Source organism: Semicossyphus pulcher, unplaced genomic scaffold (assembly GCF_022749685.1).
Source record: "Semicossyphus pulcher isolate SPU_LCO1_2020_fin unplaced genomic scaffold, fSemPul1.0.p SCAF_5, whole genome shotgun sequence".
NCBI classification, from domain to species: domain Eukaryota; kingdom Metazoa; phylum Chordata; class Actinopteri; order Labriformes; family Labridae; genus Semicossyphus; species Semicossyphus pulcher.
In genome coordinates this window covers 3,798,216-3,870,304 of record NW_027211726.1, presented here as the reverse complement: position 1 = coordinate 3,870,304, position 72,089 = coordinate 3,798,216, and the positions used below count along the sequence as shown (strand labels likewise).

The 72,089-nt window shown below is 40.1% G+C and overlaps 3 protein-coding genes across 3 annotated transcripts; 1 reads left to right on the top strand and 2 right to left on the bottom strand.

Moving 5' to 3' along the window:
* Positions 1-11,493: 11,493 nt before the first annotated feature.
* On the bottom strand, positions 11,494-25,384 carry LOC138608644 (myelin-associated glycoprotein). The gene is made up of 12 exons (XM_069681210.1): positions 25,359-25,384; positions 24,561-24,651; positions 24,167-24,375; positions 21,063-21,216; positions 20,405-20,562; positions 19,957-20,113; positions 17,526-17,662; positions 17,276-17,417; positions 15,933-16,032; positions 15,668-15,686; positions 13,416-13,493; positions 11,494-12,787 (listed from the first exon to the last, which is right to left on the bottom strand). The coding sequence occupies exons 2-12, from the start codon at positions 24,607-24,609 to the stop codon at positions 12,683-12,685; spliced, it is 1,308 nt and encodes a 435-aa protein (XP_069537311.1). The 5' UTR covers positions 24,610-24,651; positions 25,359-25,384; the 3' UTR covers positions 11,494-12,682.
* Positions 25,385-30,296: 4,912 nt separating this feature from the next.
* Positions 30,297-39,314, top strand: LOC138609275 (formyl peptide receptor 2-like). The gene is made up of 3 exons (XM_069681910.1): positions 30,297-30,383; positions 36,185-36,362; positions 37,930-39,314. Exons 2-3 carry the CDS (start codon positions 36,192-36,194, stop codon positions 38,812-38,814), a joined length of 1,056 nt encoding a protein of 351 aa, XP_069538011.1. The 5' UTR covers positions 30,297-30,383; positions 36,185-36,191; the 3' UTR covers positions 38,815-39,314.
* Positions 39,315-51,129: 11,815 nt separating this feature from the next.
* LOC138608643 (chitin synthase chs-2-like) lies at positions 51,130-64,307 on the bottom strand. The gene is made up of 22 exons (XM_069681209.1): positions 64,282-64,307; positions 63,296-63,431; positions 62,829-63,017; positions 61,743-62,619; positions 61,368-61,551; positions 60,056-60,151; positions 59,771-59,932; positions 59,512-59,686; positions 59,130-59,231; positions 58,879-59,020; positions 58,402-58,602; positions 58,106-58,221; positions 57,189-57,357; positions 55,875-56,054; positions 55,522-55,800; positions 54,968-55,148; positions 53,676-53,710; positions 53,519-53,583; positions 52,718-52,828; positions 52,402-52,616; positions 52,217-52,295; positions 51,130-51,237 (listed from the first exon to the last, which is right to left on the bottom strand). The coding sequence occupies exons 1-22, from the start codon at positions 64,305-64,307 to the stop codon at positions 51,130-51,132; spliced, it is 3,828 nt and encodes a 1,275-aa protein (XP_069537310.1).
* Between the last annotated feature and the right edge of the window lie 7,782 nt (positions 64,308-72,089).

Below are 72,089 nucleotides of genomic sequence, written 5' to 3'. Positions count from 1 at the left end.
ACTTTCATCAGGAGACAGAGAAGACATGTTGATGTCGGCTGCTGGGAATGTTTTTCTTTGTGGCAATTTTGTCGCATTTTGGCTGTGTGCCATTGCTATGTGTTTAAATAGTAAGCTTGTATGCTATAATGATATCGTGTAATATTTTGGTTTTAGTATAATATGTTTTCCTCGCTGACGGTTTGCCTTCATCTGAGCGTCGAGTGTGTTTCTTTCTCTTTGGATTTTCTCTTATTTTTGAAGTTGTATCTGTAGTCATCCATCTTTTCTTTGTCTGTTGAGCCATTGTGTTACCTCATCCGGCGATAGATAGTGACTTAAAAGACATTTATTGAAAGGAAAATTACTTTAAGATGCTGATGAAGGTCTGTGTAGCGAAATGTTCTTAGTAAAATGTTTTGCAAAAGCAGAAGAGAGAAAAAGTTTCCCTTTTTGATGAGTCATGTTTCTAACCACGTACAAAATTCACTCCACTTTTACCTCTAACTTTGTCTCCACCACCACCAAAGTATCGGGTTCTTTAGCAGCTTAGTTCTCCACTGTGTTCGTGAGCTAGTTGCTAACTGTGTCTGTCTGCCGCAGGGTTTTGTTTTAGATTGTAATGATGCGAATGAAGAAGATGCTGCATTCTGTAAAACCAGTACAGAGGGCTAAATGACGCTAAAAGCTAGGGCTAATACTGTCATCATTCACATTACATGGTCTTTTGATCCATGAAGGAAACACTTTGATAAGAGCAGCTTTAGTCGTTTTCTTAACTTGAAACACGTCAGTAGGTGTGTCTTTGTTCTATTTTTGAGAGTTATATTTTTAAGCTCTCACGGTTTATAATAAAAATATCCCTGCCTCGCCTTGCATTCAATGAATGGGCCTCCAAGCTTAACAAACACTTGGAGAAGCATCTCTTTGTCTCTTTAAATCAACCTGCGGCAGAATAATTCCCCATAATCCTCTGTGGTTTGTTTAGTCTTGTTCTCTAAAGCTTTCTTAGTCAATGCTGATCTTTATTCAAGCAAAGTGCGCTCCTATCAAGATTAATTCACGTCTGTAAATCTATCCACGGCTTTATGCAACTTCAGAAATCCCAACAAAGAAGTGAAGTGTCCTTTATTGTGAGGTCAGAGAGGAGGAATGAGAGGTATGCGGTGGGTTTTTTCCCCTGCGGCCGGCTCCGGGCCTCCTGTTGGAAAAGGAGCGAGGAGCCGTCTGACTCAGATTAATCTCTGTGTGGTGACATCATCAGCAGACGCCGCAGGCTGCGCTCTTCACAGGGAAAACATCCACTTTATTATGAGCGACTGACACACTAAACACTTTTACTATCGTTCACACAGTCACAGCAGGAACTACTTTATGGGTTTTATAAGGTCAGAGGTCACTGTGAGGGGAAACCCAGTCCTCTGTTGTACCTGAGATGATGTTTCAGGTGCAAAAAGGAAAAGTCAAACATTTTTAAAAAGATTGACTTCAAATGTACTTTTTATGTTAAAAACTATGACTGTCATAATTCAGGGGCTGCATCCTTTGAAGGACGAAAGACGTCACGTATCTTAACCTTTTATTTTAAAGACAATTTGTAGTCTCAAGGCCCCTTTTTAACTTTTGTATCGAACAAGTTGAAACCAAAAAAGTTTACATTTAGAGTGTGTTCATCGGCCGCATGAGAGTCCGCCATCTCCTTTGAATTGGCGCGCCGCTGTGACGCACCATTTACACAGGAATCAACAAGAACGACAGTCCTTGTATTGTTTTAAAGCAGTTGTGAATATGATGTTTTTTTAATATCTATAAAGAGAAAGTTTATGATATATAATATATATATAATTTAAGCGTTAGAAAGGCGTACAGGTGGATCTGTATTTGAAGAAAATCAGCAGAGCACTGTAGTTAATAAGAGCGGTTAATAATTAGCGGAAATGCGGCTACTCTGCTAATTGGAGCTGAGATTTTAATAACGTTTACGGCCTTCATGGATGTCGACCTTTCAACGCTCTAACCTGCCCGCTGTGAGGCTTCGAATGCTCCTGACACGTTGCAGAGGAAGCTTATAAAGACGTTTTGATAAGGGAGAGATAAGGGGAAATAAACCTGAGCTCAAGCAGAGATATCTGCTGTCCGCGGGCAGGTTGTGAAACTCTGCCGGGTTGGCGTGCTTTCCAGCTTCTACAGCTTTGAGCGGCTTCTGCATCGAGTCCTTTGAGCTGCCGCTGCCTTTCAGATTTGGAAATTGCTTCACAATAAAGTCTTCTGTTTGTTTTACCAGTTGAGGCTTTTAATGTGAAGGAGCAGCTGTAGATAATGTTAAATTAAAGCTCTTACTTTAACAGAGAGCAAACAGGAAGCAGTAAGTTAGACTTAAAAACATACAGAAAGCTTGAATCCCTCTTGAGTGCACACATATTTTAATGCAGGGTAACAAAGGGAACCTGCTGAATGGTTTTAAATTACCATAACTTGTTTGCTCTTGTTTATCACGCTGCAGCTGCAACACATCCCAGAATTAGCTTGACAAGGAAACGAGAAACAGCTGGGAAATCATCTCTCATTCAAAGGGATTTTCTGTGCACAACTCAATCCTCCTGAACAGAGAAAAACACAATATTGCATCATATACATCTCAGTCGGTTTTTAGCTGGAAGTCTGACAGCTTTCAAACAGCAGAGTTACCATGAATTCAGATAAGCTCATCTGGAAGGGAGGCAGTCACTACTCATGAAAACATGCCAATTTACCGCTTTAAACACAAGCAACAAATCTGGAAAACTATTGGAAAAGTACAGAGAAAGACATCAGCAGAAAGCCTCTGTCATGCTATAAAAACATCCCCCAGCGGTGCGGAGTACAGTCATGTCTTTGGCAGAGCAAACAGCTGTGACAGCATAACAGCTCACAGCAGAATTGCCTAAGAAGCAGAGTGAATTAGTCGTCTCTGATGTGTTTAGCAGGTCATTTCGTCAGCACGAAACATCAACACACGCATGCAGCCGCTCACATACTCACACACTTCCACTGTTTCCGTTCTACTTCGTGTCAGACAGACGCTGGAGTTTACGGTTTTCTCTCTGACACAGCAAACGTCTCATTTCCTCAGACGGACAGTTTTTATTTTACTCATGGGAACTTCTGATGAACTTTTGAACAAATGTGACATTCTGGCAGGAAGTGACCCGCTCATGCCCTATCGGCTTCCTCCAACAGTTACCCAGGAAACGTAACTGTCAAGGAACTGGCAAACCACAAGTGAACGTTTGAGTTTCAAACGTATTTTAGGATCATTTTGGTGACGAAACACAGTTTAAATGTTTAAAAGAGGCCACGTGCAGACATTTTATCTCTAAGGTTTGATTTTCTTTTCATACGTCTGATACTGGTTGGAAAAATACCTCTTAAAACTTTGAAATAAATGTGTCATTTTAAGACAGATGAGATAAACTTAAAGCTGCACTTATCATATTTATGTATCACCAATGGATCAAATGATGAGCTTAACAGAAAACATGTTGCTCAAAGACAAACCAACAGCAAATGAACACCCAACTTTGCAGTCACCCTCAACTCTTCCAATCTTTTTAGTGTCTTTTAGCTGGTTTTGGTTTTACGGCTTGCAACCGATATTTCGGTTAACTCTCAAGAGTTATTTCTTCAAACAAAGCTCTAAAAACCAAGTGAATGCTACCAACCCAGCACGGAACAGCTAAGGGAAAAAGTTGGCAACTAGCCGGTGAGCATTTGGCAGCTAAACAAGCAGATATTTCTCACGGGAGACAGTGGAGACCAAAAACAGAGCTAAAAGGAGAAACAGAAACACAACTCCAAATCAATGCCAATGTTGCTCTGCCAATATTGTTTGCTTAAAACATTTTATCAGGAGCTAATACATATGTCAGGTTTGAAATTGCAGCTTCCAAGAGAACATCATTGTTTCCTTTAAAAAACTAACTTGATAAGAATGCATTTCAACACTTTATATTGGATGATTGGGGTCATATTGTGGCATGTTGGCTTCTAAGTACAGTAATTATAAATAATTTGGTGAGGTCTTAAAAACACCACCATCACATAAAATATGTATACTGTATGTCTGCAGGCTCTGTCACAAAAACTGTGGATGTTGATGTGTTGTTTAAAAGGTTAAGATCCACCTTTGTGTGTGTTTCAGCCATTTTTCCCGACTATACTATCGCAACAACAGCAACTTCCCATGGAAATTTCCAGAGACAAGGAGGAAGTAACGGAAATCCACTTGACGATGTAATAAAAGCTCAACATTCTGTTAGGCAAACCTAAACAATACACCCAATAAAATTATTAAAAACATTCATAAAACATATTTAAAACATGTCAATACAACTTAAAGAACATGGAGGACCTGCTAGCGTAAATGCTAACACATCGCCTTCAAAATAAAAGTCTTCTTTATATGATAATTCCATAAAAAAACATTTCCAAATGCATCCCTGTTGATAATTTGTTCCCAGCATAACATCACTCTACCACTGATGCAACCTCTGTTTAATCACACATAGTTGTGAAAGTCAGGTCATTAAACTGTTGCGTGCAGTTTCCTCATCTATCACCAGTCTTGACACAGACAGTGTAAGAAGCATTGGTGGAGATACATCTTAATAATGGTGGTCTATAGAGTGGTTGTTGCAGTACCACTGTTGGCCACTGGGTTAGACCTCCATCAGCAGTGACTCTGTCTTTTGATACGTCCATTATCCGTCTGCATACAGTGAGCGTGCAAATTATATTACAGTAAGCTCCCTGATGAGGCACGATGATGACATCACCGTCTGCCTGATGACTCATGTGTTGTATCCCTCAGACTAACACACACACACACACACACACACACACACAGTCAGTTTTGTTTGTTTAGTTAGTAATTAGTTAGTAATGGACTAGTTGTAAGAGAGTTATGCAATTACACGCATTCACCCTGCAGGAAATACACAGTACATGCTACCAGCTTCACGCCCATTCATTCATGTGTTTACATACAAAACCATGTATTACTGGTGCTTAAAGGAACAAGGAAGTTGGTCCCTGGCACCAACCAATCACATGGAACACATTTTAAAGGGTCTGATTGGTTGAAGTAAAACTTAAGGCTGTCAAGTCAAGAGACGAACAATTAAAGCAAGAATTCATGTGCCAAAAACTGCAGTTCCTCAGGTGGCCACTTGAGGCTGGCTCCAAAAGTGAGTCAGTCCCCATAGAGCCCCATGTTAAAATGACTTTACAGCAGAAATACACACGTTTACAGCCTGGTACATTAAACATGTATGGTCTCTATAGCTCTTTTATCTCTTCATTACAACTGTACAGAGTTGAATTTTAAAATAACTCACCATTTTAAATTACATTAAGGCTCAAGTTCTGCATAACCAGGTGCGTGGCTGCTTTGAAAGACAGGTGGGTGCGGCTAGCTTACTGTTAGACATCAACTCAGCTAATTCAGTCACTTAACTTAGAGATTTTCTAATGCAAATATCGGACAAATAATCTGTCTTTCCGTGCGGTTTATTGAACTAACCGACCAACCAGGAAGTGCTAGCACTTAATAGCCTTAGTTAACTCGTTCAGTATTTCTTGTAAACAGAACTATTTGCAGAGGAGTCAGGAGAGTTGTCGGCGGGCTGTAGTCTTTGAAAGACAATCAAAAGTATTTTAAATAACCTGGTTCGCTTTCTTTACCTGTCGCTCTCGTGCCGAAGATTTGGTTGAGCCAGCAACGAGTCCACTGCGCCCACAAGCTCTCTTTGCTTCTTTAGTCTAATAAACAAACATCCCTGTTCAGCTAACACCACAAGCAGAATCTCACTCTGTGGTAACACGATGGTTACCTATCTATTTAGCCAGTTAATGAGTAAGCAACATGCATAGACTCCAGCACTGCCCTCTTGTCCAAATATGGTCACTTCTGGCTGCAGAAAACAAACATGGAGGCGGCCACAATGCCAAACTTGTAGCTTTAAAACAGCAGTCAAACTAATGGGTGATGTCACCACAGTTTCATCCACTTCTAGTTATTGATTCTGACAGAAATACTGTGTGGTGTGTACTCTACATGCACGTCATTATTATAACTCATTGTGCGAGAGCTGAATAAATACTGTATACATCTGTAAGTGCTCAAGCAAAGATGATGAAAGAACAACAAGTTGGACACAATTATAGTGCTGACTAGTGCTCAGGGAAACCCCTAACACACACACACAAAACCAGCCAATCACAGCCCACCATGACACCAAACAGCGCGTTGTTTCTGAAATTCAAATGAAACTAAATCACACTGAAAACTTTAGACAGCAGCGAACATTGTTTCACCTACACAAGTTATACATTTACTTCCTCATTCATTCATTCATTGTCTCACTCTCAGTCACTCCGGCTAGAAAGTAAAAGTAAAGACCACGTGCTGTAAGAGCCCCCCCTTCTCCACACACACACACACACACACACACACACACACACACACTCCTCTCACCCTCTAATAAAAGTAGCATAATCACACTTACTCTTCATCTTTGTTGCTCTCTGCTGCAGTCACCTCAGTCTGAGTCCAGTGTGTGTGTGTACTGTATTTGTGTTTGTGTGTGTGTGGGCAAAATGTAAAAGTTCCCTTTTATAGCTTAGAGTATGACACATCACCTGAGTCATCAGCCATCATCGCCATTCAAGCATCGACGCCCACGCTGGACAGACAGCCCCCCCCAACCTCTAACCCCTCCTCATGTAAAAAAGCTGAAAGTTTCTTTGTTTTTTTTTAGGTGATTTTTGAATGAAATCATAAATGAGATAGAAGAATCAGAAAACACAAAATTGAGCAATATCTCCTCTCCTTCCGCCTCCCCTCCCTTTTTGGCCTCATTTCATCACCTCACTGTCTTCTATTGTTTCACCAAATCAGGTTTAGTTTCATCTTTTTTCTTTATAATAATAAAACCTCTTGTTTCCCATTTTTTCACTCAGAAAATTTCCTTCTTTGATTCTCAAGAAATGTAAGGAACAGATTTAATTTCAATGTTTTATTTAACACTTTGTGGCCAAAATAACACATTGCTTGGTTGTATTCCCTCACTGTCAGACAGGAGACACTTCTGTTGTTGACCAGAAGTGATACTGCAAACATTTCGGGGATATTTTTCTGCTAATTTGGACAATAATAAAGCAGTCGATTAATAATTAAAGCAGTAAACAAAGAGCCTCTTCCTGCTGCCACAGTGAGGAGAAACTCTCTCAGCCACAGTGAATCTGCACTTGACCTCCCAGCTGCTCCACCAGCTACACGCCTGTGGTCATACTGGGCAGCTCGCAGTGTGGCCTCCTGCCAAAGTAATAAAACCAATGTGGGTAAACAGAAACTCAACAAGGAGGAAATTCGGGGGTTAAATAACATGTAAGTCACTTCCCTTTTGGCCACTTTCGCTGTGTGTGTTTGTGCTGGAATTTCTAGAGTTTGAAAGAGCTGTGATTTTGATAGTTTAATAATTTCATGCTTGCACAGTGTCCCGGCCAAAGAGAGAAAAAAGGAAATGACATCAACAGATCGTAGTCTTGTTTTATAGAAATTGAGGTTCTGCTTGTGAAATTCTGCAGAGCTGAGAATTTTGACACGTCAAAGGTGTTTTTGTGTGATGCATCTTCAGGGTCACGTCAGTTCACCTCAGTGAAAGTAGCACTCTGTAGCACTCTGAGGGAGACTTCCTGTGTTAGTTCAATTAAGGACGCAGCCAGATTTAAGCTGCTTTAAATTATATTTTCTACACCAACAATGCATCCTGACTATTTGAAATAGAAATTGGAGTCACTTGTAGTGATGAGCACACAGTGAATTATCACCTGCATCTGCAGCTTTAGGGAGCATTTAAAGCATAGCAGAATTAAAGGTGACATTTTATTGAAAGAGCTCCAACTAAACCGTCAAACGAGTAAAAAGAAAAACGTATTAAAAACAACGCGTCTCCATCTGCTCTCATTGTACAAAACTGAACTCAAAATACCCCTGTGTCGGGCGCTGACGTCTTGCGCTGGTGAGGTCGTTTGGAGTGTAGTAAAGAGAGCAGTAAAGATCGGAGGAGGCGCTGTAGCCACCATAACACGCGTTTAAATTAAGATCCCGCATGTCGCCATATTTAACAGCAGAACGCGGTTATGTAAAGTTCAACGACTGTAGTGTTAGTGTTAGTTACGTCTCCTCTCGCCGTTCCTCCTCTACTCTGCTACTCGGGAACAGAACGCTGCAGGAGCCCCATTTGTCAACAGAGCTGTCAATCATGAGGCCACACCCCCTTTTTGTAGCATCAAATAACTAAAAGTAAACTCAGAAAAATGAACACTTGGACGTAAATCAGCATGATATTGATTAGAGATGATTTATAGAGATAAAGATGATGTCATGTCGTCCATTTTTTTATACAGTCTACGCTCCCAATCTTCCAATTATAGCAACTTGGTCAGTGGCCTTATTCTTCAAACTATGGCGATCTCGACACCCGCCCAGCATACGGTGGTCAAGTTGGGAAGAATAATTATGCAGCATGCTGTTAGACTTTGCAGTGGTAGTTCTCTTGACTAATTTGATCAAAATAAAGTTTACCGACAAAAAAATGTAAACTTTTGAAAACAAAAAACCCCAACAAACTAGTGATTGATGTTTAAAAACAGCCACAGTTTGGTTTCGTTTAGGAACCAGAAAAAAATCATGCTTTTTGTTGAGATACATTCGATCGTACAGATGTTAGCTATGCTATTTATATACATTTCAAAACTTAGATGTGTTACAGAACTAACGCACTATATTTGATGTAACTAACATTAGATTGTTCTGTAGCGCACATACGTTACGTAACTTAAAAGAGCTACTACTACTTGATAAAGATGCTAACATTGACCGCAGGTTTACTCGGGAAGCGAAACGGGATCTCCTGAATGAAGTCCTTTACTTGTTTGACACATCTTCACACTCGACCACCACCCAAAACTTTTAAAATCTTTATTCTACAACTCGTGACTTCTTCACCACATCATCATGAGCTAATGATGTATGATGCTAACAGCGTACCTACAGCTTCATGTTTTGAAGCATTGGGTCAATTGACTGTCTGAAAGAAGTGGACGTGGCCTCTTGGTTTCACAATTGAAGCCATGGTGAAATGCCTTAAACCTCGCCAGCAGGGGGCGACTCCACTAGTTGCAAATGAAGTCTTATTGCATAGAAGTCTATGAGAAAATGAGCCGACTTCTCTTCTGATTTATTACCTCAGTAAACATTTTCAAACGAGTTAAAGGTCCCAATCTGTAGTTTCAAGTCTTCTTCATCACAGCATGGTGTTCACTTTGTAAATTATGCTCCCGTTTGGAGTCAAACAGACGATGAAGCAGGGGCTAGCTGTGATTGACAAGAGAAAGTTAACATCCTGGTCCAAATTTGGCCACTTCTGGTCCCAAAAAAACAAGATCAGCCAAAATGCCAAACTCAAGGCTTCCAAAGAGGGTTCACAGACTAATGGGCATCGTCACAGCTGCTACATCTGGTTGGTTGGGCCACTGACCAGGCTGCTGTATCTGATGAGTTAGAAGGGACATTTTGCAGGCGGCACTACTTTTCCACTATCACTTCTGTGAAAGTAATTTGTTTTATTGCATGAGTGGAAATTTTAGGAGTCAGATCAGAGAATGAGCAGGTTCAATAAGTCACTTCTTACTCACTCTGGATGGGAACGTCAGCAACAAAAGCGTAATTTCGAATTTATTGGAGCATCATTATGTTACTCACTGTATTAAACGTTGGTTTGGCTCGTGTCAAAGCTGCACCGTCAGTGAGTTAAAACTGCATCTGAGGAATGACGCAGCAGTTTGCAGAGCTTCCAAGAAGCTGCTAGTTTCCTGCTTTCTTATGAAATGTAACCTGATAGTTCCACCCACCTGGATACTAAAGAGTTGATACTTTCATCTCCAAATGCCCAGCCCCCCTTTTTTTCAAACGTATACGTCCCTGTCATCAGAGCGGCTTTCGTTTTTCTTTGGCATCAAGCGGCTGAACTTTGAGCCAGTGAAAGTGATGCATGGAAACAGAGGGAGGCACGTCATAACGGTCGCAGCTCTGACTCGTTCAACATCCTTTTGTCATCAAACATCCCCATATGGGGTAATGCAGCGGCTGTGTTTGTTAAGAGGGGCTGAGCAGGGGGGGGCTTGTCCTCAATAGTGGTTTTCACAGGCGCACAAATCATTTCCCCAACCGCCCACGCTCCGGATATCTCTTACTTCTGATCTTTTTTCTTCCTCACTCTTTTTTCTGACCTCTGTTGAATGGAGGAATGTGAGGAATGCAGCAGTGAATGGGCGAGCGGGGGAGGAAGCATGCAAATGCCTGACGAACGCAGGTTTCTTGTAGCTCAGAAAGTTGGAAAAAAATTAGCTAAAGGTGTTTATACAGACATTTATTACCGTCAACATCAGAGCTTGATCGGAAAAAAGGAACCGAGCAGAAATGATGCAAGCCAGCACCTGCTCTAAAGCTTCCAGCCAAGGCATGAAAAGACACGTTTTGGCATTTTGCCCCTGGACGCTCTGACACAGATTGACTATTTTTAGGGATCAAACACTTTGCAGCACGGTTTAGGACACAGGAACTAAAAAGCTGCCAATTTAAACCATCGCATTAGGCAGGAATTTAGCGTGACAGCCACACAACAGCCACATCTCCCCATAGACGCTAACTGAAGCGTGAAATCAAAGCCGTGATTGAAGCAACCGGCGTGTCGATGCTTCCAGTGAGATTCTTGAGGAAGTGGGAGTTCAGTCTGAGACCCCGACATGCCGCTGATCTCATTCTGGGTTCTGTTCCCGGGGGTTTATATCATCATATTTGGACAGTTATGTTATGCAGCTGTTAGTTTTTCCAGCGCAGACAGAAGTATGTTATGTTTCCACGCCTGTCTGTTCGCTTGAAAAGTTACAGATTTGGCTCGTCTGTCGTCTCTTTTCTCTGATGCTGAAATGTTTCTTAGAGTCTCCGACACACATCTGGTGAAGGATGTAAAAGAAAACAGTCCAAAAGATGTTGTCCTAGATGCTGGGAGCAACATGCAGCAGGCGATGGATGTAAGCACATTGGTGTTATGCAAAAGTTTGTACAGAAATCCTTGTAAGCAGTCTGACTGAAGTCCTGCATGAAAGCTCTAGAAAGATCAATGTGTCTGCTGTGTTAGCTTTGGTCCCTGCCAGAGCTTCATTTACACGTAGAGAACTTTATTATAAATCCATTCAGTTTGTATGGACTATATATTATAGTATTATTATAGTGAGCAATAACTTACAGTGAGCAGGTCAATGAACCGCTGACTGGATGATGCAGGATTTAGACTCCCTCTCGTCTCACCCTGTCGGGGTTTATTTCCACTATAACGAAGTACATTATTCTTTTATAACACAACTTCTAATTAAAAAAAGAAATTTGGCACAAAATATTGTTTTGGAAATTATTTTATTGACTTAAAAATGACATTACCCCCCCAAAAAAACAGAGGTTTTCTATTCACAAATAACAGACTGTAGAAAGCTGTAATCGACCAATCAGAATCGAGTATTCGACAAAGCCGTGTAATACTGATAAAAAACAGAGTATGGACTCAGCACAAGAGGCTGTGTTTCTAACTTTCCACCAACCACAGGTTTGTTACTGATGTTTGCGTCAGCGCTGATCTGAAAGTAATCGTACAGTGAGATCGTCATCCCGCCGTCTCTCATCAATTGTTTTATAATGCAGCAGCAGCAGCAGCTCAAACAAAGAGTAGAACAGTGAATGTAAATACTAACGTGTTGATTCTCCTTTGCACATATGGATAGCACTGAATGTGCACATGCAGTGCGAATTGAGCATCCCATGGCTATTGACTTTCATACTGTTCAGTTTTTACACATTTCATTTGGCGTCTTGTCACAGAAATCAACAGGAAGTGATGTCGGAAGACAAACAGCTTGCTCAGCTAAGCGATGGCTTTATTGGAGCGTTTGTCCCAGTCGCTCACAGTGGATGTGTGATATGTTAATCTCCACGAAGTCCACGGTCGGCTCCGGTTGTAACTCTTGATTTTCCTGGCTGACGGTCGCTTTCCTTTTCAGACTGTTTGCTTCATCTGAGCGTCGAGTTTGTTTCTTCTTCTTTGGATTTTCACTTCTTGTTGAAGTTCTATCTGTAGTCATCCATCTTTTCTTTGTTTGTTCAGCCATAGTAGATTACTGTTTACTCGCAACACTTGCAGAGAGCGGAAAAGCAGTCGCATGAAAACGCGTCACTAACTGGGCGCCGCTTAAGTTGCACAAGACACCCAGTCTGTAATACTGCAAATGCAAAGGCTTTCATCAGTGGGCCATAGGCTCAATCACCATTGTGTTACCTCATTCTGTGATAGATAGAGACTTAACAGACATTTATTTAAACATCTTCAAGATAATATCTTTAAATTCCTGCATATTTGTACAATTACAGAAAAAGCAGAAAATCCTGGAGGGACTGATTTGCCTGATGTGACATTCACAGCTGTGTTGGTGTCGTCATCACAATAAAAACAAAAGAACAACACAGAGCTTAGACGGAGAATATTTAAAGGGACAAAGCCAGATATAAAATCTTGTTATATTTAGCTTCAAAGCTCCTGTAAAAAAAAGTTTAATCCAGTCCTTTAGATCCATTTTGGCGGCCGTTGATTTTGGAAATCCTTAATTCCTCCAAGTTCTCATAGTTGTCATTATCAGGGGAGGGCTTCGTTTTCATCTGTCGAGGATTGGTAAGAAGGAAACAGGCACAGGAACACACGGATCAATATATATAGAACGAGACGTGTAATTAAAGATCCAGTACAAGCAAAAATCATCTCTCGCCTTCTGTCCTTTCCTACAGCTTTGTTCTTTAATTACCCATATACATTCTTAAAAGAAAATCCGATATAATAAAAAGTAACGAAGAGTTAAATGAATTGATTGATAGACGACAAAGGTGACATCAGGAGCCTCTGACAGAGAAAACCAAAGACTTGTGTCACAGCTTCAGCCGATTCCTCGTCTCACATTTTCCTTTCATTGTTTTCTAGAAATGTTTGACCTGACACAAACGTTCCCCCACCTGTCCTGCAGTAACCTCTGTGTCCCTGCATCCATCCCCATCACATGACCTCTCTTTTATAATAATACTTTGGCAGGTTGTTCGAACAAGCTCAAACATGTTCCAGCATGTCTGAACACGACTGTAACTGATTAAAATCTGCTACATCACCACTGTCTCCCTGAGTCCTTTCAGTATTGATCTATACTCTTCAAACTTACCGCATAATATCCACAAGAGTGTCGTTTGTCTCGTTTAAAACTTGTAGGCATGTAAACATACACAGAGAGTGTGCAGATACCTGGATTTGGTCATAGTCAGCGGTGATACTGCCGGTCCTCAGGTTAGTGTACGTGTTTTCCTCTTTCAGCTCAATCTGCTGAAAGTTTGAAAAAATAAATGATGAATTCAGAGCTGAATACACACGACAATCCTCCACCTTTATGAAGTTTAATGCAAAACCAAACTGAATGACATCAACAGCTCAGATACAATCAAAGTTATACTTAGTACCTAAACATAACTTAAAGAAAGGTGAAGAAAAGTGGATTAAACCAACTATAACCAAACAGCACTCGATGTTTATGTTGATAATTTAGCAACAAACTGCAAATATCAAAAACAAAACCACTCATAATTCAGATTCTGACTTGAGTTTTGGATGATTTTGGCCTTGTGCTTTTATACAGCTGTTGCAGCCCTTGCTGCGGCTATGGCTGTTGTTTTCACTTAAACTTGTCCATCTCCAGTCCATAAAAATGAAAAACTCTGGAGCAAAGATTACATGTCAGTAAAATTGTGTGAAAACTACACAAATGTAACAAAGCAATCTTAAAAGAGCAGTTCGCCCCTGGTAAAAGCCGCTGTCAGTCAAAGCTGGTGTTCTCTGTAATCAATAGAAGCAATTATATTTGAAATTGGCGCCATAGCTGTGGAGGAAGTTGAACAAGCAGCTCGTGGTTTCGCCCATTCTACATTCCTACAACACCCAGCATGCATTGCGCCCCTCCCTCTGAAAGGAACGGCCCAGCGAGAGATGCTGGAGTCAAATATCGTTTCTCTGCAGGCGATGGCTCAGAGCGGGACAGAATCTGAAATACGACGAGAACATACCGGTGGATCGTCTAAAAAATCTTCAGGTCTGCAGTCGACATTTCAAACCTGACGATGTTAACAAGACATGACATCGGAAGCGGGCGTCCTAGATTGAGGAAGTGTAGTTTAGTGAGCTCCCTGGTTTTCTAGAGCCCATTGGAGAAGCGGATAGCATCCTCTGAAGACACAGAGCCTTTCCTACCACAATGACATTAGCTCCCCGTCATAGCATGATAGGACTGTGTTAAAAATCGGTTAAAAGAAAGAGTTCAATTGAGACAGAAATGAAACGAGAGTCAACATCGGAGCGGCATTTCTGAGGTGGAGAGAGCAACGGGACCTGAAAGGACGATGCTGAGTTAGACAGTTCTGCTCGACAGGTAATTACCCCAGCTTCTTTTCTGCTGTATTTGTTTCACATTGCTAAGATGTCTGCGGTTACTGTGGCTTTGTGTTACATTGGTGTTGCAGTCGGGCTAATGTTAGCTTGTTCTCAATGTGGCTGCTGCTCAGCGTCGTTTCATGGTGGGGTGGCTGAAAATATCTTTATCAAATGCCCAGGCAGTGTGTGACCGTTCAGACTCCTGATAGTTGTGTGTGCCTGTGCTCTCAGGGCTAAATGTTCTCATCAGTGTGTTGCTTAGTTGGCTCTGTGTTTTTCCACAGTCTTTGTTAGCAAACTAAGTGCTGCTGGTTTTGCCAAATAGAATTAGCTGTAGATTACCGTTCACAGCAAAAACACTGACTTCTGCTGATTTGTTGTGTATCTGCTTCGATAGTGTTGGTGCCATAATACAATGGCTGCGGTTGTTATTTCACGTTTTTACCGGTGTGTCTGCCATATTGATATATATCAACCTGGCTTCTTCAGTTGCCGTGGTTACTAGCCTGCCCGCGCATGACAGCCTCCGCTGCACGGGACCTGGAGGTTGTGATCTTTCAAATTTTGCTGCTCTCTTGTCCGCTCTCTTCTCCATCTTACCTACTGCAGCTTTAAAGGTTGAATTTTTGTTCTTTAATAGAAAATGTAAATTTTGAATGTTGACACAAATATATTCAAACACTTCCTGCAGGTAATCATTGGTTATTAAGAGAACGGTTTATGTCACTTATCCTGCACAGAGCTCATGCAGTGTTTCTCCGTTTGACTTTGTAATCTTTATTTTGAATATGAGTTCAATAGTCTTATTTTGTGAATGTTGCAGCATGGAGAGACTCGCTCTTTCAAGTGAGTAATGACGTCTTAGATGTTTCCTGATTACTCATCACAGCTTCTTGCTTCAGTCAAACAGGGAGGACGAGGATGTCGGCGAGACGAGACTGTGACTAGACCGTGATTGGCCGCGGACGTCAAAACTTCTTATCAGATCTACTGTATTAGTGCATTTTTTTACAGTGTGGACTGTCTGTCTGACTGCCCGTCAGTTTCTGAGCTGGAGGTGAAACATGTCTTCTTACCTTTAGCCGCCTGGAGAGACTGGAAGGAGAGGGAAAACAAACAGAGAAGGAATGTAAGACTTTAAGTTAACCTTTAAACTACTGGAACTCTATAACTACTCAAATGACTGTGGCAGGCATTCATTCATAGATTATTCGCAAAATTTCAATAATTAATATATATGTTTTATATAAATATATAAAACATGTTACAATACGAAAGCTAGATTCTGAAAGCCTGAAAAATTAGAGGACAAAGTTAAAAGTGTCATGATTCCATTCTTACCTTTGATACTTGCACACACCCACAGCAACAATCATGATGAAGAGGACCAGCACCACTCCACTTGTTATGTAGGGAACAACAACAGCAGAATCACTGCTGCCTGAAAACGGGGAATAACGAGACAGTGAATCAAAAAGTTTTATCAGCAGAAAAAGTGACAGATCGTGTTTTTTCCAGCTTGTGATGTCAGATATCTTCAATCGATATCTTTAGCAATCCAGTCCATCTTTTTGTTTTCACTTTCCCTCATTGATTGTTTGACGTCGTCGTGCCTCCAGGATGAAAAGATAATGAAGAAGAGCTTTCATCCTGCATTCTTCCTAATGTCCAGCAGGGGGCGACTTATGAGGAAAATAAGCCTACTTCTCTCTTCATTTATTCCCTCAGCAAACATTCCTCTGATGAGTTTATGGTTTCCATCTCTAAGTCTTCTTCAACACAGCATGATGTCCATTTAGTCAATTACGCTCCCATGTAGAGTCAGGGGAGGATTTAGGGCGTGGCTGGTTTATGATGAGCAAGTTGGAACAATAGCCTCTGAATCAGGATAGACATTTAGACACAATATGGTCACTTGTAGCTACAAAACAACAACATGGCGATGGCCAACATGCCAGACTCGAGGCTTGAAAACGATCCTTTGAAGTTACTCACAGTGTTTGCTTTCTGTCTCTTGCTTTGTTAGCTTTAGTTAGCCAGCTATTGACTTTTCTAGAATGCCTTTATTTTGTAGATTATGTAACCATCCTCACTTCCCTTCACTTAACTATAATTGCCTTAATGTAGTATTTTGTTCCTCCTTCATAGACAGTTGGAAGAGGACAGATCCTCCAAGATGAAAAGTGAAGAGAAGAGTGCCCCTAACCTGCATTCTTAATCAGCAGAAAATTAAAAATTAAAGCTGCTTCTTGCACCAAAAAAACAACAACAACTGTGCAGGGCTGGTAGAGAGCTACAGGGAGCAATCGGAGTTTTTCCACCAATAATCTATATATTTTCAGTCACACCACTTTTGGAGGGGAGCTTGGAATCGGTATCTGGAAGGAAGAACTGTACTGGAACATCACATCATTCCCATCACGACCACTAAAAGAGCAGGAAAACACTGCTGCTAGCTGCTGTGTCTTCACTGGCAGACTTTCACCTTGTTTACACTCGGTTGTATTCTTCCTGCATCAGCAGCTGATGAATCACGCTGCACTCAATCGAGTTCACTGATTCATCACTGAACTGTTTCTAAATCATAAGTCACGGCCCGCAGCACACTTCCAGAGAACTGAGATGGAGCGTTACAGTGTTGCTTCAAAATGAATGATTCATGTCTGTAATGGGTCTCAGCTCACCTGCACAGGTGGCGTTGACCCCCAGAGACACGGGTCTGGATCTCTGAGAGCCTCTCTGGCTCTGAGCTTCACACAGGTACACCCCGCAGCTGGTGTGTCTGACCTGCACGATCAGCATTTCTCCTTCATCCTCCTTTTTCAGCTGTGAGGAGGAGAGGTGAAACATGATCAGGTAAAAGCTGAAGTAAGGACAATTTTACTGCAAGGGGCTGGAATTATAATCTCTAAAGTGCATGAGATTCTCTGTTACCTGTCCACTGTGGACTCTGTACCAGGTGTAGAGGCTCACAGGAGGGTTTGCATCACTGGAACACGTGAGCACCACAGTGCTGCCCTCAGAAACGGGACCAGACGGGCTGAGAGTCACCGCGGGGAGTCGAGGACCATCTGATGAAAAACAGACGTGATGTTGTAAAACTGCCTGGATCCAACATATCTGAAATGTAATGATATATTTGTCTTTGTGTTTGTGTAATTACTGTCACTACCAGAAGGGGGAGACATTTCCACACTGCAGGTGGAAACCTAGATATGACACTACTGATCCCTGCTGTGAAACATTTCTTACATTGATTAAAAGACCAACTAAAACACTTAAGTGATGTTAAAAGAAGGGATGGGTCATGGTTTCGAACATTCGAATATTCATTACCTTAAAAAAAGGCGAAAAGTTAAAGCGACTGTTTTCTCAATTTTAAAATAAATGGACTAAATGGAATGTACTTAAAGCGCTTCTCTAGTCTTGCGACCACTGAAAGCGTTTTTACACTGCATTACTACACACATTCACACACTGATGGCAGAGTGCTGCTAGGTGCACCTAAAGTGCCCAACTGTCACTTTCAGACACCATTGCCTATGCCACCCAAGGACACTTCAGCATGTAGACTGAGGGAGCTGGGGATCGAACCACCAACCTTCTGATTGAAGGACAACCGACTCTTCCACTGAGCCACAGCCGCCCCTTAGCCCCAGCGCCTGGTTCTAATGCAGTCCTACCGCCAGACGGTGGCTGTAGCGCAACTGAGAGCTGTTTGCTAACCACCATTAAATAACAAAAGAAGAAGAAAGCAGGAGCGCCAGGTGCCAGTAAAACGGGTGTTGCGCCGGGACATGCAGCCGTCAAAGAGTTCTGTGTGGAGATTCTTCGAAAAATAAACAAAAAGTGGAAAAGTGCAAACCTTGAAAGGTAAAACTATGACAACTCTGCACAGTCCCCCTGATGTCTGCTTGTGTTTGCGAGCACCGGGGCAACAATAATAATATATTATTTTGATTGCGCTTTAAATTTTACTTTTGGGACTTGAGTAAATTGAGTAAAGTCTTATGGAAACACTTGAATGCCACACTGCCTGTAGCGCAGTAACAAAGGCACCTTGTGTACGTCTGCAGCAGTCATATACAATACTCAAGTGTTTCATTGCTTCCTTTAGCATCAAGTTAAGACACGTTCAGCTCGTCAAACACCGACTGCTTAAAGAAAAACTTCCGTCCGTGCAAAAAAAGGAAGAAAATATCGCCTCCAGACAGCCGACAAAGTCGTGTTGAAACAAGTTAACGATTATACGCTCTGCTGTGTCTACACTGTCATCAGCGTAATGGGTGATAAATCAGTGTCAGTGCTTCCTCATCATCAAAGAGGCAGAAAAATAATCTAATAAATCATAAATCAATCATTTATTTCTGAGTTTTATTCAGTAAGCTCTATTAATGTCTGTTGCTAATTTCAGTGTTTTTTACTGATATTTGAGCTTTTAGTGAACAACTGGTGTATTTTGTTGTCCAGATAAAGTGTGAAAATATTTGTTGTATGGTTTAAATTTTCTTTCATGTCCTGTTAAATCAGAGAACTGTTGATTTGTACCCTCTGTCTGAGGCTTCATCAGGTGTTTATCGACCTGAGACTGATTTTCCAAATTGTTAATTTCAATCATTTTAAACGGCTGAAGGCAAAATGTGCTGTGTACGTCTAATTATCTAATTGTTTTACTATTTTAAACTTGTCAGACTTTAATTTAGTTTTACTTTTAATTTTTTTCTTTTCCAGGTAATGTTATTAAACCGTGTTTTTATTCGGCTGTTGTGAAGCACGTTGACATTTTGTTTTAAAAAATTATATTGTAATTTCAAAAGAAAAGAGCATTTTTTTTTAGAATACTGTGAAAAACATGACATGCAAGCTACTGAAAAAAAGTTTATATAAAAATATGAATAGAAAATATTAGCACCAATTGAATCCAATGTAACGAGGTGTGTCTTATTTGTCCAAGTGAGTGTTAACATCTGACATTGATTGGAGAACACTGGGTCACATGACATGGAAGCTAGTGAAAAAAACCATACAATTTTACAAAGAAATTTGACTATGAAATGGATCATAATTAAATGACCACTTGAGATGCGATTTTTAACTTCTTTTACTTCTACATAAATAAAATCTCATTCTATATAAGTTTGTTTTTTGTGTGGGTTTTTGCGAGGTTATTTTTTATATGTGGAGCATTTTACAGATGCTTTTTGATCCTACATGTTTAATTATCTGTCTTTGTTTTACTGTAAAGCACACTGAGTTATACATACTAATATGAATGAGTTAAATTGAATTCCTTCGCTGCAGCAGAGGTCACTGTGGTTATCTTTCCTCCTCTGCATGCTTCATATTAACACAAACAGTTTCTCACACAGGATGTTGAGTCTCTGAGAGGCTGCAGACGGCTCACTGCTGCCCCCTTTTGTCAGCGGGTAGGAAACACTGCAGGCGACGCTCTGGCCGTGATGATCAGCTGAGGCAAAGAAGGTCAGTGTGGACATCATGACGGTCTGTCCATCGTCTGTCATCTGCTTTTTCAAAAGAAAGCAAAACACTGTTACAGACATAAGAATAACTCACAGTATATATATCTTTTTATGTCAAAGCCTGTGTTATTATGCAGAGACACAAGAGGAGCTGAGAAAATATTCATATTAAATTTGAATCTATGAAAAGTGGAGTGAAAATCTTAATAAATAATCCCAATAAATTATAAATTATAATTATTTTCAGGGATTTGTCACCAAAACAAAACACATCAAATGACATCAGACATTTCAGTGCAGTAGATGAGAAGTCAAAATAAGTAGATACATCACCTGCCGTATATTTGTCGTCTCCTGCCAGGTGTTGTCTCGGTTGACCCAGGTGATGGTGGGGGGCTGGACGGTGCAGGGCACCGGGACTGAACACTGCAGGGTCACCAGGTCTCCCTCTGACACCGGCTTCTCTGGGGTCATCAGGGAGGGAGGCAGGCCTGTCCAGGAAGAATCAGGTACCAATGACCACCTGCGCTACATGAGCAATCAGTTGGAGTCATGTTTTCTTTCTCTGCATCGGCTCTTGAAGCTTAATAGATTCCCTGTCCGGCCACACTGTTATTGTTTACTAATGTCGATGGTTTAAGTTCCTGAAATCAGTGTTTCTTCTTTACTCAACAACTTTACTTTATAACACATCTAAAAGTCCACAGCTATGCTAGCCACAGCGGTGCTTTAAGCTAAATGCTGTTGTCAATATGCTAATGCTGACAATGCTTACACGCATACATTATCTTTAGTGGAGTGTGTGAGCATGCTAACATAAGAAACACAAACAAAAGTTTAGGCTGAATATATTTGACAAATTGAAATCTGAACTGATGATGGATTAAATAATTTGTACAATTCATCCTCTGGGAACCGTGAACGTATGATTCTGAAATTGTGGAGCACAAACTACCATCAGAAGCTGAATGCGTTCTACATGCGTTCATACCTGGCTGAGCAGTAATGCTGACTCCAGTACTGAAAGTGAACCTCATGTAGTCCGAACAGTGCACCCTAAAGAAGTACACATCGCTGTAGTTCTTTGGGAAGCCGAAGAACGTTGTAGTGCAGTTCTTCTTCTGTATGTCCCCGACTAAGATGCCCTAAATGAAATAAGGACGAAACTTTATTTTAAATACTTGTGACGACCAGAATCCTCCAAAGGTAACTGAATTATATAAGAGTAGATTTTAAAGAAACAGGAATCAAATGATGCACATCATGACATCCTGAATGACACCGCTCATTTCCTGTTTTATTAAACATTTAACAGCTTGCAGACCTGATGAGGGACGCCCTGAAGGGTCCCAACACACATCTTGAAAGTTGTTGTTTGATAAGAAAGAAAAGAATATCCCTTATACAATGCTGATATACTTCTGCCTACGGCTGCACGATAATGGCCAAAATCATGATTATTTTGATCAATATTCAGATCACAATTATTTATTAATTTTAGGGACATTTTTAGGTTCCATTTTGAGCTGCATTCAGCCTAAAAAAATTCCACATCAAACTAAAGCTGTGTCCCAATCCACAGGCTGAACCTTCGAAGAAGGCGGTCTATGGAGGACGCTCCATTCACAGCCTGCGTAGGAGCATTTCCTGTTTGTCTCACCACCAAACGCCGCTCCGGTCGCCTATTAACAGGTAGCTAGCGGGCTAACTAGCTAACATAAGTAACGCTGAGTAAGTTAGTCTATTATTTTAAAGATAATTTGTTTCAAGCTCCCTTTTGTTTTTTAACATTTGTGTCTCTAGCTATTCGATTGAGTTGAAACCAAAAACTTTTACATTTAAACGTTTATGCCTCAGACGCGTAAAAGTCTGCCATTTCGTTTGAATTGGCACGCAATACATCTTTGGATACGTTGGGCCGCGAAGGAGGCAGACGATGGATGCTTCCTGGCCCAGGAAACGGAGGACACATTTGTCAGCTGCATCTGATGGAGCCGCTGTAATGCAATCGGCCTTCTAGGGCTGCAGCCCCTGGATCGGGACACAGCTTATGACTTAAAATCAGGTTCATTACCTGAATGTGGTGCATCATGGGTAATCTCAGTGTGTCTTTGGGAGTTGGGTTAATAGAGTGCGTCTCTGTACAGCGTCTCTTTTCTGGATGTCTGACGCTAGACGAGGATGGGGAGCAGCTCGTTCTTCCTCTCGGCCTTCACACACTCATCATGCTGCACTTTGTGCTGTTTTTTCAGCTGCTTCAACAAGTTAGTCGTGTTGCTTTGCGGCGCAGACGCAGGTTTCAGGCACTCTTTGCGTATACATTTTTCTTCTTAACATAACTTGCACTAAACCTGAAATACCTCCAAACAAGCGATGACGAGCGATTTCAGGGGACTGGTGTTACGGTTTAACGAGTGACTCTCTTCCTGTTTTAGCGGAACAACAAGCAGCGTTCAAAACGCGACTGAGTGTTAGTCGCCTATTGGTCGTTCCAAAGTCGAGGCTCAAATCTAAAGGTGACGTGCTTTTGCCGTCAGCGCCCCTCGGCTTGGAAGGAGATAAGGCGTGCAGAGTCGGCGACTTCTTTTAAATCACTTCTTAAAACTCACTTTTACAGACTTGCTTTTATGTGACGTTCATCATTTATGGCTTTTATTTTATTTTAATTATTTTATTTATTTATTTATCTCTTATTCATTTTATTGATCCCAACCTTTTTTTTATCTCTCTTCCTCTGATGTGATGTCGTCTTTTTATTTTCATTTTTATGGTCTTTTTTAAAACCTTTTATGGTCTTTCATTGCTTTTATTTCTTTATTTATCTCTTTATTTGTCTTATTGCTTGAACTGCCTTTGTTCCTGTTTTGTCACTTTTATTCTTTTACTTGCATTTATTCTTGGTGACCTTTGGTGTTTAACTTGAGTTCTTGCCTTTTGATGACATTTCTTAAATACTCTCTGTTTGGCTTTTTGTATTCCGTAATCTTCCTGAGTTTCTGCCTTTGCTTTGTCTGTCAAAGCACTTTGTAAACGTTCTGTTTTTAAAGGTGCTCTATCAATAAAGTATGAAATTATTACACGACACATTTCCCCAAACAACGCTTCAAAGACAAAACAGAGAAGTATGTTTTGAGTTGTAAAACAACAAAGAGGAATTCACAAGGACAGCTACATATTATCTTCCCATTTTCAACAGCTGCTGTAACACCGGTCTCTGATGTTCCACTCTACACTGCTGCTGCAAGGTAGGCGCTCATGACATGACATGCCTGCTCCTCCAAAAGTGAAGCCCAAACCTCTCCATCGCCCCCTGGGGGAGGGGCTGTCAGTTTAGGGAGCGCTCGATTTGATATGCAGCAGAGGTTTCTACGAGCGGAGCATTTTAAACATCAGTCAATTATTTAATCGTGGAAAGACAAAACCATGATGAGGATTAATATTTGATTAACTGTGCCGCCCTATTTCTGCCTTAAAGTCGAGCTGAAACGACACATCGAGAGTATCTAGCTTCCGTATCCTGACGTATTTCCGAGTGAAACAGGACGTGCACGCGGGACATGTCATTGGAGGGATTTGATTTGATCGTTGATAAGTGGGCGTAGACAGACGTTCTCCACAGCGCAGTAGCTAGCTAACTGACCGAGCGTTCTTGGTGCTCTGCGGCTTAATGTTGCAGATTGATTGGTTGAAATTGGTTGGTTCTAGCCTACGTAAGCACACGGGATATTTTGTTTTACCAGAAGAAAAAAGGATCGGATTTTGATATAAGAATACGAAGAAATGGATTTTCTGTATTTTTTTTGGCCTATATTGTCGAATAGATGCACAATATTACCGGGGATGTGATCTAAAAGGATTAAAATGACATTTTTCATTTCATTTTTTTTTACTTGTGATATTTTGATACTTTTGAAGCTCAAAGAGGTTAAAGAAATCCTAAGAATGAAATATAATAATAATGTCCTTTAAAACACTACAAATGGCAGCTGCAATGTGTGTGATTAAGTTCCTTGAGTGTCACAGGTTACAGTTGACAGAAAGGATCTTCAGGAGATTTGTGTCGTTAGATGGAGAACAATGAAAAAGTGGACCTACCTGTATGGTGGAAAGGAAAGGTTGAGGTTCACTGAAGACAATAGGACCTGACATGCTTCCTTTCCTCCAAACACCTCCTTTTGAGCAGTTAGCAATGTGTTTTTCCTCAATTTTGGGGAGCTCAAAATTACATGGAACAGTGATACAGGACCCAACAACACCCACGATGCTTTGAGGCATGGTGACATCCCAGGTTTTACAAAAGACACCTGGAAGGACAAAATGTGACCGTCATCGACTACAATCTTTCTCCTTCACATTCATTCAACCTCATTGAGAGGCGTCACTCTCCCAGAACAAAAAAGAAGCTTTGGTTTGACTGTTAAAAAACAAACATAAATGTACTTCCACCTTTAGAAACAGCCGTTCCCTGTGCAATCAGGCAACTACCAACCTTGCATCAGAGCAACAAGTAAAGCGACAACAGCCAGACCAACGCCCATATCAGCTTGACGAGGTGAAGACCTAAAATCCAAGCTAAAGATCTGACATTAAAACAACGTAAGGACAAAAACAGACGAGTTATTTACATGTAGTTATGAAAATCACAAATCATTCTGTAAAGAGACGGTTGAAAGAGAAATGAAGCAAATACAGCACAACATTTAACACTTTCTGGATGCTGTTATCTTGTGTATTACACCCTTGTCTTGAGTATTGACCTCTAGCCAACGCAAACTTAAAGGGATAGTTCGGATTTTCGGACACCAAGTTATATGAAATATTTGCTAGTAGTGTAGTGGATGCAAAGCCATTAGCTGGTCAGAGTTCTGGCCGGTTTGGAGCGTAGAATAAGAAGTTCCGGCGAGATGCCAGGGTCATGAAACCAAAAGGTTTTACCCTACAAAAACAACACGCAGGCGATGGTGATCCATTTCAACACAAAATCATCGTCCTAGGATTTCATGCATCCACTACACTACTAGCAAGTATTTCATAGAACTTAGTGTCCAAAAATCTGAACTATCCCTTTCAGGAAGTGAATCTAGAAGTCCAAGAACAATTTGACAAATGGGAAGAAAAAACATCTTAGGATAATTCTTGTGATAAACCATTTTACATCATTTTTTAAATTACAACCAACATTTAAGTTTAGTGTTCAAGTAAAAGTCAAAGTAAATTAAAACCCTGATTACCACTTTTTTATTTCTTTGAATATAATACTACACAAATGTGTATGCTCGATTCTTACCTGTCAAATGACTGTGAGCAGTTCCTCTAAAGTGGGTGTTCTGGTGGTGGTGGTGCTTCTGCAGTGAAAGAATTGATGAAAGGAGGAAGAGATGTACATAGGAACTGTGAGGTAATTTTATCATTTCCACTCTGAGAATTTTTGTCTCGTTCCTCATTGTCGTCAGAGCGTGGTACACCACACAAAGGTCAGTTTGCAACATACTTGGGCTGTTCTCTCTTTTGTTATACCTCGACTCTGTCCTCTGTCTACATTCACAGAGAAGAGATGTTTTGAGGGTTGCCATACATAGCATCATTAAATACCACCCGGCCCGGCCCAATCCCATTCTCCACACTCGCGGACTCACACACTTACCGCGAACGCGCCTCAAAGTCTGTGAGTGTTTAGTGCTGTCCCACTGTCAAATCACAGAGTGTGTGAGGGCTCTGATGCGGACTTTTCAACGGCAAATGACACACTTTCTGTGAGGCCGCATATCTGCAGACTTTCCTCTGGGACTCACCCAGAGTTCACAGCGAACTTGGTGATGTATACAAACATGATTGCGAAGCCCGCCACGAAATGTAAACAAATGTTCGTACATCGAAGTAGTATTCAATAAAGTTTATAAAAATAAATAAATGTAAACAATGCGAGCGTCGACCGTGACGGAACTGCAAATAAGTTTATCTGTAAGTGACAACAAAAAGGCCTTTCTGACTTTTGATAGTTTGTTAAAATATGTAAACAATCTATGTTGACACTCCTTTTATTTACTCCTGGCCTTTAAGATATAGTTTTCTCTGCTTGGCATTAAAAAGGTACCTGTGATGTGAGGAACCTTTCAGATGTCTACAAGTCCGAGACTATGACAGGAAACATCTGCCAAACTTTGAAACCTTGAACAAGCACGAGTCTATGGAGGCAATTAATACATTTGATCCTTTTAAAAGAGGGGCGGTTTCCCATTTTTATCAGATCCTACGTAACAGAACTCCAGTGGACACTTAAAGACTTCAACAGGCTTGGACAGATGAGCTGAATGTAGAGCTGAGTGAAGAGGTCTGGGATGAATGTTTGAATTTAAGGCATAATCTCATTCAGTTCAAAACACGTCACAGACTCTATTACTCCAAGGACAAGTTGCATGTTTTTTTCACTGATGTTTCACCTCTTTGTAATATATGTAAGTCTACAATCAGTAACTTAACTCATTCCTTCTGGTCATGCAGGAAACTGTCCACATACTGGAAAAGTATCTTTTAATGTTTCTCTGAGGCTTCTGGAAAATGTTGGGAACCCGATTCACTCGTTGCCATCCTCGGAGCTACCAGCTCCCTATCAACCGCCCAACATGTATGAAACAATCTCTGTTTTGTTTGGAAGTGTATGTCAAAAAAACTCATCTCAACACTTCACATCTGGAGAGAGTGAGATGTTATAACGAGGACAGAGGGAAAGTGTCTGATAAGATCTGGGACCCTTTACTAAAATATTTTATGGTAAGATGTTTTATTATAATTATTATTATTATTATAATTATTATTATTATTATTATTATTATTATTTTATGCTGCTCTACTCCTAGTTTAAGTATGGATATGGCTCTTGATATCAGGAACATTATGATGTGCTGTTTTTGTTTGTGTATGTTCTGTCCTGTTTTTTCTTTTGGGGTGGGACGGGGTGTCTGGGTGACACTTGGTTGTGTTGTTTGTGCTTGTATTTTTTTTCTATATACAAAAAACAATTAATATATTTGTAAAAAAAAAAACTAAATGTAAAAGACACAAATACATTTTTTTCGTATTAGATTTAATGCTGCATCTGGTTTGCAGGCAACGTGCGATGCCATGATAGAGTGTTCCTCATTTATAAGCAGTTCTCAAACACTCACACACTGCACGCCTATGTAACCTATGTGTCTGAGATGCACTGTACAGACTGTGGCAACAAATGTCCTGGAATCTAATCTAACTTAACACATGGATACTGGGAACCAAAGGCTGCCACATACAGATAAAAACAACTGTGGTGCAAAACCAGACATAACGTTTCTCACACTAAAAACAGACATTCAAATGCCTGCAAAACAGCACCTCTTCTTTCACGTCCCCAGAAAAATCTGGATAATCACAGTGAAACGTCACTTTATGCCACTTGAGGGCAGCATAAGCAGGTGAACCAGATGTAAACACACACTGAGAATAAAACACACACTTTCTAATGAGCCACCAGAGAGCGCCATAAGGCGACATGTTTGTTTACAACATGGATCTGGTAGCAGTTCATTTTTGACCTTCAAACTCCAGAAAGTATGTGTGATCCAGTTCTGAGCACCTCCTCATTCAATTCTTCTTCTGTGGTACCTACTTGTTTTTGCACCTCTCACCCTCCCATATTGCTTTGTTGGAGAAAGTGGTGTCATTTTGTTTAGATGATTTATTCTCCTTATCTGTCCCCTTAGTTCTCATATGCTTTAGTTTCTCTGTTTGCTTTGCACCATGTTACAGGCCTCTGCACTTGCAAATATAATAATTTTAACAAACTTGCATTGAACCCAAACTGCGCTAACTTGTTTTATATTTGTGTAGTAACAGGAACAGGGAGTAGAAATATCATGGAGGTCTATTTCTCAATGTGTTTGAGTAAACTGAGGTCAACCTTAAAGATATTTTGGTGTCACAGGGTCTGCCCTCTTTAACATTATAATGCAGAAGTTCACCAGCAACACAAACCCAACCCTAATGTCTGTACTTCCCAGTTTTTGTACTGACACACTGTAAACTTTTCCACGCTCCCCACTTTGTCATCACCACCGCAGACAACGAGGACGAGACCGTGGGCCACTTTTCATTGCATTAAACGTACACACAGGTATTTTTTCCCGTCCGCACAAGCGCGGTAAAAAGAAATCCCCGTCCAAATGAAAATGCAAAAACACGACAGAAACGCTGCCATGAGAACAGGCGGCGATATAACCATATGCAAGGAAGAAGAAGAAGAATCGTGGCCAATCAAATATCTGAAAAAATCTATTGCCGGAAGTAGTGCATCCCAACGGCTCTTTTCCTCAATATAGTGGACGAGTAACTGTACATATGTGTCAACATGTAAAACGTCCTGTTAGCAAGGTCAGATGCATCATTTGTCACGTCCGTCATTTTGCAAGGAATGTCGCCTCAAAGGAGATAACGGCGCACAGCCTGACGTCACGAGCCAAAAACGCCATTTACCCCGTCCACACGTCTCCATGGAAGCAGAGTTTCTAAAAGTCTTCACCCTGGCCGGAGTTTTACAAAAGTGACCTAAAACTGCGTTTGTGTGGACGAAAGGTCAAAACACAGAGAAAAGGCTACGTTTTGAAAAATACCCGTCTGCGTGTGGACATGGCCTCAAACTCAACCCCCACTAGACCTTTGTGAATTTACACTCCCCTTTGCACATGAATCAATCTTTATATAGCGCCAAATCAGTTATCTAATCCAGACTGTGCTCTTTATGATTCTGTTTTTAAAGACCAAAGTTAATCCACCGTGGAGGACGCACGCAGCAACAGTGGCAATGTTTATGGAAAAGCTGTTACATATCACAAAAAAAGTCTCTAAACTTAGAGTTCATTGTAGCTAGTTATAATATCTATATGCAGAAGACCGCAAGAGTTGCGTGTCTGGGTGTATTAAAATACCCTCCAAGATATGAAAGTGTGAAGTGGATAAGAACTTGTGGTCAAATGCAGAAGTTCTACATATTTTGTTGTTCCTGAGACGTGTATCAAATAACCTTTAAATGTTGTGGCTCTGGTTGTGCAGAGCTTCATGGTGATTCCTATTTATTTCTGCCTTGACAGCATCACAGCATTTTATGGATCCTTTCTTTAAATCTTTTAGAAACAAAAGAGATGAATGACAGCGATGATGAAATGCAGATGTTTTTCTTGAACGACTTCTCCCTGTGTGATATTTCTGTCCTGACCTTGTGCAACATCAGGAGGTCATGAACCCTGTTTGGAGCGGCCCAAATGGCTGAGGAGCCAATGAAAGAAGGAAGTGATTGCATGTTGTGACATTTGAAGGGGCAGAGGGAAGAAAAGAAAGGAAGAAAAACCACGATTCTGAATGAAGGGATCCAAACGCGGTCGTGAATGCAGTCACTCCTTTTGTTTCCTGGAGCTTGATTTTTAAAATAGCCTCATACTTTACACTTTAGGGATGTTATTAAACTAAAGTGTTCTTTTTCAAAGAAACATCCAAGAATGAATTTGTATACATTGAATAACAAACAGGTGAAAAAAGAATGAAAAAAAAAGTAAAAGTTTCAAGGGCTAATCTGTGAGGACTCAGTTGCATCAGCTGCCCAGCCGCACTTTTGAGGTTGCTTTCTTTTAATCTTCACTTTCTATTACTAGAAGCCTTTAGCTTCTCTGAGCAGAAAAGGACACCATTTACTGTAAACAGAAAAGACTGGTGTGATAACTTGTACTTTTGTAAACTGCATATTTAGGGGCCTTTTTGTTTTTAGTTACATGAAAAGTTATTTGTTGAAATAACATGAGGTCATCGGCCTTCTTCGGAGGAATCTTATTGGCCGAGAAGATCGGGGTCGGTCTGATTATCACAGAATTTTCATCCACACTGTGTGTTTATGCAGTTGTGTGTCAGTGTGTGTGTGTGTGTGTGTGTGTGTGTGGTGAAATGTAAGGACAGAGAGTGCGTGTGGCTACGTGAGAAAAAAAGAAGAAGCCAGACAGGAAGACGCAGCCATACACACACAATATTAAAATAAAAGGGAGAAAGAGGAAGGGTCTATATGTGTGTTTGTGTGTCTGTGCGCGTGCGTGAGAGAGAGAGACAGAGAGAGAGCAAACACAAACGCACGTCCAGCTTTTGGAAATAAAAACCACTTCAAGTAAATGAGACACAAGGGGACTCTCTCACACACACACACACACACACTGCTCATGAAGATGCATCTTCACTTCTTCATCTGACCACTGAGACTGAAGCAGCCGACCTCAGTGCGTTGATATCAAAGCATCTGCTGGTAAGAAATCAGGACTACAGCTGTGTAGTTCTTGTAGAAACAGGTGTCTCTGTATTATATATCTGCAATACTAAACAGCTTCTCTAAAATCTAAAGTTAAATGTTGATGAAGTAAAAATGTCCTTGTCTTGTGTTTCAGTCAGTTTCACTTTTGTAGTATTTCCCTAACTTAATCAACTTTTAATATCAACATTTGCTGGCTTTACACATTCACATTGATGTTTCTTTATTGTGTTTATAATCAACATAGTCTGAGGAGAATCATCTCTCCTTTTTGCAAGTCTTTGGCAAAGTTTTGAGGGCTAAATAAAAGGATCTAACATTTGAACTCATTAAGCCAGAGCAAGTTTTCTGATATCCAGCAGTAAAAACCGGATAGCAGAGCAATCGTATAAGAATATGCCTCTAATTTACTAACAGTCAATGAAACTTAAAGTTGTGTGTCGTCTGCAAAACAGTTGATATTGTCTATGGACTAGCTGATCCAAAGAAAGCATATAAATAGAAAATAGCCCAAGGACCAAGGATTGTTGCCTGGGGAACACCAAATGATAGTATGGCTAGGGATGAGGAGAAATGTTTCGTTACAACAGAGAGAGATCTGTCAGAGAGGTCTACATCTTTGTAGGAAAGAGATTTGTGCCACATGTGTCATTGCTCAAGTGCAAAACCACAACAATTTCAAGGTATAATGTGTCGTTACACTGCTCTTCTGACCAGCAAATCAACAATAACTGGTGCTAACAGGGAGGCCAAACACAGTTTTAAGCTGCACGTCTGGCTGAATGTTTTCTCTGTCCAAAATTGAATTTGTGTGAGGTTATTATTAGGTATTTATATGAAAGCTGTGAGATGCTCAGAACAAAATCTGTTGCATGATCTTGTGAAGTCTTCAAATGGTTCAGAGCAGGAAGTCTTAACTCTGCTCCAGTTATTTCTTCTTTCTATTGATGCTCGATGCTCTAGGATTTTTGGTTAGAGTACAGAGAGATCAAATGTATTTGTTTTGTGGACTGTTTAATTTTTATTAGGTCATTCTTGAACATGAACTCTTCTTGATGATTTACTTTTATTACTTGAAAACAACTCTGACGATCTGACTGATGTAAAAAGAATGCAGGTGTTAGTTCCGACCACGGTGAATTATCTGGGCCACAGGGGTTGAATGTTTGTGGCTGTTCATGACAAAGTACTCTGCGGTGTTTGATGGCCTCATTTGGCCTGTGGATATTTTTTGCTGTGGAATTAACTTACTTTCAATGTGCCCAGCACAGTGATGTTCACAGATACTTAGACATCTGCATCATATCAACAAATTTCCAGTTTAAACTGGACAGAGTCTCTGTTACGTTAGTAACCATCTGGTTCTTTTAAACTTTAACATTTGCAGGATTAAATTCCTTAAAGTGTGGTTATGTTCATGGGAAACTCTGGCTGACAGGAAGTGATACATTCAAACTAATTTAACAGCGACTCAGAAGAAGAACTGAGGAGTGTGTTGAGTTGATCGAGGGTTGCAGCAACCATTGGGGTGCCATGCATGAATCAAGATCTTTACTTTTTTCGGGGTTTACTTTACGGTGGATTAGAGCTTCAACTGGGCAACTGGACACTGTTCCAAGTCTAGAATCGACCGGTCAACTTTTTAGAAGACAAAACAAAACATTTAGTCAATAAAACAAATTCCAAATCAATATTTTGGGTCAAGTTATTGATTTCTTTAGCAAGTAGCCTTGTAACAAGCTGGAAATTTACAGCAAGCAGGTTGTTTTGCCAGAAATAAACCCATTTAGCGTCGCCTGTGGTTCATTTCTTCTACAACATCTAGTACCCTGTACGCAATCCCTTAATGTGGAATGACCCATTTCACCATTAAGGAGGCTGTGCGTGGTCAATAATAAAGACTAGAGCAAAACAAAGGAGGAAGTCTGGTGATGCAGTATAAAGAGTGAGAATGTCTGCATCAGGAGGTGGCTGGCGTGGACAGACAGGTGGAACAAACACTTGCTTGTCTTTGATGACAAAACAATGCATCTTCTGGCACTATTTCTTGGTTGCAGTTGGCCCCATCTGAAGCATTCTTATGGTAGTGATAAAACAGAAAATGGGCCACAACAGCTTGAACCAAAACAACGGCAGCATGATGTAAACATGCAGACAGACAGAGGGAACAGCTCGCCTGTTCCTCTTTCTTGGATTACTCAAGCTTCTTCTATGCACAAAATATTTTGACTATGAAACACTTTGAAATAGACAGGAGTTAGGAGTCGTCAGATCAAGTTATCAGATCAGACAGTACGAGGAGGCTGAAGAGGTAATAACCTCTGTTTACACTTTTCATTTAAGCCAGCAGCACAAATTAAAACATCAAAACACAGAACACAACAGTTCGTTCCAACATATCTCACATCTCATTCGACCAGTTGAGGCACACTTCATCGCAGCATCTTTCTGATGTGGACAGCAACATGTTTGATTTATTCATGTCAGATGTCACTACATTTGAGTCTCTAGATCTGATACTGATCACAGTAGTTTGTGGATGTCTTTAGGTCACCCTTCACTTTGCTGACTCATTTCCATAGAGTTCTTTGCAGAAGCATACAAGACACTTAACCACATGACACAAATGAAGATGTGCTGTCTCACTGTTTTAGTCCAGAGCTGACTATTACTATTACTACATGACTGTTTTTTTATTTATATTCATAATCTATTATTCAGCAAATATGGCTCTGACTTGTCATAACTGTAAGAATTCAGGGCATGGTTTTGACGTTATTTGTTCACTTTAATTCTCCCCAGATAAATATGCAGCTAGTAAGTGATACGCTTTTGCGACTTGCTAGCTCATGTACTTGGCGAGATGCTGTCGGGTGGCGCCAGGGAACTGTGATTTTGAACTATGATCCAAATCATAGCCTCCCCAAAAGCATCTATTGATTCACCAAACATTTCAGCTGCGAGCAAAAACGATATAATAAAGCAGATTCATCTTGAGTTACTATGGAAACAGCAGCAGCCATCTCCTGCTAGCTAGCAGCTGCGTTCTAGCTGTAGCTAACGTTAGCCCGAGTTACACAGCACATAAGAGAAGTTAAATTACTCTCAGCTCATGACGCTCACTTACAGTATTAATGCAGGTCGTTCAGGCAGCCCTCTTCTTCGTCGTCCTCATTATCCTCCATGTTTGTCATCACAATAGCCTCCATCGCGTGAGCATTAGCATTGCTAGCGAATTAGTGTCTGTAATCCTTGCCACCATCATCATCCACTCTCCTTCATGTCTTAACAAAACAACAAAAGTAACGCGATCCATAATCAGCTGATTAGCGCGGACTTACACCTTACTATATTTCACTAAAAAGATTCGACACTTTCGGTAACTCCTAGACTACTTATGTTGTCCGAGCAGCAAAGTTCAACGGTCATCCTCAATTGCGTCACTGGAACGTCAAGCTGTAAATTAAGGCTATGATTGTGTTTAGTTTTTTATTTATATGAATACGAGTCAGATCGATGTCTCCACATCTATATTTAAGTTGTTATTCCATAGATATTAAACAAAATAAAACAAAATTAATGTGTGTGTGTGTGTGGGGGGGGGTGGCATTAGGTTGAGCTCAGCCTTTTTAAAAAGGGGCGGGGCTTAAGAGCAAACCGTAATGGGGGGACAATAAATTAGAGGAAATACACTTGATTAAAGCGACATTTTTGGTGTATTGATTCCCAAAACACTCCTGACTTTTTTGTTTTACTTTTTTTTTTAGATTTTATATTAAATATTCATTTCCAATATTGGAAAATGTGACTTCCTTTGCACAGATGCAGAAAAATAAATTTTGGATGTCAGACAGATGAAATTACATTCAAATGTTGAAATATAACTTTGCATTAAAACTCCTGTGAGGATTTTTTCTCTGGTTATGAAACAGACTGAAATGAATTCTAATGATGACAAGATTCATTCTTTATAGATATTTCTAAAGCCTGAAAACGGTGGTGGAGGGTAGGTGTTCGATGCACGCTGCCTTTGTTTACATTTTGCAGGGCGTCAATTTAAAGTGAGTGATACATATGACTGTTAAAGAAAGCAGGATGAGATTTTTTGTTAAAAACCGCCACTTAAGCATGAACAGGACAAAATAAGCAAAGAGATAAGAGGTACGGCTTTGTCCACAGGGGGCGCCAAAATCAACACAAACCCAAAGTTCCTCACAGGAGCTTTAAGTATTGCATGAAAATATATCGAATTATAAGCCCTGTATCATGAAACGTTTTCTATCTTCAGGTTTTTGCCAACTTACAGCTCTCACAGAAATATTCTAGGAGTATTCTTCACGTCTCCCTCGTACACACATACAAATATTTAAAGCAAGCACACACACAGACACACTGACATGCAATCACATTCACAGACACCTTGGCACATTTTCAGACACTGATGCATCGTGACTCATCTTGGTACATTTGACTCCTTCAATCACAAACTCATTCATGTGTCTATTTTCTTTGCAGCATCGTCTGCAGATGCAGGCTCGTGATCAGAAAACAGTACAGTTTTTTAACAGTACTACACTTATTTTCCTTGATGAAGTGTCAGGCAGTGGAGTCGTGTGGACATTTTGGGTGTTTTTAGTGTGAAAGCAAAAGAGGAAACAACCCAAACCCATGCTGCATTCGTAAAATAAAAAAGCAGCTTTTAAAATAGAGAACATCTTCGGTATAACGTGCATTTAGTCTCCTCAACGCTGTGAAAAAGGAAAGAAAAGAAAACAGGAAGGAAACAAGCTGTCTTTGTAAATTACTAAACCATAAACAAGAAGAAGAATATTTTAACCACAGAAAAGCAAGAGTCAGTAGAATGTGTGACCTGTTTGATAGAGTGAGACAAACGTACTTGCATCACTTATCCTCTCAGGTGAATTTACAATCAATCAACTTAAGATGAATTATCTCTTACTGCTTCCTGACATGTAGTGAGCTCCTGAGAGCCGTGAGTGACGGTTTAGGCTGCAAATAAAGCAGGTTTCTGGGGCGTATTCTGCCTTTATATGCAACCGAAAAACAAAACAAATTGTGTTCATGATGGGGATAAAGAATGTTTTCTCCTTCTGGTCCTGCTTCTTCATTATGTCCTGTTTCCATTTCATCGTTTCCCAAACTCTGTGTTTTTTGGTTTTAGGTTTTTAAGTACAATTTGTCATCAGGAAGAGAGTGTACAAATAAAATTTACATCTGAATAAGAAAAACACATTTAATGTATGTCACTTAATTTAATCTGAGACATAATTTACGTTTTCTTTTATATGAATTTTAGTGTAAACTTTATGCAACTTGCATATTTTGTGCTTCTGTGGATACACTTTCTTTCTGCTTCCCCTAGTACAACATTTACAAAAATATCAGAATGAATGACAGTTTGTGTCTAACATATTTGAACACAATTAAAGCTCTGGTTTCATACTGATTAAACTGGGATTCAGCGCGTGGATACACTTTGGGTATTGGTTGTTAATCATGATGTCTGATCCTTCAAACTATCTATGAAATAACATTTTTGTGTGTTTGTTTATTTGCATTTGTTATTTGAGGATAAAAGAGGTTACTGAATGATTAAAACAGCTAAAATATGCACACAAATAATCAGAAGTTTATAATAACAAAACTGTTTTCTTATTTAGTTTCTGACCTATCATCTTTGTCCACCATGTCCGTTCATCGTGTTAAGTTTTTTTCCTTGTCTGGTAGAAAGAGTAGAAATATGTCGGATAACATTTCTTGTTATCTCATTTTTTCAGCCACACAATGTCTCTCAATGCCTCTCAACACGCCCCTGGGACCTCCAAGAATGACGAGGCGGCCGTGGACATCGACGCCATCATGGACAACGTCTCCATCGTCCTCTACACGCTGACCGTCGTGCTCGGCATCACCGGGAACTCCATAGTGATCTGGGTGGCCGGATTCAAGCTCAAGGTGGATAAACACTTCACACTGAATGATACAAACGATGAGTCCAGCGTGCTCATTGTCCTGTTAATGTGTTGTGGTGTGAGCAGAAGTGAGTGCTGCTGGGTCTTTGGTAGTGATCACATACAGGTGCTCTGTGCATACTTCAGGTGGCTGTGCTTAATGTGAAAAAATGTATTCAATCAAAAAGTGTAAAATGCAACAAGGCACTCTGATTATGTAGAATTAAAAAAGTCTTTATTTTACATGGCAAAATATACTCGTGACACAGTTTAACGTTGGCCCAGATGGAGCCCCAAGTTGGTCCCAAGTACAGGATGTGTGTGTGTAGGTGGGGGTGTGAAATGCACAAAGAAGGAAGTTGGCACTTGCTGGTTAGAGTAGTTGTGAAATTTAAATGTCAAGTAGAGTGACATCATTTCTGCATCCTGAATGTTTAGTACCCCCAGAGCTAATGTTGTCATATTTTATTATGAAGCTTCACTTTCCCACGATCTGTTCTGTTTGCGCTGTTTTTTTTCCAGTACCTGATTATTTTCGGATCAATGTTAAAGCTCTAAACTAGATCTAAAATTCAACTTGAGATAAATTCCCTGCCGCTGTGTCACAAAAAAACTTTTCCTGCGAACAATGCAGCACGCGGAACAGAAAGTCTTGACGCCGTTCATTCTGCTACTCGGGAACACAACGCTGCAGGAGCCCCATTTGTCAACAAAGCTGTCAATCATGAGGCCACACCCCCTTTTACAGCATCAAGTAACTCATTAAAAGTAAACTTGTCAGAAAAATGAACACTTGGACATAAATCAGCATGATAAGAACTAACTATAATGACAGAAACCATGTTTGAGAAAAATGTATTTTGATTTTATAGTTTGACTCATGTCCCATCTGTTAACATGGAGGAGGCGGGCTTTATGAGCTATACTGCAGACAGTCAGCAGGGGGCGATAGAGAGGGTTTCACTTTTAGGGAGCTGTCACGTCGTCCATGTTTTTATGCAGTCTGTGGTTAAGCATAAGAATCAAACCCCAGTCCAGTATTTGTTTGGCTCATTTATTACCCCTGACAACACACAAAGTGGTCGACAGAATTGAAACAAGAAGGGTACCTGGATGGACATATTTTGAAGCATTGGGCCACTGACCACGCTGACTTATTTGCTAAGTTCTAACAGGCTGTCAGAGCCGCTGATGTCACTCTGATCTCTGATATAGTTTCATCTTGGCTCCCTAAAGGTGAAGCTTCCCGTACTGAACAGGTATTTTTTAAGTGAAACCCATATCCCTGCACGATTTGTTAAAAAAACTTTCTTACCTTAGTTTTTTCAACAAATCTTGCAGGGATATGGGTATCACTTAACTGATACAGATAATTATTAAGGTAAGATTAATTTGGCATGTCGGAAATCCAAAGGTTGACAGATGTGCTGGGCCTTCTCTGAGGTAGGATTGGTGGTTGGATTTAGAGCAGTTACATTTCTTTCTTTCTATTACCTTGTATGTAAAATCTGACATTTCCCGTCTTTACTTTTTTCTATTGTCAACCGAATTTTCTTCTTTGTCCTCCTCAGCCAAAGGTCACGAACGTGTGGCTGGTGAACCTGGCGATAGCAGACCTGATCTTCTCCTTCACACGAGTCTTCTCCCTCATTAAGAAGCTCTTCTTCGACCGCTGGCCCTTCGGCCTCTTCCTCTGCAAGTTCAACGGCTTCTTCAAATACGCCAACATGTTCTGCTCTGTGTTTCTGCTGGCCGTGATCAGTTTGGACCGAGTGCTCTGCGTCTGGAAGCCCATCTTCACCAAGCGACGACGCACCCTGTGGGCCGCCAGGTTGGTGGCTGTCTGCGTGTGGATCGCCGCCATCATCTTCAGCACGCCATTCTTCATCTACCGCAAAATCTCCCTGAAGGATCACAACCGCACTAAGTGCTCTTTGGACGACAAGCAGTCGAACGGCATCAGCAGCATCAGACTGGCTCTCTACATGAACCGCTTCCTGTGTGGCTTCCTGTTGCCTTTTATGGTCATCCTTATCTGTTACATCCTGGCTGGATTAGGCATAAGACGCACCCGGCTGTCAGGAAAGTCCCGCCCCCTACGCATACTAGCATCATTGGTGATTGCGTTCTTCCTGTGCTGGGCGCCCTACCACTGCCTCCTGCTGGCGAAAATGGTGAACAGTAATAACAAGGTGGTGAAGATCTGGCAACCTCTGGCGGCCGGCATGGCCTACTTCAACAGCTGTGTGAACCCGCTGTTGTACTTCTGCATGGGGTTGGACGTGAGGGGACGCTTCAAGCAGAGTCTGGCGGGGGTGTACAAGAGAGCTCTGGCGGACGACGTGGACGGACAGACGACCCAGTCCAACGACCGCTCTCTGGATGACAGCACGGGGTCAAAACCCAGCACGGCCTTAGGAAGGACTCAGACATCAGTGGACGTAGCCAGAGTTTGAGTTTCCTGAACACATATAGGGCCACAGCTGAGCTTTTTCATCCTTAACCATTAAAGTGACAGGGAGATGGCAGTAGAAGCTCCTTTAGTTGTGTGCGACTGAGACCAGATTACTCGCATATGATCCAACAGCCCCACAGCAGGCATGGTTTAACAAAAACAATAAACAGAAATGACAATAAGCAGATCCAGACCTCATTCAAAACGATTAATTATTAATTGGTCTAATCTAATATCTGAAACACAATCAGATTACTTTTAGAGACTTAGACTTAGACTTAGACTCAACTTTATTGATCCCTTTGGGATGACTCCCTCTGGGAAATTCAGTCTCCAGCAGCTTATACAGTACAATACAATAGGAAAGAATCAGCACACAGAGGGTAAAAAATAAAGATCAAAATATATATATCTATCGATATATATATATATATATAAAAAAGTACAAAATTAGATAACAAAATATATAAAATATACACTCTTAGAAAATGTACAAGTAAACAGTGGGTAATAGTTCAATTAAACTAAATTAGGTTATTGCACTGTGGTATTAGGTTATTGCACTGTGGTGAGAGATTATTGCACATTGACAGATTTTTATTGCACATATGACCCTTTGAGAAATAAATAAATATTACTATTGAATAAAAGAAGTTAACTACTATTAACTTTGTGAGCTGAATTAGTGGCTACCGCTTGTGAGAGAGTCTGTCCCTGTTACCTCCTCCCCCTAAGTGAGGAGTTGTACAGCCTGATGGCATGAGGGACAAAGGAGTTCTTCAGTCGGTTAGTCCTGCACTTTGGAAGGAGCAGTCTCTCACTGAACAGGCTCCTCTGGTTGCTGATGACGGTGTGCAGAGGGTGGCTGGCATTGTCCATAATGTCCAACAGTTTGTTTAGTGTCCTTGTCTCTGCCACCGTCACCAGAGGGTCCAGCTTCATGCCGATCACAGAGCCGGCTCGCCTGATCAGTTTATCCAGTCTGGATGTGTCCTTCTTGGATGTGCTGCCTCCCCAGCACACTACAGTGTAAAAGAGGACACTGGCAACCACAGACTGGTAAAACATCCGCAGCAGTTTGCTGCAGATGTTAAAAGACCGCAGTCTCCTTAGGAAGTACATCCTGCCTTGTGTCTTCCCGTACAGGTGGCTGGTGTGTGTTGACCAGTCCAGTTTGTTGTCCAGACACAGCCCGAGGTATTTGTAGGAGTCCACACTCTCCACCTCAGCTCCCTCTAGTAGGACTGGTCTCGGCTTCGGTCTGGACCTCCCAAAGTCTATGACCAGCTCCTTTAACTACTACCTTTTTGAACTACAGGACCCTGGGGCCGGTTGTTTAAAGGTCATCTGATCGGATCAAATCTTGAAAACGGGTTGTTCAAAAGGAAAAAAAAGGATAACGTAATCGGATACAATCAGGTAATTCAATCTTGGCTTTCATCCGGATAAAACCTCCGGTTTGGAGGAGGGGGTCCAAGCAGAGAGAGGATTCAGCCTGGATTAGAGGAACTAAATGTCTTTAAACTTTTAAAATAGGTCAAACAAAACAACGTTTTTACAATGATGTCTGGCAGCACCTTTGGCGATAAACAGTAATTGCAGGAGGACCAATTTAACGTCCACGGTTGGCTCCGGTTGTAACTCTTGATTTTCCTGGCTGACGGTCGCTTTCCTTTTCAGACTGTTTGATTCATCTGAGCGTCGAGTTTGTTTCTTCTTCTTTGGATTTTCACTTCTTGTTGAAGTTGTATCTGTAGTCATCCATCTTTTCTTTGTTTGTTCAGCCATAGTAGATTACTGTTTACTCGCAACACTTGCAGAGAGCGGAAAAGCAGCCGTTTAGCGATAGAGACTTTTACAGACATTTATTTACATGAAAATCTTTGAGATTATTACTTTAACATTTTTAACACTTTGCTCTTGAATTGCTGATTTGCTTCCGAAACATAGATGAGGTAGACTTCTCGAAAAATAAAGGTTTTCGTCCCAAAAAATATTTTGCCAATTAGCTTCAATATTATAAAATATTTAGATAAAAGCAGCTATCAGGAACTTTTGTATCTATTTTGGCGCCCCCTGTGGACAAAGTATGTAGTATGACGTCCCATTAAGAGCATCGGTAATCCTTAAAAGTCAGTATTTGGATACTTATCCGATCCAGTTGTCTTTGAAAAGCAGGGATAAAAGTAAGCCGGATTACCTGACCCCGCATTTTAAAAAGTGGATTTCCAAATCTGGATGATTCTTATCTGGATTAAATCTTTTGAACAACCGGGCCCAGGTGATTTTAAAGTCTTTGTAGTATTTTCTATGGTGCATTGTACCTGTTGATACAAACTTTACATGCTCATATTGGCAAAAGCAGTATGCAAGATGCAAGTTGGTAGTAAGGGGTTAAACTTATTTCTTTCTTGGGATCCACTGATTTCAGATTTTTCAGATTTTTTTAGTGTGACTGTTCTAGAGATCTGAAACCATGATGCAGAGTCCGTCACAATCACACCACAAATATTAAGACCGTATTTGGGTACATGACAACTTTGAGACTCATGCAGAGAAGAGCAGGACACAAAGGCTTGTTCTTTACGGGCAAAAATGAAGTCATCCACAAAAAGTCAGTCTGAAACATGCTTACAACCCCCGAGAGGGAATAGGGAAAAATCCAGAGTCATAAACTGTAACAAATACCAATAAGCTTGACAGAAATGAACAAGGACAAATGAGGAGGTAAAACAAAGGGGTATGTGAACTGTGTGGCTAATGACATAATCAGGGGCAGGTGTGTAATGAGTACAGGTGCTGGTAATCAGGGGACAGGGAGGCACCTGAAATGACAGGAGATGTTAGATTTCAAAATAAAACAAGAAATGTAATAAGCAAGACTGTTTCAGACCCAGTGTTTTAGGATGTAGTTGTGAGCAGCCCAACATTGACTGTTGTCGCTGCCCTTTTTCAGTACATTTGGCTCATTAAAAAAATACTTTCTGCAGAGTGAGAGAGTTTTGAAGAAGCTTCTGCTCACAGCTGCACAACTGTGAGGCAGAAGCTAGAGTTAGATGGAACAGAAGCCAGAAATGGCCACGCTTGCAATTATTTCTTTAATTTAATAGTTTCAAGATCATCAGAAATATATATAAAAAAAACAAGATAAACACAACAGATATATATATATATATATACATATAAAATAATCAGATCTTGAGATAATAGCATGAAATAAATCAATGCAACCATGACTGTTCTCCGCCTCTGTAAGATGTATTATCTGTATATTTGTACATAATGGGGCAAAGACCTGCAAAACCTGTGGTATGGCCCTGGTATCATTTTATTCTCAGTCTGCAGTCAGCCTTGTAGGTGCATTTGAAAAGTTGCTGCTGAGTCATAAGATGAACAATGTTTTTGCAAATATTTATTCAAAGTGGTTTTATTGAACAGAGTTGATAATATGTTTTTTATGTAAGTCTTATTTGTGCAAAATGTTGCCCTTACAGTATAAAGACTGATGGTAAAACTGAACCTGTGTTGAAGAGGTCGGTTGAACGTTTTCCTGTTGTGATAAAAGTGTCAGATGAAACGAGGAACTGTGCTCAGACTGCAGCAAGAAGAAGTGAGACTATTACAAGGAAAGTTAGTAATCTGTTGGTGTTCAGAGGTCACACTGAGGGACTGACTGTGAATCCATTTAAATAATCTCTGTTAGTCTCTACAACATGTTGGGACGAATGTGTTGTGCAGCTGTGAGTGACGGCTCATTTCTGCTAGTAAAGGAAAAAAAGATCAAACTTAGCCCTGATAATAAGAAATGTATGCAGAGTCTTAAGGAAGAGATAAAAAATCATTACAATGAGATATGAAGTTATAATTTTGATGTAAAAATTCTAAATATAGAGATAGGAAGCCCTTATTGTGAGATATAAAGTCAAATCAATTCAGTAAACTGTTGAACTCACTGTTCTTTAGGTTATCATGGTATTTTGTTCTCTGTAAATAATTTTAGGAGCTGATAGAAACTTTATTGTGAAAATAAAAACTTTTAATAAAAAGTTTTTGTACACGTTAACAGTTTTTACAAAGTCACCAATGCTATGTTATCTGTGCTAATGGCTTTTATTAAGTCTTTAAAGGTTATGATGCTAATTTCAAGCTTCATTTTTCACTCTGTCATACCTGTGGAGTTAGCTTAGCATAATTTACGGTGAACAGAACTCCTCATGTTCCTCACAATGGTGCTCTGTGCAGGCCCTCGTACAGTCTCCGCCTGAAACAACTCAGTCAGCTCTGTCCCTTTAAGAAACCCCGCCCTACAAGCCCACTTTCTTCTGATTGGCCAGCTCTCCAAAGCCTGCTGTGATGTCACAAAGTGCAGCGTGTAGAAAAAACAGTGTGAAACCTGGCCTGCAGACTGAGCGGAGAAGCCTGGGGATTACTCTAACATACATTAACCTACAGATTTTAAACTTCACCCACGTTTAGTTTGAACATCCAACATTGTAACATGATATATATGTCTTAACATGTGAAACTGCATAATACCCCCTCTTTAAAAAACTTTGAAATAAGAGTCTGCTGAATCACACAGCAGAATCTTATTTCACGTGTTGATGATAAAATAAAACAGATAAATGAACATGACAAAAACAGCTGCTCTGTGGTAACCTGTAGACACACAGTGCATGAGAATGTTTGGGTTGCTTGGCAACAAAAGTCCAGTTTCAGTTTAGTTGTGGAACTAGTTGAGTTGGAGGAGCAAAAAAATGATCTGTTGATTGTTACTTTTTCTGCTATTTGCTGTTTGTATAAGTGTTGTATAAAAGCAAAATCACACTCGAGGTCGTGATGTTGTTTCATTATATCCTTCAGAAACTTTCAGCCTTCGAGAAATTATTTGAACTAAAACGAAAGCACGTTAAATAAAGATGAACTCTCAACTCTTTTAGCCCAAACACGCACGTTAACGTCAGTGTCCAAGCTTTTGGTTCATCTTGTGGTCCTTCTCTGAGAAGCTGAAATGTGAGGATATAAATAAACCGATGTAAAAAATAAAAAGAGGATGTGAGCTTCCTTGGAAATGAAGTTATTCTTAAGAAGTAAACACACAATATAAACACAGACACACAAGGGAGAGATTGTGTTTTAATGAGCTAAGAGGAAATTGAAAATATCCACAATTTCCACGGAAAACACCTCACCCTGATCTTGACTCGTTCCATTACAATTTAAATCCGGTAAACACGTTTAAGAGACATACCAACACATGAAAACAAACAAAGGCACAAACAAAACCTAAACATTAAGATCTTTAACGTCAGCGTCTTTTGTCCTTGAGTCTAGAAATTATCCCAGTAATCACAGAGAGTCACAGTCTCCCGCACCTTTAAAACTAGCACACAAACATTTTAAACACAACAATTAAAGCTAAACAAAGGAGCAGAGGAGCAAGGTTATTTTAGGCTGCTAGAGTCAGGTAACAGGTAAATGTCCTCTATGGTTTACGACAGCTGTAGAACATCAAACAACTCCTGCGTGGAAAGTTTAGGTGAATTAATTAAGGTACAATGCTGCACTGTCTAAACCAGCAGCACAACAGCTAATTATCATAATTCTCAAAGGCCAAATAGCATTTAGCCGTTTAACATTTTTATCTGAAGGGGAGAAACTTGATATATGAGACAGGTTTGACACGGACAGAGGCAGATTTTTTTAGGTTAACAAAACAAATATTTCTGGGTCAAAAAGACAGAAGCAATCCTCCGTCAACAAAACACTTTATCCTGGTTCATTTCAGTTTTGGTCTTGAATAAACGAAACAAAGTATCTGGATAAACATGACAGAGATGATCCCTGTGGTGTTCTCTCGTTTGGCGGTGATCAACCAGCCTGCTCGGTCTCTGCAGGAGCTCATTAAGTTAACTCAGCACACCTGAGGTCACCGGGCTGCTGCTGCTTCAGTTTTCTGCCTCCCTTTGGTTTGGTTTGATGTTGTCAGTTTAAGGCTGGCCCTCAGCAACAGATGTGTAAAATGTGAGAGAGCCCACACATGACGACAAATAACGATATGACCCAAACAGCACACCACACACTAACAGATTCATTCACCAACAACCAGAGTCCGACTCTCACAGCTGGAAATCTCACTAAATCTCTCGCGGTCAAACGAGACTTTAGCGTAAACAAACATGGCGGACGACGGGCAGGAAGACATGTTACTTTATGCTTCACGTTTGCTTTTGTCGCCATGGCCGCAGATGTTGTGCTTCCTTTTTCAGTCAGCTTCCTTCCTGATTGGCTCTCGTTTGGTTCCACGTGACGATCCACAGAGTGCGCGCTCGGCTGTCCTCGGGGTTGCCCCCACACGCCAGCATATCAGACTGTAAATATTGAACATGTTGTGCAGCCACAATGTTCTTCCGAGCAGATCAGGGGGAGAAAAATCACTCTGAACACCCCTCACGCCACAGGAGTATGTGAAGAGATCATCTTAAGAACCATCAGAACATCTGGGGCCTCATGTACAAAGGGTGCGTACGCACAAAAACGTGGCGTACGCTCTTTTTCACGGCAAAGTTCAGATGTATCAAGAGTGATATGATCGTGGAAATGTGCGGTACCTCACACCAACTTCATGGCTGGCGTACGCACATTTCTACAGCTGTTGATCCTTTGGCGACATTTAGAGGTGATGCTGGGAAATGTGAAAACAATTAGTCCTCAGACTGAGTGATGTGCACATCAGAGACACATGAACAATTAACACTGATGAACAATTAATACGCCCACGTGTCTGCAATTACATGAGCGGATATAAAAGCATGCGCAAAGTGGTGCAAAAAATACCGTTAAAAACAATGGCTGCTTTAGCAGTATTAGAAGACATTGTAAATGGTGCAATACGAAGAGAGCGTGTGTTCAGAGACAGAGGGGATTTACTGGCACATGATGACAACTGGCTCATCAGCCGCTTTAGGTTCCTGAGGGCAATCCTCCTGGAACTGTGCGCAGAGCTGCGGCCGGCCTTGGAGCGCAACACAGCGGGGAGCCATGCGCTGCCTGTGCCCATACAGGTGCTGACCACACTGGGGTTCCTAGCAACCGAGACATTCCGGAGGGAGCTGGCCGACCGATCGGGACTGTGCCAGTCGACCCTGAGCCGAGCCATGCCAGCCGTGTGGGACGGAATTATCCGCATGTCAGCCAGGTGTATCAAACTCCCATACAATGCAGCTGAACAGGTCAACATTAAAGCGCAATTTGCAGCAAAGTGTGCAATGTCTTAATCAGCCTCACCTTTTCCGCATTTTACGCATGAACCTCTATCTTATAGGGCTGTGAGCAGGCTACTGTATGAACACATTTGTTGTGAGTTACACAAATACATAGGTATTTACCTTGGGGGTAATCAGAGTCACCCACATGTGCTCCCATCACTGCTGAGAGAGCAGTGTCACCCACAATTGCGGCGACTCTCTGTTCACACGGGGTGGGCCCCTCTTCTCCTGTCCCCCCACCTGTTTTGGCCACACTTTGGCGGTGGGCAGCCATCCTCGCTTCACATCCACCTTGATGTCGGACCACTTCTTTTTCACTTCTGCTTGTGTGCGCTTCTCTGACCCCACAGCATTGACAGCCTCACACACACTCTCCCACTCACTCCTCTTGCGTTTGTTGCTTAAGCCGGAGGACAGCGTGCCAAAGAGCACATTTTTGCCTCCACTTCAGCGAGTAGCGCTTCCAATTCGCTTTCCGTGAAATTCTTTTTTTCCCCCGTCTTACTCATTCTTTTTTAATTTTCTGATTCGTGCAGAGAGGGGAATCTCAGGTGCAGGGCTCATTTAAATATGATTTGCGTATTTAAATGGGGGCGTGAACAGGGAGGGGTCGGGTACTCCAACATGTGCGCTCAATTCCACGTTGATTGGGATGTACAAAGGAAATGTGCTTGGATTCATGCGTGCGCACAGATTCATACATCTGGATATTTTTGTGCGTACAACGTTTTCTGGAATGAGCGTATGCCATGTTTCAGTGGGAAATCCACGCAAGTCTTAGTACAGGAGGCCCCAGGACTTTGCTTACTGTTGACTGAAGGAGGGAATCAGGCCTAAAATCGGCCCGATTATCTTGTAGTGTGTACCCTGCCTTAGCCGTTTGCTCTAATGCACTCCCATCATTCATTCATGCACATCCTTGTTAGCTTGTAGCTGTAGGTGGGTGCTAGACTATAAAGGTGAAAAACTTGATGAAAGACAGTTAATAAGTCTTTTCAGTTTACTCAGGATTTGTTCTTTTGTTCTAACTTCAATTTAAAAATCCTTGCGAAGCACAAATGTAGTATTTTTAAAGATGGGCAGGAGCAGCACACCGATGATGTCAAAGGACCGTGACATTGATCCAAGAACATGTTCTACTTTGAAAAACCACACTGTGTTAGTTTCTACCCCAGCTGTCAACTGATGACCTGAGAAAGAAACTGGAGCCACTTCAAAGGAGCATCAATACAAAACCTGTTCAGACTGATGTCTGTGTTGCTATTTAATGAAAACTGATCCACCATGATTTGTCTGGGTGTTTCCTTCTGATGATTAAGATCACACTGGTACAAAAAGGAGACAGGAGTGGAGTTCTCGTGTCTAATTTGTCCTGTCAGGTTGGTTGTGTTTCAAATTGTTACCTCCCTGACATCTTGCTGTTGAAGGTGAGCTTGTGCACTAAAGGGAGCTCGCTTTATCTAAGCATGAGGGATATTTAGTGGTGGGACTGTGGACATGTGGCTCAAACAAAGGAGAGGCCGACTTGGGAGATGAGGAGCCTGATAAGGGTACTAAAACACCACAAAGACTCGGTATCCCAGAATGCTCCTTCCTTCACATCTAAGTGTGAAGTGAAGGGGAGAGCGGAATTCCCCCCTTTCATTGGAGGAAAGTCGAGGGCACCCCAGGGGTGTAGTATGTAGCATGTAGTTATAGTATGTAGTATGTAGTATGTAGTATGTAGTTATAGTATGTAGTATAAAGTATGTAATAAGTAGCATGTAGTTATAGTATGTAGTATATAGTATGTAATAAGTAGCATGTAGTTATAGTATGTAGTATATAGCATGTAGTTGTAGTATATAGTATGTAGTTATAGTATGTAGTATATAGCATGTAGTTATAGTATGTAGTATATAGCATGTAGCTGTAGTATATAGCATGTAGTTATAGTATGCAGTATATAGCATGTAGTTATAGTATATAGCATGTAGTTATAGTATGTAGTATATAGCATGTAGTATATAGTATGTAGTTATAGCACGTAGTTATAGTATGTAGTATATAGTATGTAGTTATCGTATGTAGTATATAGTATGTAGTTATAGCATGTAGTTATAGTATGTAGTATATAGCATGTAGTATGTAGCATGTAGTATATAGTATGTAGTTATAGCATGTAGTTATAGTATGTAGTATATAGTATGTAGTATGTAGCATGTACTTATAGCATGTAGTTATAGTATGTAGTATATAGCATGTAGTATATAGTATGTAGTTATCGTATGTAGTATATAGTATGTAGTTATAGCATGTAGTTATAGTATGTAGTATATAGCATGTAGTATGTAGCATGTAGTTATAGCATGTAGTTATAGTATGTAGTATATAGTATGTAGTATATAGCATGTAGTATGTAGCATGTAGTATGTAGCATGTAGTATATAGTATGTAGTTATAGCATGTAGTTATAGTATGTAGTATATAGTATGTAGTATGTAGCATGTACTTATAGCATGTAGTTATAGTATGTAGTATATAGCATGTAGTATATAGTATGTAGTTATCGTATGTAGTATATAGTATGTAGTTATAGCATGTAGTTATAGTATGTAGTATATAGCATGTAGTATGTAGCATGTAGTTATAGCATGTAGTTATAGTATGTAGTATATAGTATGTAGTATATAGCATGTAGTATGTAGCATGTAGTTATAGTATGTAGTATATAGTGTGTAGTATATAGCATGTAGTTATAGGATGTAGTATATAGTATGTAGCATATAGCATGTAGTATTTACTTTATAGCATGTAGTATATAGTATATAGCATATAGCATGTAGTTATAGCATGTAGTTATAGTATGTAGCATATAGCATGTAGTTATAGTATATAGCATATAGCATGTAGTTATAGTATATAGCATATAGCATGTAGTTATAGCATGTAGTTATAGTATGTAGTTATAGCATGTAGTTATAGTATATAGCATATAGCATGTAGTATATAAAGTAAGAAGTATGTTATAGTTTATATAGCATATAGTACGGCATTTCGAACACAGCCCAAATGAAAACAAAGATACTCTTACTACACTGAACCAGTGGCGGAAACAGTTTGAAAGCAGCACAGTAAAGTACAATGCAGGACTTCAGAATCACAATCAGATTCGGTGTTTATTGCCAAGTAGGTTCACACATACAAGGAATTTGTGCAGAACAATTAACACAGAACTAGAATAAAATTAAGTAAAAGACTTAAATAGAATAAGATAAAAAAAAATAGGAATAAGAATAAAAATATAAAAAGCAATATGTATAATATAAATAGTACAAAATATGTACAACAGGTGTGATTAAAAACTGTACAGGTGTGCAGGATATTGAACAGTGCAAAGAGCTTAGAGTATTCATTTAAAAATAGTGCAGTGTGTAGACAATATAAGTCCAGTGTGAATAGTCATAATAAAGTCATAATAAATAACCAAGGTATACAATGTAAAAAATCTACCTAATCCAGGTGCACATAAAAGAAAGCAAGTTGCGTCAGCAAATTAAGCTTGTCAGTGGCAACGGGGATAAAAGAAGCTCTGGCACGCCTTGTTTTTGTTCTAGGCATAAAAAAAAGCTCTGTGATGATGTGTAAACATCTGAGGGCATCTTTTACTGTCTTAAAAATGTAGTATCATTCAATTCGTACACATCTTATTCGGAGTGCTGACATGGAAATCAACCAGAAGTGAAGTCAGAAGACAAACAGCTCGCTCAGCCAGTAGATGGCTTTATCGGAGCGTTGGTCTCAGTTGCTCACAGTGGATGTGTGATGTGTTAAACAAGAGGGAAAAAAAGCCTCAAACCATCGCAAATTTTTAAAAACGCTGCCAGGAAATCTGGCCTTTTTGGCAAAATCCTGGAGAGACTGATTTATGCAGAACATGTGGAATTTTTTAATGCAACCCACTATTGACCTGCAGAGGTGAAAAAGATAAAGTATTGAATAGTAGAAGAAGTACAGAGAGCTGCTGAATCTGAGGACAGACTGGATGGACTTCTACACTATCTGAAACATGATGCTTCATAATAACATGTTGAATAAGACACCACAGACTGAGCTGTTATCAGGCAGCATTCTTTTAATAGATGATATATATTTCAGAGTTATGTATGTACAGCGATATTTAACATTCATGAGGATGCACCAATCATGAGAATATTCACTACAATATTACTTCAGAGATTACAGTGCTTTAGTCAGATACAGGGAAACAGCACATGTATTTAAGTTAAACAGTGCAGAAATTATCATAAAAAAATGTCAAAATGATTCACAAACTTGACAAACAGCTTGCAAAGATGTTTTAAGACAGTAATCAAGTCACGTTTGTTCCTTCTGCATCATAAAAAGTGTTAAAAAAAAGTCTCACAGCAGAGTTAAAAACAATTTTCCTTCAATATAAACTAGATTTTTATCCAAAGCACCCACATAACACATTCACAATAACAATAAATAATTAAAAAGTGATAAAATTGGCAAGTTTCATTTTTAAAATATCATCCATTCTTCCTTTTCACATTATTCATACCGTCCTTCATTGTTATATCTTCATATTAAATACATTTCAACACCGAAGCATCACAGTGAAAGAAACTTTGATTTCATCTTCTCACGTGTCAACTACTCGTCCTCCTCTTATATTTTATATCCAACAGGTTCCTCTTGTTCTCCCTCCAGATAAAAGCTTGAATTAAAAACTGAAAAAAATGAGCCCTAGCTGTTGGATGATTCACCGCCTTGGTGTTTCCTGGTCATTCATTTACACACACTGAAACACACTATGCTCTGAAGTTCGGTTGTGTTTTACAGCTTCTAAGGAATGTGTGGTGTCAGGTTCATGAGTCTCGTGACAAACTTGGTTGTTAAAACGGTTTATAAATATAATCAACATGACTAAAAGAGTTGTATAAATATCCTAAACTCTAAAAGGATTACAATCAGCTGGTTTTATGTGCAGTTAGTGTTTGTTTCAAAGTGCTTAAGAGAGGTTTCGGTTGTGTTTCAGTTTGGCGTTACACAAGAGTCCCGCTGCCGGGGCTCCTGTCGAACATACTTGGAAACATGAGGCTGTCGCTGTCATCATCATCGTCTTCGTCTTCGTCATCTTTGTCATCTTTGACCTGCAGGGAATCCAGATAATTATTACACATAATGCTGAACAGCCACGCCTAAAACAATAAAATTATACGCACAATTTGCCAACACATTTTCCAGTCCAAGTACATGGCAATTATAGTATAAGCTTGTTTGGCAACTGATGACTTGACATTTAAATACTGAGGGTGGAATTCACTAAAGGATTGCCTTGTTTTTGCGCTCGCATAACCTGTGCAAAGGAAACAAAAAGACTCCACCTCATTCTCCAAGCACACGCAGAGGGTTGAATGCATCCAAAGTGCGCTGCAGAGCAAACAGTGTCTCTATGCTCTGGTGCCGTTCGCGCATATTTAAATTAGTCATTATGCAATATATTGTCATTATTATTATAATCGGGAGGTCAATCAGTCTGGGGCTGTGCGAGGCTCAACCCCGGCACACTTTGTCCACATGTGTGGAGACGCTACTCATGACGGGGATTATTATACTGCTGTTGCACGCTTGTTTAAAAAAATGAAGCTGCGTTACAGACAGTTAAACTAGTAAACACCTTTCGAGTCTGGAGTTTACAATAAACTGTAAAAAAGAGCTGCCCCCTCCTCTCCCTGCTCATCATCCATCTGTGCATCCATCTGTGCATCCATCTGTGCATCCGTCAGTGCGCGCTCAACTAATGAGCGCAGCACCACGCAGCAGAAAGCGGAGCTGCAGACAGCTTCTCTCCACAATCACACACAAAACAAGAGCAAACTGCGCACATCTGTGAAACTTTATGGGCGTGTTTGCGCTTGAATATCATCAGTGCAATTTGCTTTGTGAATCGCACCTTGAGACAGAGCAGATAGCGGGGGCAAAAGATGCGCAATTTATGGAGCTATCAGTGAAAGTTTTTTTAAGACCTAGAGCTGCTTTAACAGTACAAATGGACAACCAAGTCTGACACGTTAGTGTTATAAAGTATAGTTATAGTAGTAACAATAGTAGTGTAGCAGTTGTATTTACCTGTTTGATCACATGTATTTGTTTTCTATACTTGGACTCTGTATCCATAAAGGCCACAAAATGAATCAGGGTATATATTCTGAAAAAAACACAAACAAGAAAAAGAAGTTAAAAACAAAGAACAAGAAATGTTTCATCAGCAGGAACATCGTACAGAAACTCTCCTCCTCTGATGTGACTGTTACCTGTGATACAGCATGGCTATAAACTGGACGACAACCAGCAGGGCGAAGGCCAGGATGAACATGAATCCGATGGGGTCGATGTAAATGTACTCTCCGGTGGCCTGCAGGTTGAAGTCGACCTTTGGCACCTGGATGAAGACGGATGTCTGTGTGAGCTGCAGAGTGAAGGTCGCTATGATCCAGAAGGCGTTGCAAATGAAGTACACGAAGGTAATCTGTACATGAGGAAAGAAGAACTGTCATTATTTGATTCTATATGTATTTGATAACAGTAAAACACATCATCATTGGGTTTAACAAGCACGAACACTCGTACCTTGTTTCTTAACTCCTTGAGGTCAGCAGCCATTTGTTTCTGCTTCTTTTTGTCCTCGGGAAGAGGCTCCAGATACCTGGTTGTGAGGTCTCTGAAGAACAGAGTTTCCTCCTGCAGAGGGAAACAAAACCTGTCAGTAAAGTGTTATACATCACCGCTATTTTATGCAACTTAAAAGTAATTTTTTATGTTCCCATGAAATCAAAATACATGGTTTAGTTTCCTTATCACATATGTCTTGCATTGATTTTCCCCTTTACACAGTACGTGGCGTTACTATGACAAAAAGGTATTTTTTTGCGTTTTTAAAGGTATTTTAGGATTTGTGATTTGTTGAAAAACCCCAAATTGACAACATATCCTGCACTTGCACTCCAGGATGGATTACCAATCTCATGCCAATCATTATCCATGGGAAGTCTTCCCTAGCAAATGGGTAAAAAAGCTGAATCAAATCGCGCTCTGAATGTCTTTGCCCGTCAACAGCAGCAAACAAAGACAAAAATGATCATGACTTTCCCTCTCTTGTGTTTGCGGTGTCAGGTAAACAATCACACGATTAAAAACTTTAATCTCTGGTAATCACAGGAACACCAGTTTCTTTCTTCTGCACAAGTGGTGCGAATTTCTTGCCAATATGACCATGGGGTTATGACACATGCTTAGTCATAATCAAAGAGACAGACAGGACAGGGAACAGTGAACATAGTCCTTGGCAGTGTAACAAAGAAAAAAACTTATGACGATTATGATGACAAAGAAGAAAACATTTAGAAGTAGTGAAAATCAAACAATTCACACCGGGTCTAGAGTATCCTCAGTCAGGTGCATGTCATCAGACAAACTCTGCAGTTGTGTAACCCAGCCTGGAAAAAAGAGCGAACATATTACATCACATGAAAGTGAAAATCAATCTTGCAACTCATTTAAAGTCGTATTAATTACCATAAAGACTTACACTGGTTAGGGCAGGTGAGCGCGGGCTGCTGTCGTCTGAAAAAAAGAAGCAAGTGGGAGTTAAAGTTGATTTCTCTCGTAGATCATTTTTTAACTAAAACAACATTTGACTTTAATGTTAATTAAAAAATATACTTTTCACACTACAATTTGCTAACTGACCGTTCACTAGGCCCCGCCCCCCATTGGTTACTGTTTCTACGCGCTTACGCTTTTTCGTTCTTGCACGAGGAAACAGGACGTGCACGCGGGACATGTCATTGGAGGGATTTGATTCGATCGTTGATAAGTGGGCGTAGACAGACGTTCTCCACAGCGCAGTAGCTAGCTAACTGACCGAGCGTTCTTGGTGCTCTGCGGCTAAATGTTGCAGATTGATTGGTTGAAATTGGTTGGTCCTAGCTTAAGTAAGCACACAGGATATTTTTTTTTACAGGAAGAAAAAATGATCGGATTTTGATATAAGAATACGAAGGAATGGATTTTCTGTAATTTTTTTGGCCTATATTGTCAAATAGATGCACAATATTACCGGGGATGTGATCTAAAAGGATTAAAATTACATTTTTCATTTCACCTCGACTTTAACTTGGAAGATTTAACATCTAAAATTTGTACTAATATTGTAAACGGCAGGTCTTTGATTTCAGTCAGAGATACACAAAATCAGACTTCTTATTTCTAGCCAACTAAGGTACATTTTGCCAACTGAAATGACAACTTATGATGCCAGAATTCATTCTTCTCAACATTAGCTAGCTTGCTTAATAAGCTTATGTTGACTACCAGTTTGATAAAAACATCAATTTAGACATAAGATCAGATGTTTGGCAGCTAGCTTATTTTTGTTCACGTTTTATGCTACAAAATAGGTAGCTGTATGTATGGCAAATATACAGCTATTTCAAATAACATTAGCTGGAGTTGTTGGAGCTTGGAAAACTGTGATCATAACAAAGACCAGCTTCCACACCAAGGAAAAATACTACCACAATGGTTGTGTGTTGATGAAATAACATTTACGCCAAATGAATGTAGTTATCAATAATTTAAGACGTCCTACTTAGTTTTGAAGCCATGCTTGTTTACTGTAACTAGTATGCTAGCAAGTCGTACATGCTAACTAGCTTGCAGCTTACTTTCTGTTAGAGATAAGATTCCTTACACCTACTCACGTAGCGTAGACAAATAAAGCTTGTTAACCTGCTGAGCTTACAGTTATGATTGGACAATCTCTGTTGGGGGAGGGGTTTAGCAAAGGGTCAAGTGGCAGGTTCTACTTTCAAATCTTACCTCTGCATGTCCTCTGGACCCTGCACATCCTCCACGATAGTGTTTTGGGGTTGAGGTTCATTCTTTGCGGCCTCCACAGCGATGTTCTCCTGGTTGACAATGAGCTCTTCTTCATCGCCTCTCTGGCAGAGTTTTCTACAGCATTTGGCCCGCGAGAAGAATTGTGCAATAGCGCCTTTGGCTGCGAGTGTAAAGTTCAATGTCAGCTTATTTTAAACATTTAATGGAACATCATTTGGTAACTGACTAATAGTGTTAATGGTAGCTTGAATTAACAAATGGTAAAGTTTCAGTTGCTTGATCTTGTCTGTTTTGGAACCAACCAATACAATTTCAGAGGGCTTCAGAGAACTGTTTGTCGTTTCTACTAAAACTGGGGGAAGTAAATTCGATTGTGACACTAGTAACTGTGTTACTGGTGTTTGGAAAAATTGCTCAAGAATCTGTACTGTGTGGCTCATCATGTAAAAAATGTGAATACCGAGGGCTGCCATTGTTCTCAAAATGCATCCATCCACAATGTCTATTCTAGTCATGTTTTAGGTTTCAACTACCTTTCTGGGCCTGGGTTTGAGGGGGTGCAGCTGCTTGTTGGGCGGCTCCTGCAGGTGACGATGTCTCCCTCGTGCCCCAGGAAACGTTGTTCATGTTGACCATGGAGTAAATAGACAGCAGCAGGTAGGCGCTGGGGATGGAGAGGATGTAAAGCAAGCCGAAGACTATCAGGCCAACTTCCTGAGGATGCAAGGCTGCAGTGACCAGGTAAAAGCAGGCAAGGGCGATGATGAAGAGGCTGCTGGGAGTCAGGATGGTTTGTTCCTTCACCATGTTGCCTAATGGAGGATAAACAGATTTAGAGGCTGGAGACATTTTGAGTTTATACAGGTAGAGTTTGTGCCTCACGTACCTATTATGACCAGTGCTGATATCAGCATGAGGAAGGCATACAGGATGCTCAGGACCGCTGCAATATTGATCTGAGTGTCGGACTTGATCTTGAAGCTGATACCGAGGAAGATAACAGGAGGTATCAAAGCTATTACCAGAGCTCCGTTGGGATGAATGTCAAGCAACACGGTCAAAGCCCCTGAATAACAGACAGGAAGCAAAGAAAAGAACAGTTAAGTAGCCATTATCTAATTTACTTAACCACATGTTCAGTCATTAGCATAAAATTACCTGAGCCATAAATGCGGGCATTACTTTTATTTTATACTATATGAAGTTGTGAATTGAGGTGTAGCTCAAGATTAGTCTTCAGGCTTTTATTAACATGTAGGAGATTCCACACAACAAACCATGAAGAGCTTAACCCTTTTACAATGTAGTCTTGTTCACCATTTTTCCAAGGTAAGGCTTGGCTTGGATTTGATGGACACAAACTACAGGCGTTCTGTTTCAGCTGAGTCACAATCATCCAGGTGGGGAGTGATTCTCAAGGGAAGGAGTTCAAGTATCTCGTGGTCTTGTTCACGAGTGAGGGTAAAATGGATTGTGAGATTGACAGATGGGTTGGTGCCGCATCAGCCGTAAGCTTGAGCTGAGCCTGAAGGCAAAGCTTGCCAGTCGATCTTCGTTCCAACCCTCACCTATGGTCATGAGCTCTGGATAGCGACTGAAAGAATGAGGCTGTGGATACAAGCTGCCGAAATGAGTTTCCTTCGAAGGTTGGCTGGGCTCAGCCTTAGAGATAGAGTAAGGAGCTCAGACATCCAGAGGGGGCTCGGAGTAGAGCCGCTCCTCCTTCACATTGAAAGGAACCAGTTGAGGTGGTTCCGGCATCTGATAAGGATGCCTTCTGGGCAGCTCCCTTTGGAGGTTTTCTGGACACATCCAACTAGGAGGAGATCCCGTGATAGACCAAGCGCTCGCTGGAGGGATTATATATACCGTCTGGCCTGGGAACGCCTCAGAATCCCTAAGGAGGACCTGGAAAACGTGGCTGGGGAGAGGGACGTCTGGGCCAACCTCCTTGAATGAGTTGACCATTTCTGGTGCAATCTCAGGTCATCAGGAGAATCTCAACTACTAGTTAGGAACAACAATCAACTCGACCGAAGTGGAACAAAGGGAGTGGCTTAAGGACAGGCAGTGACATCTTGGCACAATGGTACCAAACAGTTCCCAAGTACAGTTTGGTTGGACTCATTTGTACCAAAGAGCCATTGAAAAGTATTGTTCCTGAACGTAACATTAGTGAAGAATACACAACAAGCCTGACCTGCAATCATGAGGACAACAGTGGAAGGTGCCAGAATGGATGAAGTCAAGCTGAAGAGCTGGTAGAACATGTACAGTTTGGACATGGACGGGTTCCTCTTGGAGATCAGGGTGGTAGAGCCCAGCAAGTCCGCGATGTTGGCCATGGTGGATGGTCCCCATCGACGACGCTGAAAAAGGGAAACATTAACATAAAATATATGGTAAATGGTTAATATATCAGACAAGATGGCCACAAGGTCAGAGAGTTTTTTGTATCTCTGCAGCTTGTTACAGTATCATTTGAAAAACTAGCATGTATCTGGAAAATTAAACGCTGATCCTACATCCTACAGCAAGTTTTGTCTGCAGAGTCACTCTACCCATTTACAGTATTTGTAATCACCATGGATAGCACAAAAAAAATCAGTTGGCTACAAAGTTCAGTATTAATAGTCATCTTGACATTGCAAACCACACCTCATATGTTTATCATGCAGTGTTAGTCATTTATGTGTCCTAAACAGAAGTTATGCAAGATATGCATGCAACATATTTTCAAAGTGATCTTCGCATCTTCAACATGTTTTCTCACAGTGCCGTAATTATTAATACAATAGCAGGATTTAATTGGCTAGGGTAATTATACCTGCCTTTTTGTTCTTGGCTTGTTCTTGGTTATTATCTTCTTTGTGGACGTGAATGAGAACAATAGATACGAGGTGTTCTTAGAAGCCACTAAAGGGCCCTAACAAAATTAGATCCAGTTCTAAGACATTGGAAGAACAATTTAATTTTATCTTTCACATGTAGCAGCACATGCTATTCAGTGTTCTCCTTAGGAGTGGCCTGTCCACCCACCTAAGCAGGCCTAGCCTTAGCACAGGACAGGGCCAAATAAACAACAGTAAAAATTGTTTGAGTGGCACTTGCAGTCACCTGGTTGTAAAACTCTTTGAACTCCTCTGGGGCGTTGGTGTAAGCGTCAGATGCTGCGTTGTATTCCACTCTCCATCCCTGCTTCAGCAGCAGAGTACACAGCCAGCGGTCCTCACCTGTACGATTACAGGGATTGTCAGACAATGGTCAAACGACAAAAGTGATCAAGGAAACAATGAATTGAAGTCAATTGTTCTCTATCTGTTCATTTATTCCTGCAAGCAAAGAAAGAGCTAAGACAGGAAGCTGACCCCCTACCTTTGACTGACCCCCACCTGTGTTTATTTTTCAGTTACCTTGGTCGTACTGGATGTAGTGTGCAGGCTTTGAAGACTTGATGGTGTATTTTTTCATCACGTTGTCGTCCATCAGCGCCGATGCTCTGAACAGACTGAAGCAGCCCGGGCTGCAGAGCACGCAGCCGAACACGTGCTCGGCTGTCTTATGGAGCCAGTGGCCTACTGCGTACTCAAACTTCTGGTACCACACCATGGGACCTGGCAGGGAAACAAACAACTGTTTTAACAAAGTCTACACCTGGCTGTTTCTTTGATTTACAAAGCGTTTGCTGTCTTGAACCATTTGGGGCCGCTGCTGACAAACACGTTAAAATAATTTGATTAAAGTGGATGGAAAGACAAACCCATAAACCCTCTCTACATATGATTAGGTGCTGGTCTGCTTCTGATTTGGCTTTACTGGTGATTGATTATGTAATAAACTTAATTTCCATCCAGTTTCCTGTCCCTGCTCTTTTATTCCTCTTCACCAACCTGATCCAGTGGGGTGAATACGTCCACATGCTGCGCCGACACGTGGGTACAGTTTCAGACGATCAATTAGCAACATCACAGAAGCTGGGTGGAAGTCTGTGTCCCCATCTAGAGCCAGGAGGTAGGTGTTGTGCTTCTCTTTCTGTAAGACACAATTTGCTTTGTTTTAGATAAAGCAACTTGCCAAATAGATATCTACATGGTATAAACTCATGTTTATGTGCATGTTTACTCAGTGTCTGTCATCTCACCTCAAACTCTTTTTTCAGCTCAACCTCTTCCCCGCCTTTCCCCCACTTCCTGAAATACTTGGTTGAGACCTTCCAGCCCAGGAGATAGTACAAGTACATCACCTAAAAAACATCAAACACTATCAGCAAACACACCCTTTTCACAGTATCATCTTTGTTCAAGGTTCAAGTCGGACATGGCTTGGTATAAAAATATCTGAACTCAAATTATCTTACGGTAAAGGCAGAAAATACACGATTAATTTCATTTGATGGATAAGAATAGTGGTTTATAAAAATGTTTGAAAACCTTTCTTTCAAAACTCCAGGCAATGATGTTACCTGTTCAAGCTTCAAAATAGTTCAAACTTGAAAGTAATTGTAATCTCAAAGTGATTCCAACCTGAGACCATCTCTTCTTGTGGCGGATGAGATTCTTGTCCTTGAAGTGAACCGTTAAACTGTTTCCATAAGGCATGGTGATCACCACACGTCCTCCGTACGGCGTCCTCACGATGCTCTGATCAGGAATCTGCTGCTGCTTTTTGAAGAGGCCTGTATCCATGTTTATGAAGATGCTGATGACAGATGGCAACGGATTTAATCAAAAAGATCGTCTGTGATTTGTCCAATCTTTGAGGTCTGAGTTTCACAAATGTTACCTGTAAACTTCTCGGAGTATGTCCACAAGCATCTCTGCATATTCGTTGACATGACGGCCCTGACTGCCAGGAACATTTTTGAAGGCGTCATCGAAGTAGATATGGCCTTCAAATGTCACATCACTTGTCTCTCCTTCCTTTTTGGGCCTGTACTTGTCCAGTCTGGAGAGTTGCAAGAATCAAGTTAAAAACACTCTGAGATTCTACAAGAGCTTACACTTTTCATGGATCTTCAGGACAGCGTGCATGTGTGGGCTCCCATTAGGAAAAATACGTGAAACTTACCGAAATATTGAAATTATTATCTTCATCATCTCGTCGTATGTTTCATGCCACATGGTTGCACAAAGGAACACTTTCACTGGGTCTAGTGATTTGAATCTGGAAATGACAGGATACCATTGTTGAAAAATGGGTTTTACATTGAAAGCTGATACAAATCTCATATTTAGACATGTACGTGTGAGCCCCTAATCTTGATCTCACAGTACCACAAACTGCATCACTGAAGCACATCACCAATCTTAACCTGCACACTTCTAGACCATTTATCATTGCATAACCTAATATATGTCCTGGAGGGTGTTGGCCACACCTGTTGTGTTGTTTGCTGATTCATACGTTAGAATTTTAAATCTACTGACACCAGACAGGCGTCCGACACATCCATTGTCTCCTTTTGTCTGCAGGAGGTGTGTTTCAAGTGTTTTACGCAACATGCATGTTTGACAAGCTGCCCAGGTGTGCAATTATGTTTAATTACTTAAAATTAGAAATCACAATCTTTTGTTAAATATAAATGTGGGACCTTCATGGAGTTTCCTTTTGCAGCCTTTGTCAAAGACCAACACTACATTTATAGTTTGTTAAATTAGAGGTTGTCAATAATGTGACCTGTCAGTGCACCTTTAAGGCTTTGAATCTAGTCATCTTTACCCCAGTCTTAAGCTAACCTGAACCATAAACCTACTCTCATTTTAAAGCTTAAAAAAAGCCTGAGCTCAAAACTAGAAACCACCGACCTCACTTTGTCGGGTTTCCCTGATCTTCCAAACACACACACACTAACACACACACACACACATACGTATCTACCCTACCAACAGTGGACTATCATACTAAACTGACCAAGTGAGGACTTCTTCAGAGTAAATGCCATTGACATTGACATTAGAACGTCTTTTTGGGGTGACATTTGGGAACCATGGATGGGTCAATCAGATCTTTCACTAAGGACATCCGGGTTCATCGTTGTGTTAAACTAAAAGTCAACGTTAAGGTTTATTTATAAAGTATTATTTTAAACAATCCTGTTTAATCCTCATGTTTTCCTTACACATAATTTTTGTTTGCCTTAACCTAACCACACTGACGGTCTCCTTTACGTCAGAAAGGACGAAAACAAGCGCTCCAAAGGGTTTATTTGGGGACCTGGGATGAGGGGGGTCTTATATTGTCTTGGATAGATACATTGATTATGAAAGCCAGGTGCATCTTCTGCAGATAGTAGAGAGTAACTTATATTTATATCTGTATGACACACTGGGACAATGCTACAAAGTGCGATATTTGACTACTAAGGATTGAGAAGACTTACTGCTTCCGCCTTTCAGATGTCTGGACGTCAAATCGAGTGTTGAGTAGCAGTGACTGCTCGATTAATCCTCCCTCATACAGCCTCCTGATGAACAGATCCTGGGTCCTCTGGATACGATACAGACTTAGGTACCAGAGGTGGAGAGTGGCCAACACAAGCCCGAGCCACCAGGACAGTGCTAAACCTGTGGAAAGATAAATAGAATTTAAGGAAAATTCCACCTTAAAATGAAGGTTCCAATAACTGTCACCCTATGGAGCAAAAATTTGGGGGCAATAATTTGGATGCCAAAAACCCCCCTCCATAATTCATTGTACATGTACATACAGGAACTGTGCAACTTATTATGTGTCACTCTGTGGTCAAGTTTGTTACCTGTCAGCATGCCAATGTGAAGTATCTTAGACATGTCCAGGAAGCAGAGAGTATGTGTGACATCATACACCAGATGAGGGAACACACTGCCACTGACTTCGGTTCTTGCATCCACAACTACATCGCAGTAACTTGTGAAGTTGATGCTCTGAGTCCCGTTCAGGTTGATTCTGTAGTCCTGATAGTAAACGATAACCGGGATGACGAGCAGAGCCATGACAGCCAGAGAGGCCAGGTACAAAGGCAGGATGAAGCATCGTCGCAGGGCGTGCATTTTGCAGGCTACCACTGCAAACCAGTGGCAGAGTGCGGAGGAGATCAGCTGGACTCCGATGATGATTGCTATTATTCTTGTCTCACGCCCTGGGATGGAGTTCACTATGTCCCAGTCCATTTTTGAAAGGGGGACATAGGCACCAAGCACACAGGCGGTCACCGCAATCCTGAGCAGGCTGGAGAGGATATTCAGTATGTTCTGGCTCCTTCTCACTTCAATACACAGATTCTTCAGGAAGATGGAGCTGCTGTTCTCACTGATCAGTCTCAAGTAGTTTTCCCACCAGTTGAAAGACACCAAGAAGGACCCACCAACAGCCAGACCCACCCAAATGGCCATCTTGGTATCAGTAGGATCTTTCATCATGTATAAGATGATGAAGAGTATGTAGCCGAGCAAAATGAGGACAAAGGCGGTGATGGATGGCACCAGGAAGCGGTTCCTTTCCTTGGCAGTGCACTGAGTGATCACCTGTAGGAGGGCGGAGAGGACTGCTACACCGTTCAGTATCGTCACGTTGGTGACAATGTCCAAGTGTGGCATCGCCACGATCGTGAGAATAGCTGCACCCAGAGCTACCATGAACTCAAAGAACAGGACCTGTTGAAGAAGTAGAAGTTGAAAACTGACATCTTATCGTGCCCTTTTTGTTTTTAAGCATCGGTTAGCTTTACATTAAAACTGTTGTGCTAACATCCAAAACATGCATATAAAGCTGCATGTTTTGGACTGGCCTGGTTTGCAGTGTTACATGGAAAACATTCAAATTAAATATCAAATGGTTGGTTGGCATATGATCGGGTTCTCACCAAAGCAATAGTGCTCTTGGCCGGTGTCTTTGATGACTTGTAACAAGCCTTCCAGATGCTCTTTAGAAAGAGAAGAACACTGGGTGCAATGAGAACACAGCCGATGCACAGCAGAGATACGGGTTTCCGCTCATCTGAGAGGATCTTGGTGCCTTCATTGGACAAAGTGACGAGCAGGAGAAAAGAAGTCTGGAACAGTGAACAAAGACAAGCTGAAATTCAGTTTTACAGAAATACATGATTGCCTTTAAATAAATGTAGGCTTTTACCTTGTTAAAGTATTTGATATATAAATGAAGTAGATATGATTATCTATATAAAAGAGCTAAAGGCTGCTTGAGAGGACAGCACATAATTATTAATGTATCCAGTTGAAATAAAAGAGGCATTAGCAGGATTCCAGGCTAGTGTTTTTGTGTACAGCGGGTCAATAATTATATATTCATGTATATTTGTTCAAATCTAACCTTGCTACATAGAGCCAACCCAAACACGATCACAGCGACCACAGACAAAGAGACGGTCCTGAGCAGTTTGATCATTTTCCATGGTGTCTGTTCATCTTCAATGACGGGGACCTCTCGACAGGTGTCCCAGATCCGCCTAATCATAAAAAATTGTTACAAAAAAAAGAATTCTGAAGATTCTCATACACAAATAGATTAATTGTTGTGCAAATGTGATTATTCTATTTTTATATATAGTAAATATATTTTTCAAAAAACAACTTGACAGTCAATAGGAATTTCTTACAGACTCAGTAAAGCACAACATTTGGTCACAATATCGTGCAATTTTTTTTTGTAATAATGTTTAACAACTTTAAGCGTCAAAAATCACTTAAATAATTACTTAAGTAGTATAACTATTGTTAGAAAATGGAATAGGATAATTATAACTGCAACTTTACCTGTAACGTGAATGTCAATATGAATATTTATCACTAAAAAAACATCTTTGATTCAAAGATCATAACAAAGGTAAGACGCTCTGGTTAGATGAAATAAAATCGTACAGTTGTTTCCAATATACACTAACTATAAATGATAATCTTATTTAATTAATGTGTGTGCTTTTAAAGAAAACTGCTGAATAATAAAATAATAAAAAAAACTTTTCCCATACCAGCAGTGAGTTTATAAAAATAGACATTTCTGTTTATAAATTGATTCACTAATTTGTGACTTATTCCACTTACTGAGTAAAAATGCATAAAAAAATGTTTAAAAATCTTTTTGCCGTAAAAAGTTCAATGTTAGAAATTAAGGAGGTTCAAATGTTAACTTAATGAAATATTAATAAAATCCATACTCACATTTAAATATGATTTTATGTATTAAAAATATATTATTATGCATATAAAAAACAATTAATTCATGGTATGGCCTTTACAGAATAATGAGTTAAAGCAGAGTTGTATAAAATAATAAAGATATTTGGGTTTTCTACTTACTTGGGCAAGTTCCTGTCTTCATCCATGTTTCTGTCTGAGGCGAGCGCTGAGCTTGACTGTTACTCTGAAGGTAACAATAGACTCAACAGGTTGTTTTAACCTGCCATCCAGATGATGACAGCGGAAATCATAATCACGTCACGCTCATTATGCTATATCCATGCCAAGATGTCTTTGTTGCAGTCACCAAACAGGATGCAAAGAAAGCAGGCTGTCATTTACAAAGTCTGAGGTTCTGTTTAACCACAGGTGAACCTGCATCACTGACTCACATGCAATACAAATAATTTAATTAAAAACAATTAAGGTCTACACCCTAACTTGGTATTTTCATTTTCATATTCATGCAAAACATATATTAAATGTTTATTTGAACTCAGAAAATAACTTTTTTTCTTTGTCCATGGTTGCTGGTGCTTTTATTTGTGTTTCTGTTGAAGGTAAATTTACTTTCTACAACTGCTTATAGAATGAATACTTAACAAGTTAATAATAAGCAAGCTAGTGCTTTTACCGAGCCGACTGGTGACATTCATCAGTGATTGAAATGTATTGCTCATGCAAATGTGTTTCTAGCCGAGATGAAACCGAAACATTACATGCTATACAACAACAAGAATAAAAACAGCGTAAAAGACATCAGAAGTTATGAATCAATTTCAATTAAATAATTGAAAACGTAGTTGTCTTAATCATATTTGGTAAAGATGGGGTTAATTCATGCATAGAGTAACAACCAAAACAAATAATGTAAGGCAGGTTTTAGTTGAACAACCACAGAATGGAAAAAAAGCTAGCAGACCGTTTCACTGAAAACGACACAAAGTTTATTAGATTACAATGACAGCCTCCACCAATGTATGAACTGTATGAACAGAGGACACGTTTGTACTTTTAATGTCAGCTCTGTGCGCCTCGCCTTTTTGAGGAAACGCTCTGACCGCCTTGAGTGGAAAAAACTTCAACGCAAAGCAGAAAAGTGCCCGACGTCATAGCCGCTTTTTGTCATTGCCCAATCGAATGAGAGAAGAGGCGGGCCTTCTGTCAGTTTACAATATCACGGTTAGGTTAATGACAGCTAATGGTTCGGTGGTTGCCTTAACAACAAAAAGGCGCAGCGAGCAGCTCTTTATTTAACTGTACCGCTTCGACAAAAAAGGCAGTGCGCTGTGCCTCGTGTTTTACAGCCTGCAAAACGTGTTCTGTCTGATCGGGCCAATAAAAACTAGAGTGGAATACCTGAACTGTTTTGGTCCATCTGGCACTTTATTTTTCCATAGAAACAGAAAAAACAATTACAATAACACTGGCAGGATGAATATCAACATATTACATGTCTTGAAAATAATTGTATTCACTTTTACTAAGTGCAGAATTATGTGCTAAGTGGTATAACACAATCCTTCTCAGTTTGGAGAAAATTAAACTAAATTTTAGATGAGAAATATGGCTGGATTGACATGTTTTGGGGGGATTGGCTTAAATGTAGCCCTAATGGCACATCATTGGTGCATTATGCATGTCCCCTCATCTCTTAGATCCTTGACAGTTCTTATTCTCAGGTCATCAAATATCATCAAATACATAAAAATGTGTTTAAGAATCACTGGATATTCAATTTAAAACTGTTAACACATCTAACATCTACAGCAACATATAACGTGAGCTTTATCATGAACTGACCCCCAGGATATATTGGTATCATGATTTTCAGAGTCGTTTTTCCAGTTGCTGCTGGCTGAGAAATATAGCTGCACCTAGTCTAAAAGTGTGCTAAATAAATCAACTACTTCTCTGGTAGAGTATGATTGGATGAAATTATGTTTTTAGAAGAATAACCAAGCAGAATAAAAACTGGGACACACCCAAAGATGTACCTCCTAAAGTGATAATTATTATTGTAAAATGTGATGAGTTGCACTAAAACCGGTCCATCAGGTTCAGAATTGGTCACACAGACATGTACACAAAATTCAAGAACATTAAGACACATGCTTGAACACATGCACACATACCTGCTGAATTAGTGTTTTGTTTTTTTTAAAACCTACCAAATTTAATATCAAAAAAATCAACTTACAACTTAAGTGCTTCAGAATGTTGCTAAAATTAAGTAGTATTAATGCACTTATTCTGCAACACAACCCTGTTTCATATACTATTGTTTATCTAATCTAATGCAGTTCAATACAACAGCACTGCCATGGATTCGGCTTTTATGAAGCTTAGTTTTTGTTGACTTTTCTTTTGTTGAGAGTCTGAAGTGCGTAAAACACCTCTGTGACAGCTCAGAAAAAAGCCTGCACATTACAGGCAACATAAAAGCAAATCTTCTGGCTGAGCTGGTGTATTTGATTACATTACATTTTCCAGGTGTACCTAATGAAGTGGCCGGTGAGTGTAAAAAAGCAAATATGTTTTGTGAAACTTAATACCGTGTGATTTACATTTTTATCAACACTTGTTGAAGTTAATTAATGTACCCGACAAGTTAAATGTTGAGACTAAAAGCAAAACTGACAATGTGTTTTATTATTTTTGGTTACAATATATTTACGCTACACTTACAACACTTAACGAGTCATACTATTCATTAGAGGGCAAACAAAAAGTTATATTGTAATAAGACACCTACTCGGTAATTACAAAACCTCATATAATGCCGTGCACTTAAGACAAATTATACCAGCTTATACTGTAATTAGAAACCAAATAAGAGATCCTTATACACACCTTCAGAGTCAAATTAGTAATCAAATTTAATGCCAAATCGATTGTACTACCAGATTACTAATAAAACGCAGCATTTAATCCTACCACTATTGGACTGTTAGTTTAATTAAAGGAACAAACATTATGTAGAGTAGTATAATGCCATATTGTATCTAGCAGAGCTTTTATAATAGACAGACAAAACACTAAGAGCTCAGATGATGTGTTTGTATAGCATAGAATATTCTATACTGGGAAGTTAAATATTGTTCATTTGCATATACTTTCCACATAAAAGGACCAGCATGTTCGAATATGACTCGTCAAATACCACCGCTCAGTAAGAGGACCTACGCTTCAAAGTATATTTATTGAAGTTAATATCCAGTTAGACTTAAATAAAAAAGTGAACGATTAAGCTTTAATAAATAAGCAATGTCTGGTTACACTTTCAAAATAAAGCTCACAAACATGGCTTTTTGACTTACAACAATAATCAACAGTCAGTAGTTAAATGGTCGCAGTTCAGTTATAATTAGGCAACAAAAGTAATTGGTTGGGTTTCGAAAAGGGATTACAGTGTGGGATTAAATATGTACGTAGGTACTTATGTTAATACGATATGTTAGTTGTGTAATGTGTGTTGGTTATGTAACTAACACACATACTTTATGTGTAGTATCTTATTACCATACATGTTACACAACTCAAAAAGACAACAAATGAATAAAATGATTGAACATTAAGTGTTTGTTTGACATGGGAATAAAACCCCAAACTGAGAAAGGAAAGCTCTGTTTTTTCTATGGCTACCCACAAGGCGACTTTCACTTAACACATGACGTCACCTTTCACGAGCGGCAGATCAAAACTAGCTTTAGAATTTAATTTAATTTAGTGAACTGTCCGAGATGTCGTTAGGCATTTTGTGATAAATCAAACTGGTTGGTTTATAAAAACATAACTGAACATTGCTGAACACACCAGAGCATCTCATAATTGTTTCAACATCTTAAAGACTGAAAATAAGAAATCAAATAAATGTTGACAAAGTATATTTGATACACAATGACTAATTTAATGGCTCTTGAAGTTTCTGTAACAGTATCTGTGGTTGGTATCGGGTTTTGATTAAGATATGGACAATATTAGAATGTCCTCATGAGTTTCATTCAAGTGTTACTGCTTTGAGTCACATCAAGGAGTGGTTCCCTTTCTTTAAGGTTCTCTTTTGTCAGGAGTTTATTTCCTGAGCACGTAGGCGAGCACAGTGGAGGGAAGCTTAATGACACATGTTAAGATTTCAAGAACATGTGTTGTTTCTGTACATAGTTAACTTTAGCATCAGACATCAGTTAGCCAAGAGACATAAATAAATTGATATTATTGTCTGTAGTCTGCTTTGTACTCTGTTAAGTTATAATAAAATGTTAATGTAAACTATTATAAATGGTATAGTATGGTATTATGTCCATCTAATTAAAGCGTGTTGTTGAATTAAACTATAATAGCCTCATGTTAGTTAGCACATACAATGTGTGTAATTAAGCTTAGAATAGATCTAACTGCAGATCTATTCAGTCTATTTGATTTCTAATTAGACTTTACATGTAAAATAAAATTGGTTTATTTTAACAGTTTATTTTCACAGTAACAGTGAGACAGCTTTAATGAAACTTTAGGTGCAGTATTACGGGGTGTATTAACTATCTCGTAAAGAACATTTTAGTTTTAGTTTTTGCCTCATGAAATAAAACATACAGCTTGTTCGTTCTTTATATAAACAGTACTGTAACATAAAGTGCGACCAAACATTGTAATGGATGTGATTGGCCAATTTTACTTGGACTACAAATTTACTATAAATGGAAACTACAGCAAAAATCTAGTCCCGCATTTACTGATTACTACTATATAAAGATATTCTATAAGAAACAGTATTGTGATGCGGACTCGTTCAGGGTTCTATGCTAATTATTGATGGGTATATTTTGAAATTAAAATTAAACAAAGTCATAGAACTTAGTAGAAGGGATAAATATAATCATATGAAACTGATCAGTTAGGTAGCTTTGTGTCGAGTTGTGTCAATTGCAGTGTACACTTAAGGCAAGGTTTATATTTAATATATTTAAAGTTTATTTCATCACGTCTCTGTATGTGTCTTTGTTTTTAAACTTTCCTTTCTGTTTGAATTTTAATGTAACATGTCAGAGTTTTGACCCATGAAAAGACAAAACCAGTAATGTGCTCTCTGGTAATTATTTAAATCCTTAAAAACAGGTCACAATGCCCTCTCTTAGTTCTATAGTAAGTAAATAATTTCCTTAAATAGATGGTCACTGTAGCTTTTAGAAATTGTTACTCCAACAGGGGGAAATAGTGCATTTGTTAAGAACTATTTTCTGCAGCGGAATAATGCAAAACAATGCTCCTGTGAGTATTTACAGATACAGGATGGCGTATGTGAGTCAGTAAAAATAAAACAGTTGTCTTATAGATATGTTTCTTATATTTCTGGACATGAATTTGTTTAAAAGATGAATACGATTTATCAGACTGTTGATGCTTTCATTATTGGCTTTTTGTGAGGTTTGTTCCCAATGACAGAAATTTATCATCTCTTAATTTGAAAGTTTCTAGAGCCATAAAATATAAGCTAAACTTCAAACAGTCCTGCATCTTACTCAACAAATGTTAGCTGGTTAGTAACACCATGTTTTGTGATAAGTACACACCCTACTTAGTGTATTTATGAGTCACCTGAAAATACCTCTGTGAGATTAATAATGACAGATGCTGAACTCTCTTTTGCCTTCTCTGTCTCACCTGTCTTGCCATCGGCTGCTGTCGTTAAACATTCAGAACATTCCAGATGATCACCTTAAAGGTCATCTTTTATGAACGATTGTAAAGTCCCTGAATGCACCGACTGGTCCAGAGCTTGGATGCATTTAGTGAACCCAATGGCATGGCTTATGATTTCATAAGCAGGAGAAAAATCTCCAAACTACAAGCCTCTCAAAACAGTAAGTAAAACAGGCAGAACACTAAGAAACAAGCTAGGCTAACGTCAGCTGCAGCTCCACTTCTGTGTCTGCAGAATCATTGCAGAAAAAACTGTTTGCAAACCTGCTTTATTTTATGTTATATGGCTCTGACTGAAGTTGAATGCATCAGAGGCATTTATGATACCGGTGTCGGTATTGGAATGACTCTAATAAAAAGGCGGAATGGGACACACCTTTGTTACACAACACGTTGCCTGAAAATGTTCACCGATGTAAAAAAAAAAACTTGGAAAGAGAGCCACTCCTGCAGTGTGACATTAACGTGGTATGCAAATGTATGAGGATGTTTGAATGAAGTCCAACAATTATACAAAGGTGAGCTTAGTAACCACTGATGTGTAACTTATGTAAGATAAACTTCCTCCGTGGTTGGTTGTTACACAACGAAGGGAGGACAACGAGAGATAAGAAATCACCATTTTTATGACGAACAATTGGGAAGCCCCTCAGGAAAGTCTGCAGATATTTGACTCAAGGAAAGGGGGCAATTTGGTGTTAAAATATCTGAATCAAAGATCTGACGGTGGAACAGCTATGAGTCTTGATACGGCCTGGGTTTTCTACCCTACAGACTCTGTAAGCGAGGGACAAGATGTTTGGTGTTGGAAGCGTTCTCGCTTCCATTTGTAGTTGGAGTACTGTTGTCCACTGTTCACTTCTCACCAGCGCTTACTGTTGCTAGGTTACGAACGTTGTCTGGGGGCACTTCCATTTCCCTTGATAGTTAGCAGCAGCTCTAAACATGGAAATTATACCCTCAAAGAAACTAAAGGATTAGCTTCTCCTCGCCATTGTTGTTAACAAAGTTCATATCGGAAGTCCTGCCGTTCTTGATTTTGATTGGTCGGTGACATTGACGAGCGCAGCAGTGTTCCAAAAGTTGATTTTTTTTCAACTGAGAGCGCTGTGGGCACAGTGACAAATACCAGCAGACATCGAGGGTGTTTTTGCCCCGAAAAAGCGCAACTGCATTGATTTTTGTAAAGAAAATAGGAGCTGCCAGCACAAAAAACAACGGAAATAGAGACAGGCCCCGAAGAAAGCGGAACACATCGGCTGTAACACAATCTCGGGATCCATCGGCTATCACCTGACAACGAGGCGCTTAACAGAGAAATAAAAGCTGCTTCACCATTTCTGTTCTCAACCGCTGAACTAAAAGCAAACTAATCCAGATGATTTGAGATGTTTGGAGGTTTTGCGAAGAATATTAGATAAAGTACATTCTCCACCTCTAAACCAACTGTCGCCTCAGTAACTAAATAATAAACCTTAAAACGATTTGATGTTGATATTTTTTTTATGCAGCGAGACCTGATTCACTAACTCAGCGACTCTTTAAGGCTGAAACGGATGCCTTCGTGTCATCACAGAGATATTCTAATTACTTGTGAAAAAACAGACCCCGTCAGTTTCATTGTACAGAGGGTGTGTTGATGTATCAATGAGACAAAGCAGAAGCATCTTGTCAGGTATTATTACGCACCGACATTTATGAGTAGGTGTGTCAGTCTAAGTGTTGTGAAATGTGAAATGGTGCATGCAGCTAATGATTGTATCTCTCTAATGTGCTGCTGCTGCTCTCTTGTGGCGTAAACACGCTAGCATGTTCAATTAATCAGATCCATATATCCGTAGCCTCCTGAGACCCGAGCTTTTGTTTGGTATGCATTTTTAATTTCTCTTACCTTTTGGGGATAAATAGGACCTAATAAGTATGAAACCTAAGAATTGTCTTTGTGTTACATTGAAAAAGTCCCAAGTCCTCATGTGAGTACCTTGTTGTAACGGTGTTGTAGCTTGTTGCTATTGATAAAATTAGTCAAATTTGTCTGCCATATCAAGCTACAACTGTTAATACGCATTAAATAAACAAGTTTCAACCATAAAATCTGAAGAGGTTTTGTACTTGGTTGAGTTTTCTGTAGAGACCGACCGTAACACATTTTGGTCGGGATCACCGCCATCTTGAATGTACACCGATCAGTGTAATTTGCTTTTGTGATCACAGGGTGGTGGACAAAG

Bases quoted from the DNA above. Each gene is read 5' to 3' on its own strand.
- LOC138608644 (XM_069681210.1), bottom strand. From the start codon at position 24,609: ATGGGCGTTGGTCTGGCTGTTGTCGCTTTACTTGTTGCTCTGATGCAA. The intron at 24,376-24,560 runs GTTGGTAGTTGC...TTGTCCTTCCAG, and splicing joins ACTTGTTGCTCTGATGCAAG to GTGTCTTTTGTAAAACCTGG. The intron at 16,033-17,275 runs GTGAGCTGAGAC...CCCCGTTTTCAG, and splicing joins GGTCAACGCCACCTGTGCAG to GCAGCAGTGATTCTGCTGTT.
- LOC138609275 (XM_069681910.1), top strand. From the start codon at position 36,192: ATGTCTCTCAATGCCTCTCAACACGCCCCTGGGACCTCCAAGAATGAC. The intron at 36,363-37,929 runs GTGGATAAACAC...TGTCCTCCTCAG, and splicing joins TGGCCGGATTCAAGCTCAAG to CCAAAGGTCACGAACGTGTG.
- LOC138608643 (XM_069681209.1), bottom strand. From the start codon at position 64,307: ATGGATGAAGACAGGAACTTGCCCAA. The intron at 58,603-58,878 runs GTTGGTGAAGAG...TTTCCCTGCCAG, and splicing joins TATTCACCCCACTGGATCAG to GTCCCATGGTGTGGTACCAG. The intron at 52,296-52,401 runs GTAACAGTCACA...TGTTTTTTTCAG, and splicing joins ATAGCCATGCTGTATCACAG to AATATATACCCTGATTCATT.